Here is a 72,089-nt window from a genome sequence, read left to right on the forward strand (position 1 = left end):
TATCATAATTTGGGAGCTCTCCCTCCCCACCCCTCCCCCCCCCCCCCCCCCCCCTTGGGGCATTGTGCCCCAAGGAAACCCCCAGCGAAGAATTGTGTTCATTTTCTATACTCTAGCAATAGCACCTGTCAAGTTTGGTAAAAATCTGACCATGCACTTTCAAGAAGAAGATGAAGATGAGAAATATAGGGCCCCAACTTGAACCCCCACCCCACCTAACCCTGCATCTGCCATGAAACTACTTACTCATAGCACTAACTTAGCTCATGTTTCCTGGTTTTAGATAGATTTATAAAGACTTCTCAGATGGGGAAAAAAGTACAATGTAAGCCCCAATTTGGACCCTCCTCCCCCCCCCCCCCCCCCCCCATTCCTGGGCTCCAAAGGGGGGGGGGGGCACCCTGGATACGCCACAAACAAACTTGAAACTACAGTCATCAATGCACCTACTCATAGTATTAACTTAACTTTGTCAGTTCTGGTTCTATTTAAAGGAAGATTTTTAAAGATTACTTAATTTGGGTGGGGCTGAGTATGGTGCCCATTTGAATAAATTGAGATCCTATGCTCCTAGGGATAATACCTGGCAAGTTTAGTGAAAATCCATCATGGGGTGGCAAGAAGATAAAAATGTAAAAATGTTACGGATGACGCACGCCACACGCCGGACACCGGCAATGAGTGATCGCAATAGCTCACTTGAGCCTTTGGCTCATGTGAACAAAGAAAAAAAAATCTCATGTCATGTGGCCCACAATCAACTCTTTGGAAAACAGAAAAATTCAACTTTACTGTTGAGTGCACTGCCATTGAATGCTCAAATTGACCTCAATATGTGATTGTGTAGAGGAAGAATCACACAAATTAAAAATTGGTTGAAGTTTCATCACAAAAACAATCTTAAACAAGCAGGTTATGGAATTGTAATGGACTGCATTGTGCATTGTTGCCGCTAGTATTACTGCTTCATGAGAACATGTGAAACATTCAAATTTTGTAATCTTCTTTTTTTAACGTATGATTTTTATGAAACCTCCAGTATCCTATTGATTTTACTCATATATTTAATCCATTTGAACATGGTGTGTCATTGCACTCAAAGTTGTTTGGAATAAAAGGAAAGACCAAAAAAAAAAAAAGAACAGTAAAACCTTAATTAAAATTACCCGGTACACATTTAATTTAAGTAAAAAAAGTTACAGATTCTGTGTATGGTTTTTTTTTTTAACACGTGATCTCGGTCAAGATGAAGACTATGTAATGAATGAGGCTTTTTGATCAGAGACTTTCAAAAATATGAGAGAAATTTAACTATACGAAGAAAACAAACAAACAAAATTTATAGTATTTACACTACATCCATTATTGCCAACTTATGAGAGAAATGGAGTTTGGCTTGTGCATCTATCAGAAGCATCACTTACTTTTCAGCCTATATGCGATTGGAAGTGAAATGCAATGAGTTACTTAATAAGGCTTATACTCCTCTATGAGTACATGTCTTTTATATCAGAAAAACAAAAACAAACAGTACTTGAATAAGATTGTTTTGTATCATACAACACCTCAAGAAACAAAAACAAACAGTACTTGAATAAGATTGTTTTGTATTCTATATCATACAACACCTCATATGGTTTCAGCTATACAGTTGGTCAATTGCTCATCATGTGATGTGCATTTAAGAGTACCGTTGCGGGCTGTCACTCTTGAGTCATGCAAGCAAATATGGACATTGTACGGCTGACGTCATTCATTTACACTGACTCCCTTGTCAGGCACATGATCAAATGAGTCTTTTACACCTATGTATGCCTCTGATGTCACATTACACATTGTACATATCATTTATGCTATGCACACTCGATTAACAGCACACATTCAGTCACTCATATACTTACTCTCTACAACTTCAACCGTATGCTCATTGCATACATGTACTAGGCGTGACAGTACTGTGCAACAATTCAATGTACAACCATTCAAATTTCATGACAAAATGGCTGCAATTTCTGTAGCCCTTATATTCAAGAATTAGTGTGGACCACATACATGTAGCTGACATCCAAGGCGTTGCATTAACAAATTGTGTATGGTCTTTACTCATGTGATGGAGGAAGATTTTCACACTTGGTGAGAGATAAGGCGCATCATTCAATTCGGCTTTGCCTCATTGAATATTGAGTCTCACCTTTCGCCTTGTGCAAAATCTTGTAGCATGGCACTTGTGACCATTCACTACTTGATGATAGTCATACATTCATGTATTGTGAACCTCAGCCTGTCAATCTGACCAAAAAAAAATTGTTGCACAGTATTGTCACGCCTAGTACATAAAGAGCTGATTTGAAGGGCACAAGCATGCTGATGACTTTGTCATGAGAGAAAGAGTGAGACAAGAGAGCCATTCTTCCAAAAAGAATAAAAAAAAGCAAAAACTGTCATTTGTAAGAGTCATTTAAAAGAGAATGCATTGCTATCTAGCTCTTGATGATAATCAAATGCAATCATACGAGAAGAGCAGCTAGAAAACATTGTTTGGATTGCACACTTTAGAAATGCAAATAAATACAATGCGCCATTGCATTTTATTTGTGCACTTCATGTGCTTCATGTGCATGTCACTTTCATGTGCACTTCAACTGGTCCATACTACCAGGTATGCTATTTACACCAAATAATGTAAGTTACAGACATGATGTTCCATTCCCAAGCAAGCGCTATGATTAATGTCCTTGAAGTGCACAATCGCACAAAGATATGAGAACAATTCAAACAAATACCTTGTGTGTAGTCTATTGTATAATGTACAAGGTGAAGCATGAGCTACCATGCATGGTATTTCTACTGCATCAAAACAACCTCATACACACACACACACACACACACACACACACACACACACATGAAAATGTTTGAAGTAAATCATGCACACTGTAGTTGGAACCGAACAATCTACAGAGATATGCCATACAGTGTAGATACATATGTAAGTGATGTTATCATTTATAAGTAACTGAAAATGCATTATACTTTGGGTATCATTTCCACACAATCTACAATGTAGCTTTCTTTTCATGGCAAAACAAAAAATTGTAGGTGTTTAGGTATAAATGAGACAGCATTTGCACTGAATAAAGGTTTTGCCTTCACATTTTCAGACATAAAAGTTAAATTGACTGGCACTAATTTATCCCTCACAGTGCTGAGGTTATGAAGATCAATATTATATTGCTAAGTGATCATGAATGTCTGGGACCAAGGAGGTAATAGGCAAGCCTCCTTGCTGGGACTAATATAATGGACATTACATTGGGAATCAAGGAACACTGGTCTAAGGATGGACTTTTAAACTGCTTCAACTGAGAATTTGAAGGCAATCTTTCTTGAGCGACTGATCTTTTTCATTAAAACACACAGCTGCACATGTTTGGCTAAAAAAAAAATGCAATGGTTAATGACAGAAAACCACAGCAAATTAACAAAAGTTTCGTAGAAATAAATCCACAATTTATGATATTGTGACACAGACACACACATACACACAAACGAAACTTATACTGTGGTTTCCACTTCAGAACAGAAACTTATGTCAAAAAAACAAACTAAACAAATGAACAATCTAAACAAATTATCCCATTGAGGACGGTTTGATTTTGCTACAATACGCATTTCCCACAGACGCTTGCCTGAGTATGCTCAGCTTCAGGACTCTTCTTTAATGGGTTAATGAAAGCTGAAAGGCTTTGCTGCCAATTGCAATCTAAAATGATACCAAATAATCCGCATGCTAGACTGTTAGATTAAAGTTTGCTCATCAGTTTGTCATCACAAATCACAGCTTCAAACTTCACTCAATGTTTTTGAGTCCTGCACTGCTGTCACATGGGGAACGTGCAGCTGGCAACAAGAAGTTACTCACACAAGTTTGTACTTGAGCATGCACTATTTTCTAGACCTACCTTACTAGATTAGTAGACTGTAGTACTAGTGATAGCCTATAACACCGGGGCACTCCCTTGCCTTGAAACAGTTGTTCGAACTTCAGGCTGGTCGCAGTTAGTGATAAAATAAAAAATTACTCATCACACTTTCCAGTCATTAGGCCTAGTCTGTCTAACGTTACCTGGTTGCACACATCACGCATTGAATTCATGACATTACAATTATGCTCCGACGTAGCACGACCAGACGCTGTGCTTTGCTATTTATACAGCGACAGGGCTGTGTCAAACTCTAGCTCAGGGGGGTGTTTCATCAATGTTTGTCAGCGCTGACAACTTGAATCACCATAGTATTAGTAACAGTCAGTGACCAGAGCATCTCAGCCAATCAAAACCAAGGATTTTGCTGAAATTGTCAGCGCTGACAAACGTTGATGAAACACCCCCCAGAGCTGCAACCATCCTATATTCTACGTCTGCAAATTCACTAGGGTCTAGTACAGGCCTAGATCTATATAGTAGTTAACTATACACAGCCCTGTCGCTGTACACAAAGTCACGACTTAAAATAATACACTTGACTTGTGTAAAATTTACAGCGACAGGGCTGTGTGTGTATAAATATACCGGTACCCGGTAGTAGTAAGAAGGTAGGCTGGTGCTATCTAGGTAGATCTAGACTGAAAAAAAAAAAAGAAAAAAAAAACCCCACCTCATAGCAGACTTACAACACATGTAAAACCTAGTATGATCCAGCCAGCTCCAACAGTCACCAAGACTCACCCTCCATTATTATGCATTGCACTCTTCATAAGCGCGAACAGAAACAGGAAAACAAGCATATGGGACTGACTAGAGTCTATGGTAAATTAAAAGTACTTCCGAGGTACGCTCGTTGCGCTAGTTTTGGCCAAATACTTGGTGCTGATGCATCAAATACTTGAAATGTACAACGATGTTAAGTGCTTAAGCCAATCGTAAACAGTCAGACAAACGTGACACTCTATTGTCATTATTTCGCAATACTCACGTATTTTCAGACTGAGACCATTTATAGCGATGACCTCGACAACTCGTGAAGCTCGCCACCTAATCACAAATGAACGGCCCGGCGCGCGTTTTTTTTTTAAGACGGCACAGATTGGGGCATGGCGCGTGTTAAACCTATGGGAAAAACGTTGGGTTAGGGTTTTTGGTTATGGTTATGGTTAGGGTTAGGGTTAGGATTGGGGTTAGGGTTAGGGTTAGGGTTAGGGTTAGGGTTTGATGGTTAGGGTTAGGATTAGGATTAGGGTTAGGTTTAGGGATAGGGTCCCCGATAGATTTTTAGTTTCCCCAATCTGTGCCGTCTAAAAAAAACACGCGCCCGACGTGGCGCAGCCCTGCGTGTGTGGCGGCCAACCAAAAGGAACGGCACACTGCACGCGGAGTTGTACTTATCGTTTTCTATACTACAAGTGTATTGCCTGTTCTAGATCTGTAATTAATTTGTTTGTTTTGTTTGTTTGTTTGTTTGTTTTTACTAACTTTGTTAGATTATTCTCTTGCTTGTTGAAATTGTTTGTATGTATGTTTGCTTGCTTGTTTGCTTGTTTGTTTATTTGCTTTTTATGCTAATAGTAAACTTTGTTAGTTTATTTCCTTGCTTGTTGAAATTGTTTGTATATTTTACGTTTGTTTGCTTGCTTGTTTGTTTGTTTGTTTGTTTGGGGGGGGGGGTGCTGGATATATAGGGATACTCATAAGCCTGATAGTGATAAAGATGGTAGAACCAGGGAGGTTCTTCTCGACTTCTCACCCGGCCTGGTTGAACTGATGTGGCTGATATGGGCTGATACCACTGCTTCGTGTACAATGAGGAGAAACCTGTGTGAAATTGAAAATGTTGAACGATTTTTATTTTTTTTTTTTTTGTCTGAGTCTACATATCAAAACGTTAACTGTTATTAGATTTGTTAATCAGAGGCAAAGTTGGCTTGGCGTGGAGATTCCATCGGCACTCCAAGCCAACGAAGGTATCAACCACATCTACAGTAACAAATCAAAAGGAAGATACTGTCACTATTATATTGATTGATCAAAATAATCGGCCTATATGCTTACTCTTTTTTCTTTTTGTCAAGCCAACTAACATACTAGTGGAATAGCTCTTGGTGCGATTACTTGTTGAAGAACAGACTGAGAGGGGACCACAGGTTTCTTGATTTTACAGTTTCTCTTTGGATTAGGTGTTGTTGTAGGTTGGTTGTTTGTTTGTTTGTTTTTGTTTAAGATTGGATGGAACCTTGCTTTGGTGGGCAATTAACTCCTAAAAAAATAAAAAGATTGTAGAGACATATTTCACATACAATATGGTGTCTATATATATATGTATAATATAAATATATATATATATATATACATATATATATGACACATCAGGTTATTCATGTAATAACTATTCTGTTGGTAGATCCTGAGGAAGGCCTGATGACTGGCCGAAAGCTTGACAAATAAAAGGGAGACTCAAGATCGAGAGCAACATCCACCTCAGTCTAATTTTTTTCATATATATATATATATATATATATATATATATATATATATATATAAACATGTTGCGAATTCACGTATTGGCTCCAATTTAACGAAGAATAAACCGGTAATGCAATATTTCGCCAATATAGAGTTTATTGAGCAACTCAAATTTTCGGTGGCTTCCATCCACCTTCTTCAGGAGTCTCTTAATGTTCAATTTATGTTTTGACATTGACATTCCGCGTCGAGACTCCTGAAGAAGGTGGATGGAAACCACCGAAAATTTGAGTTGCTCAATAAACTCTATATTGGCGAAATATTACATTACCGGTTTATTTTCGTTATATATATATATATATATATATATATATATATATATATATATATATAACGGGAAGGGAAAACTGACCAGAAACAAATAATAAACAGTGAAAACTTTGAGCAAAGAAAATGGGTTTTCATCGGGATTCGAACCCGAGACCTCCGGATTACTAGACCGGTGCTCTACCGACTGAGCTATTGAAAGCCCGTGTTCGGTGTTCGGTATTCGGTGTTCGAACTAGGGCTTTCAATAGCTCAGTCGGTAGAGCACCGGTCTAGTAATCCGGAGGTCTCGGGTTCGAATCCCGATGAAAACCCATTTTCTTTGCTCAAAGTTTTCACTGTTTATTATTTGTTTCTGGTCAGTTTTCCCTTCTTTGTTTCAAAAAAAAAAAGGAAAATATATATATATATTATAATCAGGCCCTGTATTAGATTCTAGTTGTTTAATGAGCTGTGTCAATGAAAAAAAAAAAATCCTGAACAGGATTTTAGTGTGAGATTCATAATGGTGTAATCGAGTACAGTCACGAGTTCGTCGTTTCGACAGGATGAACAGCGCCATCTATATACCAAAGACAAGCCGTTTGTACACCGAGTCAAAAGGCGGCCGTTTAGCCGACGATTGCGTTGGCCGTTTTCCGTTCTTACTGCGTCGTGTTGCAAAGTAGCTTTAAATTACGCGAAGACGCAGCCTATTAAAAAAAAAAAAATGAATAAATGAATTTGCTTCTCCATCATGATCAGTGCATAAAGAAGCTCTCTGCGTTGTAAATTTGAGCGGGCGTAAAGACCTTATAAAATCCCGAAAACACGTATGTAGCAGTTTAACCACCCATTTCTCATCCACTAAATCCTCATTTGCATATTATAGATTTGCATGTTGCGACACGGATTGTCGCCCCTACACGGATTGTCGCCTCCTGCTCGGGGCGACAATCCGTGACGGGCGCTGGCGGCACGGATTGTCGCCCCCTACACGGATTGTCGCCTGGCGACAATCCGTGACGCTTGTGCAGTTCCCAGTTTTTTGACCTCGAAGGCGACAATCCATGTTGGCAAAAAATTTGTTGCGACACGGATTGTCGCCCCGGGCTCGGGGTGCTTCTGTACACGGGCTTTAAGCTTTGGTGGGATGGGTATGACTGGTAAGTTATGCGTATGTGTGTGTGCGTGTGTGTGTGTGTGTTGTGAGTTGCATGGTATGTGATGTGTATGATTTGTTGTGTGTGTGTGTGTGTGTGTGTGTGTGTTTGTGTGTGTGTTTGGAGTATAATACTTAGTAATACAATATGTAGAAACTGTGCATGTGTGGTGGTTATACATAGTGGTAGTGGTTTGTTTGTCTGTGTGTATACGTGTGCCTGTATGTTTACGTGTGTATGTGGAATATAGTGGCGCTACTGTGGCAATACAAACGCCTTCAGAGTGTATGAGCACGTGTTTAAAGAATTCACACCAGCGTTGATCTAAAAATAGTATGGGTGTGTCAACCAAATATCAGCGGTGAGGCGGGCTAGGCGAGAGAGAGACCGAGAGAAAATACATACGAGGGAGGTACCCTCCCCAAATGTTATTTGTCTTTGATCATTTTTCCCTGCAGTCATTTTCTCCCATCAGTCTTATAAACTAGAACGTCCATACCACTATTCTTTGTCCCAGAATAGGTTTGGCATGCTTTATGCATGAGCGAATAATTTCCACACGCCGTAAAAAATTTGTCAATCGTTACTTGATTAATTAGCACAAACGAACTGCCATTGCACACCGCTAATACATACGTAATACAAACAAACACCAACAAACACTCAAACAAACCTCATAATGCAAACAAACCAACTCAACATTTTTTCCTTGATATCTATTGATTTCATTCAAATCATTCATAAATCGACCCATTCTGGGTGCAACATGAACAAAAAAGTTACAAATGGCAATTCGAAACAAAAGCAAATCCATGTGTCAATTTATACCACAAATAATCTCACTTCAACATAGATAACTCGATTATAGACCAACCCTACTAATAATTTCTTCACGAGAAAGTTTTGACATGTATAGGGCCCCACCAAACCTATATTCCTTGAATATATTGGTTTGGATCATGTAACACCTTCTTACTTAAAAGGGCATATACATAAAAAAACACACAAATATATTACACAAATCTGGAATGAAATCAGTCATAAAAAACCCCACCACCCCCTCCCCTCCCAAACCGAAACAAATCTAGGGCCTACATCTATCCTTAATATTAAATCCTACCAACATCCGTCATACCATTTATAACTATCCTTCTTCAAATCCAATCCCCAACCCACCAACCCCTGATTAAACAAAACCTAAATCATCCCACACCCACATTCACCGACCCAAATACATACATACACACACACACACACACACACACACACACACACACACACACACACACGAAGGTTCGTTATTCCGAAGTTTCGTTTTTTCCGAGGCTTCATTTATCCGAAACACACAATTCCCTATACCTAGTGGTTCGTTGATCCAAAAATGAAATTCGGAATAACGAACCTTCGGAATAATGACCCTTTCGGACGAATGAGCCTTCGGACGAATGAGCCTTCAGAATAACAAACTTTTGCAATAACGAAATGTAATCCCCTTCCCACATACCGACGCACACCCGAACCGATACCACATCCTTCCTGATGAAACGATTTCCCAATGTTGATAAATAAGACATAATGGACCGTATGCAGAAAAGCAGCATCCGCCCGCACGCAAGCTCCACTCCGAATTCATATACAAATCTGCCAAACAAACTCATCAAATTCAAAGCTGCTGATAAAATCAATATCAACGTTTATGCCAGCAACAGCTTACTAGGTATCCCTCCCCACGCGCAGCTAAAAAACACATACGCAAAAAACTGACATAATAAACACATTCTACCATCACACACATACACACACACACACACACACACACACACACACACACACACACGCACACGCACAAACGGACACTAAATTATCATGTGCACGCGCACATACACACTTCCTTGAAACCTCACCATGAGTTTTTACATGGCATGTTTGCATGGATGTAGCAATGTAAGTTATGTGTTAGTATTTCAATGATTATGTCCAGAACGATATTACCCAGCAAAATGTGCTTCGAGGGCGGGCGACAATCCGTGTAGGAGGCGACAATCCGTGCCGCCAACGCCCATCACGGATTGTCGCCCCGAGCAGGAGGCGACAATCCGTGTAGGGGCGACAATCCGTGTCGCAACATTTGCATATCGTCTGTTGAGAATGATAAGGGCGTTAAGTTGTCACAAAACCCATAGTGTTCAAGACAACTTAACGCCCTTCTCATTCTCAACAGACGATATGTTTCATTTATTTCTATAATTCTTTGACTTTGTCTCTGATCTTGTCCAAAACTCTAAAAACGCCATTATCAGTTTGTTCCCTATTACTGCAAAAAATAATGAAAACATTATGAAATGTAATCATTATTCAACTGTACTATATGCACGACAAGCCCCAATTTGCATATTTTGCTATGATGGTTATTGGCATGTTAATGAATGTTGTGGGAAGATAATGTACATATGTATTCAGTTCTTGTCTGCAGCCCCAAATTGTGCAATGAAATTGCATAATTTGTCAGTTCGGTCGAGAATTTTCCGAGAAATTGATACTATATCCTACAAGAATGAATAAAAATTAATGATTTAGCAGCAATTTCATTTATGCAAATAAGATGGGCTTACGCTAAAAATTAATTTTGTTTGATGTTTCGTTTAATAATGGCAAGCATGTTAATAAATGGTTTTTGTAATGCGAAAGATCCCCCGTGAAGTCGAGGAAAGCAGCAACTGAACATTAGTCAACCGGCCCTTACCCACTCATCAGTCAGTGAAACCCGTGTGATTGCGAATATGGACATGAATCATTCACACTTCCTCCTGCTATGGTGAAATGCTCAGGACATGATAATGATATACATGTAACTCGCCAATGTCACTGATTGCCTTGCCCAGTATATAAACAAAATGTCATGCCGAGAATCGATGATAATAAAATGAACTTATGGAGCATCCACCGCTTGCATAATCACGATCACACACAGATTCAATTTGATCCCCTCCTTCCCATCTTTCTCTCTCCTCCCCTCCCCCTCCCTCTCCCTCTCTATAACCTTTCTCTCTCTCTCTCTCTCTCTCTAATACTCTCTCTTACTTCTTATTTGTGGAATTATAAATCATACAAACATTCAACACGGGGTTGATCTAGTACTTCACGCTTATATTTTAATGCCTGTTTCTGATAATACATTATTGTAAGACATTGTTTTCCTCCTTTACCACTCAGCATGGTATAGGGTAAAAAAAAAAGTTATCATTTACAGCACTCCGCCCCCATTGTACATTGTTCTGCGCTCCAACCTATACCGACAGGGTGGACCTAAAGTGGACCTATATGGAACGATCAATAACAGCTATAAACACGTGTAGTTTGCGTAAGATATGGATAAAACTTAGTCTTGTCACTGCTTGTTGCTCAACAAGATCTATGGTCATGTGACAACTGACAACACCCTGTAAACCTATAAATGAACCTTTAAGGAGGCATTTGTGTGTGTGTGTGCGTGTGTGTGTTGTTGGGTTGTGGTGTGTGTGTGTGTGTGTGTGTGTGTGTGTGTGCGTTAAAATGTGAAAAAATATATCATAATGTACTGTTGCATGGTCAGTCCTTTAGGTCCTTTGTGAAAGTTTCAAGCAAGATCGAGCTTACACTTGCAAAATGTACACTGTGAAACTACAACCCTTTCTCTGCAATTTCTTTCTGTACAAAAGTTTGAACCATATAAAGCATAATCACGTGTAATCGACCTCATTATTCCCATCAGATAAATATTACCATGATCCAAATATCATCACTTCTCACAAAGTAGCTTAAAGAGAATCAAGCTGCGTTTATGAGGAAACAAAAATCAATACCATTTTCAGACTGAGACCCATCATCAGCTGTCTTGATCTTAATTAAGCGCTAGCTCTCTATTCCACCATAGAATATGAGCAAACGAATTGTACAGGTTGTATGATGAACCGTTTAAACAGTTTCATTTTCTAAATTTCAGTTTTCGCTAGTTTATAATTATATCAAATACATATGTCCTTACTTTTGAAACACACACGGTCAGTAAATCTTAACCATCCTATTCCAAAACTGTTTCATCTAACTGCAATTTTATGTATTTACCCATCCCTTGCGAGATTTTGAAACCCCGACTGTCCGAAGAGATTCCACAAGTTTCTGGTGACAAAGAGTTACTGAGAAACAACACAAAGTCAGGCTATAGGAGCCATTCGATCAAGGAAAGGTTTGCAATTATTGCAAGGTGCAATAACTTGCCATGACAGCCAAGAAAAAATTAATCAGTTGTAAAAATTCAAATTGTTGCTATGGTTACTGCAAAAAAAAAGCAACACAAAACATTTGAAAAAAGACTCTTTGATATGGGCCCTAAACCATTTACTTAAATTTCGCCTCTACATTGGGGGCGTTTATTATGACGTCCCCACGTCGAATCTCATAATGAGTTTTCATGAGATGTTAAGATTCGTAACTTTACAGCGATTACTTTTCTCTAAAGAGTAAGCGTTACTTCAGAAAGAACCTATAAATAACGTATTTGTTTTCTTCTTCGACGAAATGTCTTGTCTATCAACAAAAAGGAGAAAAACAGAAGATAGCTTAAATAGGTGAACAAAAAAAAGTAGAGAGGATAATTCAATATTTGTAACCAAAAAATATATAAATTAATGGATTGATGAATTATATATAATCATGATATATTGGAAAAAAATCCCTTTTCATGTCAGAATAAATGAAACATTAAGCCAACAAACACAGCTGACGCAAAACGTGACAAAGTTAAGCTTGACGATTATATTCTCTTATCAAACTTTACGAAAGCGTGCATGCTTTCTTTACATCCTAGCGGACGTCGGAAACTTATCAGCTGAAAGTTGACTTCAACAACAAACAAACAGACATACAAAAAGACGTGCCTTCTCTGTCTTTGATTCACAACCGTGAACTCGACAGAATTGGCATTAAAAGAAAAAAAAACGAAAAATGGTCGCAAACACTTTGCGCATTACATAAACTCATCAATTTCTAAATTATGTACAAATTCTTCACCACGATCGAATACACTTTGACTTTGTACAAAACTAGTCGAGTAACTTATAGTTTACAATAGTATAACGTACCAGGCTGTCAAAAGAACTCTTTTAATTCGTGACAATATTACGAAGTTAATTCTAATAAGACAGTGCCTACTGATCTCAATACACTATTTTCCCCGCTGTAAATCAAGGAAGAAGGAAAAGGATCCCAACAGGGTGCAGAATCAGTGAGGGGAAGAAAGCAAGAACGGAGAGAGAACCAAAAGAGAAAATAATTGATTTGTAGACGTTGTGCAATTACCGTAACGTGGAACTTCATTCTAGAATGTAGAAGCATGTGCACACAAGACAACTTGCTGCGATATCTGAACAATGAAAATGTATTCGTTACGATTCCAATCACAAACATTGTTCCACAAGCTGCAGGAATGCCTATAATGCTAGATCAGATAAATAGATTCGAGTGTTTACGAAAGAAAATCGAACAGTAGGGGGAAAAAAAGAAATCGCGGAAAAGCATAAAGAAGCACGTAGAAAGTACAATGATTTGATATTTCATTCTCAGGTAGTCTTCTTCACAGTCTGATTGTAACATTAAAAAGCTCAAGTAGCATAAAATGTCCATAGAGGAGCTTTCATGCTTTGAATACGTCTTTCCTTTTTAGATACATAAGTTTCCAAGTATTACTTTTCCATCGTTTTAAGAACATGGTACAGTCTGGAGAATCTAATATTTGTAATTCTTCGATAAAAATGTCGTATACACATCGGGTAATGTTCTTGCCACAGCATCACCTTGCTGTACCATTTCTCCATCATCTAATTTCACCCTGCTCACATCTCTGCGGGTCAACAGCTCTAGTCTGTTTTCAGTTCGGACAAGTCTTTCCATCTATATCTCTCTCTGCTGTCGTGTTTTTTTTTCTGTACAATTTAGCTGTCCAGTTAAGTCAGTGTCGGTCTAACTTTGGTGACCCATTTGTCGACAACAAGGTGACCCTTAGACACAGCGAGACCAGGATCATCAGATTTGCCGACGGGCGTGAGACGTTCTCGAAGTACTGTTTAGGCCTTTTTCAAACACAGGCGCTGCAGCTCAACAGTGTCAGTAGTGCGTCATGAGGACCGAATGGACAACAGAACTCAAGTTCTGTTGAATGGTAGGACCGACGGGACCGAATAGTGCCGAGACGACACTGGTGGCCCGAAGGTTGTAGAGCGCCCTCATTGCTCGTTCTACTGTCAGTGTCTAGAACGCCGACGTCCACCGACGTCACGCAGAAATGCAAACATCTGGACGTGAAAAGATTAAGCGCCAAATTTCGGTCGATCGCCTGCACTAACTGTTCTGCCCATCATAATGTAACCCTGCTAATTCATTTACATAACAGTTCTGATTTCCATTTATGAAAACATCACAAGATCACACTGTGCGCGTTGACGAATAGCGATGAAACGCCTCATCTCCACTGTCGGGCGAGGACGCAGAGAAAATAAAACGAAAGTTGTCTTTATTTACAAATATGCACATCCACCATTGTTCTGCACTTCCGACACTTGACGTAACAGCACCACTTGAATTTACATTTGCACCGTTCTACCACCTCCTTAGTGAAGGAATTGTAGCCCCTCCCGCAGCACATCAACGTGCAGCCGTCCGTGCCCATAGACGTCTTGTTGCACTCTCGGCCCGTGGTGCCCAGCGATCCGGTGCGGGGGTCGGCCACGCAGTAGTTGGGCGACTGCTCGAGGTAAACAAGATCGTCGCGCGTCGGTTTGTTGAAGCGCGAATCGACGTTGAGGAGCTTCCCGCGCCGGGTGACTCTCACCTGCGTAGCCCCGTCGTACTTGTCCTTCAGGATTGTGCCGACCTCTCGGAAGGGCGGGAGCTGCAGCCAACACGTTTTGAGGCTGCACGATCCGGACACACCGTGACACTTGCACTCCCTGCCTTTGTTGTCGGACACCGCCTTCAAGAGAACGGAGAAGAAAGAACGAACATTTTACATAATTATGTTCAAGAAAAATCTAACATGTGTATATAACATGCAATTCACGCAAAAACAGTGCTCCTTGGATACAAATTAATGATGTTGTGAAGATTTTTTTTTTAAAATACCATAATGTGTTTTATCATGTTTGGCATACTCCCGTGGAAAGAATGAATGCAAAACAAACCACAGAAAGCATCTTCTAGACTATAAAGAGGACGAATGAAGAATTAAAGAAATAAGAAAAAAAGAGGTAAATTCTCTGAAATAAATTACATATTGTACCTAAAAAAGAAAATGCATGTTTACTACTCGAAGAAGGAAAAAATGATACAGAAATTGCGCTACATTCGACAGTCTACATACGCCGCATATCCACTACAATCACAACCGCAATTAATCAAGGTAGTTACAATATAATATGTTTCTATTCGAGACTATACCGAAATACCAAACAGTGATGAAAGTGAAATGTTTCGAGACCGTTAGTGACAGATTCGTCACTTTGTCGACACCCCCTACCCCCGTCGCCAAGTTCCTAGCTGAGGCCCTTTTACAAATTGTAAGTAAAGGCTCTTAACCTCAGTCTTTTCACCCTAACAGGCGGGCACAAACAACTGAATAGACTTTTAAAAAAATGCTGACGGCACTCTTCTTTGCAATGCTTTGTCAGGGTTTACTCAACTGAGCTAATTAATCTTTGAAGACTCTTTCACCGCAGACTGGGTGAAGCGAAACCTGGCCAATATTTAGTTTGTAAATAATACCAAGCGCGCCCCCAGGCGTTCAGCCACAGTTCCTCGGGCTTGCCACACGTGTATGTTGAGCGTGCAACCCGGTTGAACCTATCGTTGGATGTCGATAATATATTTTCGGAAATTTTGCTAGTACTTTTTTTTCTTTTACACAGGTTCCATTAATCTCTGAAAGGGCCGAGATATAAAACAAACTCGTCAGCGGTCACCTACCGCCATTAAAGAAATGATCTTAGAAGCCCGAAGTGTAATAACAATGAGGGAGCATACCCTTCCCTTTTCAATGCAAAAGTTAGCGAGCCTCGAACTCTTTTGTATAAGCCTACTCTTTCCTTTATCTCATTTTCTAATCTAATCAAAATTACGAGCTTTTCTTCTTCAAAAGGAGAGTGTCGTAAGTAACAGGAAATAAACCATAAGATATCTGATTTGCATAAAATTTGCCTAATGAGAATGAAACCTTTACCAGAGACTCCAACCCAAAGCACCATCTGATCTGGAGATTCTCCCGCCTGAAACTCCTAGCAAACGGGAGACTCAAAGTTGATGTGTGCGAAGCACGAAGTTCCTAGGGTTCTAGATGCTCTCTGGTGCTATCTAAGGCTTATTTTTTCAACATACGATAGAAATAAGTAAGAAATCCTTTCCAACGGGAGACAAAGAGCAAGGGCGGGAGAAATTAAATCTCAAGCGGGAGAACGGGAGATTTTGCAAAAATGGGTTTTCGGCGGGAGATCTCCCGTCGAAAACGGGAGAGTTGGAGTCTCTGCCTTTACATTCTTTTTCATGTATAGTACTATTCTATGCCCATGAATGTGTGCATAGAATAATCACAGCCTGGTTCTCTGTATGATTCAAATGGGAAGGAAACCTTTACATTCTTTTGCATGAAGTATTATTCTGTGTCGATGAATATGTGCATAGATTAATCACAGCCCAGTTCTCTGTATGATTTGGTGCTCATTAAAAAAAAAAAAAAAAAATGGACGTAATGTAGATGATGCGGCAGTGCCTTCTTTGTGCGGTTTGAGGTTGGTAGGAAAACGGCAAAAGCCATTTCTGGTGTTTTCAGTGCTAGCAAGAAAACCGTGTTAATTTAAAACCATTTGATGAAGTGGTCCTAAACCGATGGCTACAGCACGTAAGTGCAGCCATAACCGCGAAATTGAATATTCTATCAGACCACTAAGTTAAGTTTGCTTGAGTCAAGTCGAGACTCATTTTGACAATTGCCTTGGTATTGTCTGGCTTAAATTGACTGCGACAATTCTCGCTCGGAATGCCAAGAGTGGAAAACAGAAAGTTGTACTCGATAGCTTCCCAAAAAACGACCGTTCTCTTTTTCCTCTTTTCACGCAACAGGAAAAATAATAATTATAATAATATTGATGCCATCGCGCAACGCCGGATATGGCTAGGAAATGGTCTGAATAAAGAGGCGCCGAGGGCTGTTTTGATTGCAACAAAGGGATTAACACCTTTTGATGTGGTAATTCAGTATTAAACTTGCCTTCGGACACCGAATTTGAGCTGTCAAGCAAATAAAACGAAAAGCTGCCTTACACTTAATGCCATTCGGTCCTTTTCTTTCAAATCACGTGGGGTTCATTGTGGGGCATTAGAAATAAGGTGCTCTACCAAAGGCAGAGGCTGAGCATGCTAAGATCTAGTGGGAAAAGTAATTTTGTTCTAATTGACTGTGAGAGAAGAACGTCAGTGGTATCAGCGATACAATATCTATCTAGAGCAGGTGTTGTGAACAAAGCATTCGGCAGCAATGTCCAGCGTTACGTGTGTCTGGTAACCTTAACAAGAATTGGTCGGGATGATCTACATAGCCACTTTAAAGAAACAAGAATGAAAACGTGTGTTCTGTGTATCTGAAGTAAAGTCTCTTTATGTATTGTCCATAGTGCAAAAGTGCATTCTGAACATTAGATGTCAATGTAAAGTATGCAATCTAACAATCTTCTTTTCCCGTAGCCTGTGATACTCACATGATATCGACCATAGACTAACAAAAAGAGAGACACTGTAAATTGCAAACTGCGCAAGGGATGCTGTTATGATACAAAAACTATTTAGTCGGGTAACGCCGGAATCAGGGAGGTGGGAAGACACCTCCCTGCTCAAATTCTTCTCGCCATGGTTTGGCTATAATATGTCTCACTCATCTTAAGAATCTCGCGAGATCTCGCGAGATAAAACTGATTCAACTGAACCTGTATCTCTGGTATTTTACAGCCCTGGAATTACTTGATATTGCTTTGAATGCACAAACAATGGAAAAAACTCAATCTGTCAATGCAGCGGTGAACATTGAGTTATGTACAATACGAGAAGAGCAATAACAACTAAACTGATCATTTTCCTGATATTTTGGTGAATGCACAACATTCAAGCTCACTAAAAAACACGGACACACACACACATACACACAGTGTATATACTCTCAAGCAGACAATTGACACACACACACAAAAAAGAAGGACTCGCTACCGATTATATCGCAGAGTTTGTTGAGAGTTCAACTCGAGTGAGACCACATTCATCTTCTTCATCCTGATAGATGTTGTAACGAAATTTCTGGGGAAAGGGAAGTACTATCGCTCACGTGACAGGTCATTTTGACATTGGGTTGAAATGGGATTACGCGTTCAAGGTTATGAAGAGTAGTCTTCGATCATTTCAGTGACAGACCTACATTGATGATATACGAAGTAAAAAGAAATCCGGTGGCTACTTTCAGACTGATTGCACTCACGTTTTCTAGGCAGTTGACGGAGATGGGATTGGTAGCCGAGACTAAATTTCACCTTATACAGGAAAGTGGTGACGACGTTCTGAGCCTGACCCTTTTTCGTTCGTGACCCTGCAACATGTCAGCCACTTTGAACAGCTATCAGAGGGGGCTTTACCGCGGTAAACCTTCCTGAGATGACAGGGATTATTCGGCCTCGGCCAGTCCAAATACATCAGACCCAAAATAAATTAAGAGTGGCATATATATTCCACTTTGACTTTTGACTGAAATGATCGCCTTATGAGAAGCTATCACTGCGGTGCTTAGCTCGGCATCAACAATCGTCAAGCCTAATTTCGCTCGATTTCCCTTTTGTTGAGTTCGGAATGCATTACAGAAAGAGAAATTACGCGGTGCATTGAAAGTTTGGAATCACAACTTGCAATTGTAACACGTGTGTACCGCTATTTTATAAAAAGGTTACTTTATGAAATGTACTGAGTATTAGAATTGGCAATGGGCTGTCGCCGTTATTCATCACCTAATTTCGTAAATGTGTTGCTGCTCTATTCTTATTTGATGCTATACTCTCTAATTCAGACAGTCGTCATCGTCAACTAGAGAAACTTGTGTTTCAAGATTGAACAACAAAATCCAAGAACCTATATACTTCCGATATTTAAATCGGTTTTAAAGTCTCCAGTGCCACATACATCGTTATGACTATTTTCATGACAGATTTGGCAATAATTTGCTCGTATCAATTTCATTCTAAGAAGATAATGAAATCACACGGGATACAATTTGAGCTGATATCTCTGTACACTAACTTAACACACAGGAAAATAAGAAAATTGAATTGATATCGTAGCAATAAGCATTCATCGCTATGATATATGCTTCCCCTACGCAAGGTCGGCAACTAGGATTTTTTTTTTTTTTTTGCGGGGGAGGGGGGGGGGGGGGTTCGTTCATCAAGAGGTATTCATAATGATTGAGTATGAGAGAAGGGATCTGCTCCGGCCATCAAAACTAGGATGGTCCTAATCCAGGCATGTCAAACTGTCGTGGATCAAGTGTCGGATCTTCGCGGGTTGTTGCCACGAACTTGACGCTGAGATACTGAAAAAAAAATGATCTGAGACAGCCAGTCATGTAAGCTCCTGTTCCTTGCATCCATTCGGAAACGAGGTTGAAGACAAATAGGGCACGTAGCGTACTTCATATAGCCTCTACCAAAGTTGGTGTAAACCATTCCTCATTACGATAAATTTTGGGTGGTCATTATTTTCTACTTGATATTTATAGTGCTTTGGGGGCATATAATATTGTTCCAGCTGCGTAACGTGATATATAACTATCATCAAACATGGCTTCTTTTTACTCTTTTCTTCTTTATTCTTTTCAATATGAATTATCATTATATAACATGTAATTTCTTCTTCTCGTCATCCTCTTCTAATTATCATCTTGGGTCACTTTATTTCATCCCGTCACATTTCCCTCCCCTTGCCTTCTTCGTTTCTTCTTTTTCCCTTCTTCTTCCGCTGTCCTCCTTAAATTCATCTCCCTCCTCCAACATCATCTTTTTATTATCCGCCATTCCTCCATCCCATTCTTTTTCTTTGATTTCCTTTCATTTTTGTTATTTTTTTTTCTATTGTTCAACTCCTCTCCCATCCTCGACATTGTTTCAAAAAATCTTACCATGAAGGTATCTTCTTTTACCTCAATGTACTTTGCTGTGTATATATGGAAAACCACCGGGAAAAAAGTGACGGGAAAATAAAAGTTCTCACGGTCGAAAGTTCACATTGATGATAAATATAGAGGGCACTCACCCCATAGCAATGGGCAATGAGTCAGCCCCCACATTTCTCTCCCCTATTCTCTGTCGATATCTTTCTCTTCTTCAATTCTCTCTCTCTTTCTTTTCCCCCTTCTTTTCTTACTCTGTCACCTCCCAACATCTTTACGGTTTTCTTATGAATATATACATTTCTATTTGTGATGTTTCTCCTTCTGGTCCACTTTTTTCTTCAGAATATTTAAGCAGAGCCTAAGGCGGAATATCTCATCGTTTCGGGCTAATGCGGAGTGCTAAATGTTACGAAAATAATGAGATTTTAAGCGAAATGAATAAATCTTTCTTAACCTACAAATAACAAATGGCCTAGTTGAACTAAGACCTCGGGCAATCGAGGAAAAAAAAATAAGATGAAAAAAAATGCAAGTGTGAAAAATGATTTCGATAGTGACATTTTTCTTCTGACATAACTTACACACTACACACTTTCTGCGACGTCGAGCGTACTGGAACAGCTCGATATTTTTTTAATATCTTGGCGAAGTGCAACAGTAGCTTGCGGGCACTCGCATATTTGGTGTGGATCGCCTCGCAACGTATCATCGGTATTAATCGACCATGGGGAATTTTACTTGGAGATGGGGAGGGATCAGGAGGAGTGACTTTTTCTTTCCTTTTATATACCTCTAAATATTCCTCCCCCTCCCTCCCTCCCCTCCCCCTCTTCTGGGCAGACTTTGTTCGGTGTACTTATATGCTGCGAAAGTCGAGCCGAACTTTCATAATTATTTCCATCATCATTACGACGCCGAAGAAATGACAGGAGCCACAAAAAAAAGAGCAAAATGGTTTAGAGTCCATGCTTAACTAGAGTTTGATACAGAAATCCTCACAGATTTTACACAGAATCCGCAAGCTTTCCCTAGTCGATGGCTTACTGACATTAATTCCCAATGGAAGTGACGGCCTGTGTATTAAATGATAATCATCGTATATTGTTTCAATAGTTACAGTATCTCAATATTTGATGTGTGCGTGACACAGAGTTTGATTTTTTTAAGGGCAGCTCTTAGTATTTTTTTTTCTGAATGATTGGAAGGAAACTCGCGAAGTTCATAGCTTTATAAATATGGCGTTTGAAGAAGGTATCTAAAGGTACAACAGACACCCAAATTTGCCCAGGACAATGTAATATCTAGATGATACACGTACAGACATAGAGAAGTAGACCACGAGTAGGCTTTTTGAATTCTTCATTTTTTTTTTTGTTGGCGAGAATATAAATTTAAGTTTACTTGTAGCTGAAATCACGATATAAAAACCTTTTCTCCAACCCTATAGCTTGCCAACACGGAGAGTTAATATGCTGACTTCTTCAAAACAACTGTACAACAAGAGACCCGCGGGTCTAGCGCTCACCTGAGTATCGCAAGTTCACCTTTCACGCAGTCACTAATCTAAATTACACACAGCTCTACCAAAATTTTAATTTGGGGGGATGGGGGGCAAGGAGCATGGTGCCCATTTTAACAAATTGAGATCCTAACCCCCTAGGGATGCTACCTGCCAAGTCTGGTGAACATCCATCATGAGATTTTCAAAAGAAGATGAAAATGTACAATTTAAGCCCCGATTTGGACCTCCCAACCCTTCCCCCTGCCCGCAAGGGGAGCACCCCTGGATCTGCTATCAAACAAACTTGAAACTACAGTCATTAATGTACTAACTCATAGTATTAACTTAGCTCTATCACTTCTGATTCTAGAGAAGATTTTTAAAGATTCCTTAATTTTGGGAGGTTTGGGTCCCTTGGGGCCCTCCAGGTGGGACACGGTGCCCACTTGTACAAATTGAGATCCTACACCCCTAGGGATGCTACCTGCCAAGTTTGGTGAAAATGGGTTATGAGGTTCTCAAGAAGACGATGAAAATGTACAATTTAGGCCCCATTAGGACCCCTCCCACCCCTCCCCCCCCCCCCTCCCCTGGGTCCCAAGGGGGGCACCCCTGATTCCACAATAAACAAACTTGAAACTACAGTCATCAATGTACTAACTCATAGTATTAACTTAGCTCTATCACTTCTGGTTCTAGAGAACAAGATTTTTAAAGATGCCTTAATTTTAGGGGTTTGGGCCCCCTGGGGCCCCCTGGGTGGGGCATGGTACCCATTTTAACAAATTGAGATCCGAACCCCCTAGGGATGCTACCTGCCAAGTTTGGTGAAAATCCATCATGAGATTGTCAAGAAGAAGATGAAATGTACAATTTAGGCCCCATTTGGACCCCCCCCCCCCCCGCCCCAAAGGGGGCACCCCTGGATCTGCCATGAACAAACTTGGAACTACAGTCATTAATGTACTAACTCATAGTATCAACTTAGCTCTATCACTTCTGGTTCTAGAGAAGAAGATTTTTAAAGATTCCTCAATTTTTTTTATTTTTTTTTTTTTTTTGGGGGGGGGGGAGGGGGGGGGGGTTGGGGCCCCCTGGGGGCCCCTGGGTGGGGCATGGTGCTCATTTTAACAAATTGAGATCCTAACCCCCTAGGGATGCTACCTGCCAAGTTTGGTGAAAATTCGGTCTTGGGGTTTTCAAGAAGAAGATGAAAATGTAAAAAGTTTACGCACGACGGACGACGGACGCCGGACGAAGAGCGATCGCAATAGCTCACTTGAGCCTTCGGCTCAGGTGAGCTAAAAAGAGGGAAACTTAAATGCCAGTAATATTTGACGAGGTTTAAATGTCTTTACACAAACATGAATCATTGCCAGAAATATTACTAGTTGAATAATGATCTCCGTTATTCGTGAATGATGTTGCTCCGTCTCTATCCATATTGCAATGATATATCACTTTTGTTTGTGTTTTTCATCACAGTCAATAGGTGGCAATCCGAATGAGTGGAGTTTTTTTTTTTTAATGGCGCAAGAGATAAGCAACGACTTCAGCCCACAAATCTCAACGTGAGTTCTCTTTCTAGCTGACATGATCTGTTAAAACAAATTCATTTCACTCTTGAAAACCTCCCACTAGTATTACCAAACGATTACTCCCACTAAATCCCCTTGTTCCATCTAAATTCTTTCGTCGACATTGATTTTAACGTAAGTGCATACATTCTTTCTGGGTCGTGTATCAACGTAGAATATTTGTGAGTCATTTTCACGTCACTGAAAGATGAATGAGTTGAGTAAAACCCACACGACATTTGTCGAAAATATGACTACTTGCGTGCAAAGTGAACGCACGCTTTTCTAAACTGGAGCGCATAAATCAATATTACCGAAAAAACAGATAATTCAACGCTACTCTCTCAACAAATTGGCGTCTTGACTCAAAGTAACCTTTCTTCAGAACATGCATATGATACTCCCTTGTTGGACGTTAAGCTTCTGCGGAAAGAGGGATACAAAATACGACGAATAGGAAGGTTTTATTCATTTAATTCTTTTTCTCGTGTCGATATAACGACAAATCCCTTGTCAGTGTGCATCAGGAGCCTCACTCAATGCACTGCTCGTGTACAATTTATCATTCATAATCCTGTTGATCGCTTGGTTGACATAGGGAAATCGGGTCTCCACGCCTGTCTTTAAATCCCCCGATTACACCCCGATTACACCTCGGATTAAGGGACTTGTCATCATCCAATCCACTCGACGGACAAGCAAGAACTGGTCCGGCAAATTGGTCTCTGACACGGAGTGAATGCTCGGCGTAAGAGAAAGGGCGCGGGCACGTCGAGCGAAAAAAACGAGATTCTGACATGTCATAACCTTTCCTTGTGTCTGTTTTGGGTGTTTGTTGGTTTTTTGCTTTTCTTGTTTACTTGCTTGCTTCTTGCCTTGCATGTATGTCTGTATGATGCTTGTTTGTACGTGTGTGTGTTCATAATTGTTTATTCGCTTGTTTGCTGGTCAATTAATTTGTTTGAATCTGCCTACCCATTGCTCTGAACTTCGGCAGATATTTGGCTACATTCTCGTCAGCCGACAGTGGAAGAGTTTCGGGTTGCAGAGCATTCAGTCAGCAAGACTGAATAAGTAGGGATGAAAATATAAAAATCAGACTTGCCAGGCATGTTTACGAGATATTTATCATAGTGCTTGTCTGTTCTTACAATGTTATATGTTATGAATAGTAAAAGGAGCAAAATGATAATTTTGGGAAGTTTCGGGGTATGTTTGAGCATCCATCATAAAATGCCCAACTTTTCTCTCGTACTGGGCCCCGTCACATACAATTTGAGATCAAACATAAGTCAGAAAAAACAAAACGTAACTCTGTGAATACTCAATTCTGATTAGCTGATACCCGACTTATGTTTGAACACATCTTCTTATGCAACAGGGTCCTGGTATTTCCCTGTGAAAAAAAACTTAAGTGCCTGCATAAGTGTAGCTCAGATGGGGGAGGGGGATGCGGAAAGTGGAAGGCGAGGTGGGGTTGGGGAGTGGGAAATGAATACGCATACAGCTTCTTCTTTTTTTTTGGAAAGCAGCTTTTGTAGCTAGTAACTGATATCGAAATTATTAGACCGAAAGTTGTATTGTATTTTTTTGTAAAATGTTAACACTATGTAGGTTTAACAGTTACGATTGTGAAAATGATTTATCGCATTGGTGAAAGCTACTGAAATTATTGTGAAAACAGTGTATATTGTTCTGTACAATTTTGTTCTTTGATAGATAATGAAACATTCTTTAAAACAGAAAGAAAGCATAGTACTTTTTTGGGGGAGGGGTACATTGCATTGTGGCGGCATCTTGGCGTTATTTCGTGATAACATGACTGGACATACGACAAAGTCGGGAGCCTTACGATCGGAAGGTGGTTGCTCGTAAAGACCCCCCCCCCCCCCATATTAATATTAATCATGATACGATATTGAAATTTTTTTCATTGCTAACCCTTCTGCCGGCCTCGTTATTGTGTAGGTTCATCTGCTTGCGGGCATAGGCCGCCGTGCCTTTCTGCGGGTTCGTCTCCAGCTCTCGAGCATCGACGAACTGCTTGGCGAATCGGTAGCCGTAGTCGATGTTGTCCCCGCAGCCGCCCCACACCCAGTCCCGAGGGAGATCGGACGGGCGCGACGACTTGCTACAGCCACACGTAGACAGCTGACCCTCGCGGCAGGAGCGGCTGATGGCGTTGACGACACCCGCCGACGTGATCGAGTACGTGAACGCTGCTTCCCGACTCGCTGCAAGAAATGAAAAAGAGGAAAAGGAGATACCCTGACGCACATTACTATGCCGCTGATTTCATGTAGGGCAAGGCAATGTTAAATCAAATATTACAGTGAATATATAATTTTGTGATTTAACATGTTAAAATGAGCTAGTCAAGGAATAAATTAGTTGAAGAAAGTTGAAGATAAAGAAGTTGCCAGGAAATTTCCATTTTTTTTTTGTCATGAAAATTATTCGGCTGTGAGCCTATCATAAAAGAAGTACATATAAACAAATAAAACTGCAAATGCAAAACACGGGCACCGCATTTATACCCAAGTCTCACTGATATGCTCCCCTCATTTCAGTACTTTCATAACGTATATTACAAATGTCTTTCATCAATGGGGTTATGTTTCCCTTTAATCATGTCCAACGGGGAGATCAATGGCCGAAACGGACGAGTCAATAGTCACATGACCCGAGCTGGTCCGTGACTCCTGACACTGCGACCCTCTTACTCATTGCTTGACTCACGGCTTCCCTGACTCTTCGGGGAGCTAAAAAGACAACTGGATTGAATAGAAGGGCCATTGGAGAGCTATTGCCTCCGTTCGCATGCATGGTGCATGCATTGGCACCTCTCGCCGTACCATGTTGACACTATTGGCAGCGCTTGGACTCAGGGGTCCTTACAATGATAATACATACATGCGCTCTGTACTGGGCGCCAAACGTGTACCATACGCTGTGGACCATGGCCAGTTTGAGTCTTACCAGGGAGGTACTAGGCGTACCTCCTTGGTCTTACCAGAGAGGTCATCTCCCTGGTCTTACCTTTCAACAGTCTCTCTATCTGGTAGAGTTTGTTTGATAGTTCTGAGAATTTGTCGAAAATTTACTGATGGTTTGGAAATGAGAATGAGACAAAATTATTAAGTGCATACCCCCCCACCCCCCACCCCCCACCCCCACCCCCACCCCCATCTCTACTTGTAAAGCAATTCTAATTTTCAAAAACTTCAATTTGTCTGCGTACCTCGGAATACAAATTGCGTTAATACGGCTGAGCAAAAGCAACATATACATTTATAGAGCATGCGTTATTCACCAGTGCTCTTAATTTTTCTTAGTCTGTTTCGTTATATACATGTCAACGGATGCATCTCACCTATCAGAAGACCGCAAGGTATGAAAGCAAAATGTCAACTCCGAATCTGTCATGGATACTCACCACGTTCCACCTCCTCCCCCCCCCCCCACCACACCCTAATAGACAGGAAATATATAACGAACCATTTCCAGCGTATCGATAATTTAATGATTTTTGCCATTAATCAAACGATCGCGAGACACTGGGTAATGGTGTTTTCTAACTTTTGATGGAGACCGCGTCAAATGAAATTGATTGGAGCTGTATGAGAACAAACCACAAAGTCTAATTTCATGGACGGCATAGCACGGAATGATGCCCGCTGCCTTTTATTGTATTGTGCACTGCCACAAACTGCGTTAATCACCGTGGTTGCCAAATGACCCACCTGCACCTGGTCCATACGGAACGTGATCTTCGTAATGGCGCCCTGCGAGCTGCAACATCCATCAAGTTACACCTCATTCGTTTAACCCTCTTACAAAAATACCGTCTCAAAATGTCGCCAACATTATATGCAATTAGAGCGCTAACCGATTCTATGACGACAGGCGTGAGTGTTTGCAACTTAATTGTATACCAATTTTTGTCTGTTTCTTCTCCTCGAAAGGTGCTCCTTGAGAACAGGTATTTTTGTGCTTTTTTTCTTTCTTTTCCTTTTATTCCCCCTTTTTCATGAAAACGGATGATTCTTGCGGTGATACGAATAGTGCTAAAAAAACATACTTATGGTGACTCACTTTTTTTTTCGTTTTGGTATAAGATACCATTAATATTGTTTCCATTACCATATTACATCTCTCTAAATCATATGAGATATCAAAGATTACATACGCAAACGGTTCAAAAGAATACTCATCACGAATAGAAGATGCCAAAGTGTTCTTCATACCGCCTTTCCCCACATTATATCCAAAGCGGAATAATCATTCGAATGAAGTAACATTTACCTCATTAATCTTAGGCTGATGAAAAGTTATCACTTCTCATGGATCACTTATTTGATACCGATTATGGATTTCAAAATTTCTAAAGCTAAACATCTTACATCGTTTGCAATGCTATAAAGCAAGTCATTTTTTTAACATATGGCTTCAGAGGTGACCTTTGTGTTGCTCTTTATGTTTGTGTGTGTGTGCGTCAATCATCAGCATGGAGCAATTTCATGCTTCAAAGTTCTACAGCTTTCCCCCTTTTTTTCAGTCAGCTGTCAATAGTGATTCAAATTTCGTACACTTAAAAGAAATAATGTATGTCTTGGAATGTGAAATTTATGGACAAAATACTTCATGATAACATTGTGACGGCGATCTGTTTGATCTTCTTAGAAAGAAAAAAAAAACCCCGACACGATAACTAACTTGTCGGGGTGGATATTTGGCGTAGAATACGCTTCGACAGGGTCGACCAGTTTAATTCAATTCACCCTGTCAAAATTTAGCCTCCCCAAAATGGCAACTTTTTTTCTGTTGAGAAATGAAAAGCACTTAATCAGCCGCAATGTTGGCGGAGCCTCGATTTGCAGCTGACACTAAGCTATATCGTGATCTTTGCACGGATGTGATCCGACACTGAAACATTTGTGTCAACTTTTAACGAGATTTCGAAAAAACCACTTATTCCTTTTTTTTTTCATCCCCATACAAGACACGAAGGGAAAACGCCGGGTAAACATAACAGCAATTGGACACGTGTCGGAATACTTTCAAGTCCGTCCCAATCAACATGTACACGTTTAAAGGCATGCCGGGATCAAAAGTGACAGTGCCACTGGGGAGAGTGACGTCACATCTCCTGAAGATAACAATGCTGGTGTAACATTAGCGGGGGATGACAGCGTCAAGGCGGGGCGGGAACCGCAGGCTATCATCATCAAAAATCGTTTACTCTTCCCCTCCTTGACGACATCCAGTCAGAAAATCACGGACCCTTCGAGAACAAGAAAGCGGAAGATACCTGCCCCAACTTCAGCTCGGTTTGTTTAGTTAATCCTCCTGACCTGCGCCTGCATGGGCCGGTGTAATGACGTTTCGGGTAATGGAGACCCGCAAGTTACATGAGTCGTCATTGAACATGTTGTCACACGAGAGCTGATGTTATTAAGCACGCAGCCGATTCAACAATCCCGCCGAATACCAGAGAGCCGGTTGTTTGCGTCCTTTTACACGCGACAACACGTGATCCAGTTGGAAAAACATCTACATCTCAAACTCTGTGTGTGTGTGTGTGTATGTGTGGTGTGTGTGTGTGTATGTGTGTGTGTGTGTGTGTGATGAAATGTGAACGAATAAGAAATCTCTTCGAAGACTGTCTCAAATTGAATCAGTTCTTTAAATAAAGATTAAACTAAATTGTTATTTCATGTTCAAGTTGACTCTATAAGAATTAAAAGTGAGTAAAATCTGTTTCGCGGAATGACGAAAGGTTTGGTTAAATCAGGCATCAAACAACAAACTTATGAAATTGTAGTATCTTACATGTTTTCATAAAACATGATCACTGCTCAAGAGTACGACATCAATCCCTCACTTATCTCCGGATGACCTATTCATTAGTCTTTCAAAATTTCATTATCACCACATGACCCTGTCACTACTACTAAGTACTGCAGAAATTTTGGTCTCTTATCGCCGTATCTACACAGATCACCACTGGTCGCCTCTTTATCGTATCATCAGTCTTACAGTGTACGTGTAAGTGTTTCACTTTGTATTGATGTCATACAACTGATGTCTGACACGACATAGGTGACAGGTTTCACAATGGCTTAGGCTATTTGCGTGTTGTCACGAAGGCCCTGTGTGAAGAGTTTAAGAGGATAACGTTTAAAAACGGAAACATTCCACTTCCGGTGGAACAAAGAAAGCATGATTAGGGAGAGGTCAGTCACGGGGGGGGGGGGGGGGGGGGGGGGGAGTAATGATAATCCTTAGAACATCAGGGAGGGGTCACTATTAATAGGATTTGCGCTCCCCTCAAAGGGAACTGATCTCAGTTATGCACGACGACTAAGAGATTGTTTGTGAATGGGATGTGAGTACGAATGAAAGAGAGCCGATATTGGTGTATTGATTCTCCCTGTTGTTTAACGCCTCCTTCCGCGGGAGCTAAAAGTGATTCTCCACGACTATATGGGGACTACATGGTGTGCTGAGCACGCTATTAGCATGGAGCCAGGTAAGGAATTAGCGCGCAATGCCGGATTAGTTACGGTCTGTTGTCCCGGTCTTTTCCCGAAATTTAACAGTTAAAAAAAAAGAAGAAATCTTTAGCCTCTGGAAAGAGGAGAAAGTGCTGAATGAATAAGAGGAAGAAAGGAGCTCATAAGGAGGGCATGTATTGTTATTGGCAATATCTTGAAGGAGAAACGCATTAACTTTGTTTGTGGTGTCTCATCGTGGTTCACACCACAACACAATCTAAGTAATCAAGTAGCTTTCCCGTACACATAATGTTAATGCTTTATATTATTCATTTATTTGTTTACACTGTGCATTTCGAATCTATCGCCTGCGATCAAAGAGTTATAGATTACACAAGAAAACAACACTTTCTGCAGTAATTTGGCGTAAATGACTCAGTTCTGTTTCAAGAGTTGTTATCGGGTTTGCTTTTGTATTACTCGTATTTGGTGTACATTACAGCTTGCTGTTTTTGGTTAGTCCTCATATTGTTATGAAAGCAACAATTTCTCTGACTAATCATACACGAATGTTGTTGTTGGTAAGGCAAGGGGCTCATTGCACGCATTGCCTATTGCCCATTACACTTCCCAATAGGGGCTTCATATACCGTGCTAACTGGCACGTCTATATTACACCAGGACCTGGTGCCAGTGATATCAATTCAATTCAATTCAATTCAATTCAATTCAATTGAATTGAATATCAGACTGAAGGAGTAAATTGCTTGGTGCAGCCAGATGCAATTTGCAAACCAACAACAACGATTCGAAAGTTTAAATAACTCTCCTGTTTACACTTGAGACTTCAAAATTCCTGCCCACACTCCTTCTTTTATTCTTTCACTTTTTCGCTTCTTTTTTTTTTATTCCAGAAGCCCGATCACTTCAAATTCAAACGTGCGATCGCAAACTTTTCAGCTACTCTTTTGTAACAAAATTACAGCTTCCTAAAAAGTGAAGTTTACCTCTCATAACAGTTATTCTGTCTGCATCGACGTCTTTTTGTCGTTTTCACGACCCTTACACCAGCGCCAGACTTGATATTGTTGGTCGGTTATGACCGGTACCATCGACAGTACGTCTCCCTATTCTTGACTGTGTTTGCTCGTGCGTGTTCGATAAATAGGTCTACATCACCACTCAGTGCACCCGTCAAGGAAAAGAAAGAAAGAGTTTGAGAACACGCTCCTGGATAAAGTCTCCAGACGCCGATCTCCAAGTGTAATTAAAGTGATAGGGTCTTCCAAAAGTGAAACAGCTACTGCCATTCCTTCGAATAAATCGGCGATTTACGGAATGGCGACGCGTTTATACGACAATTGTTTTATATCTGCGGGAGACGGAGGTATTATCAAACTCTTCCATAATGTAACACAACAGAATTGCTGCCCTGCTTCCTAAGATTGATATTTTGTCATTTGTAATAACATGTTTGTATAATCCTCTTCCACTCTACAGGTATTACAACATAACGAAAGTATAAGATTAGATGATAAAATATAACACTTCAGAATATTTAAACACTTAATATTTTATATATTCTAGTTTCTTTTAAAAACTTTTCTATTTTGAGTGTTTTCAAACTACATGATTCTTTCTTATCTTTCAGACTCTTGCCTTTGTGTATGTTATAGTGAGTGTGTGTGCCTATGACCCATTTCTGTTACTGTTTTTTTTTTCCTTTCTTCTGTCGCTCAAGAAGAGACATATTTGCTTCGGTGAAATCTGGGAACAAATGCGACAATACGGAGTCATTGGGGTTTAACGTCGGAGAAGAAGGACGAGGAGAAGTCAAACTTTTCCAAGTCCTGAAGAATGTAACAGCAGGAGTCGAACGTCAAATGGATTGACGGGATCGCTTCCGCATGAAACCGGTGAAGTGCCCCCTTACACACGCACACACACATAAAAAAATTATACACCCTTTAAGCAGTCCCCCAAAGTTCGGACTTAAGTTAACCGGCTTACATGTAGGCCTACTTACATATTCATGCGGCTGAAATATCTAAATGCTGAATAAGATAGGTGATTATTGTGTAAATTCGCTTTTTTAAGGACCTGTGATGCTATTGCCTAGTCTGGAATAGGCTTTCGTCTAGTATTTGATGGAAATGGTTTGCATCAATATTAAGGGCAGTACCAAAATCTCATCCATTTGCAGAAGAGATATTTGTGATTAGTTGGATGCAAATTCGTTAAAAATCAGTTCAAACCGGAACTCTGGAAATATACAGTAGATTCATAAAGCATTTGCGCCATTTGAATCCACACAGTGTTTCTCTTATTGCTAGTTGCAACGTAATATTAAAAAGTGCAAAATCAAAGCAAACTACACACTTTGACACCCAAACATCAGTAAATATTTTTGCATCCCATCTCATCAAGTATACTGAAGTCATGATATTCCTTTAAATTCTTTACTAGCTCCATGTTGTCCATGAAAGAAAATTTCTCTAAGTTCAGGGAAGTAATCAGAACATGAACAAAAATAATTCCTTAAACACGATTGGCTTACTTTCTGATAAATTGCGATATGGATTGAAAGGGGAAACACACTACACAACACTTCGGTGTAATCTTTGCAGATTATATCTAGGCCTGTTCAAGCATGAAGCTGTATCAATTCTTGTCACAAGAAGACAATTATTCGCATACCTCTGTGTATAAAACTCAATAAAATATCATACGGAGGTGAGTGGGCGGTTAGTACTGAAATAACAGCCTATTACAACTCAATCTACTGTAACCTTTCGCACCTATAGCATTGACCGCTGTCTTGAGGCGGGGCTATTAACACCAGATAATCACATCAAACTTAAACCTTGTGTACACATATATATTTTTACTACGTTTCCTCTGATAAGGTTCTCCAGAACTGAATGTACTTGGGCCCATGTTCCGACGCACTAAAACTGAACGTACGTGAACAGTCAGAAGCCGTGAAAAAAAAGGGTCTGACATCACTCGTAATAAACTGAGAGTGTCATGAAGCGTATGAATAATATTTGTCGAGGTAAACGTGTTGGAATCCGCACAGCACTGGGCTCTAGTGGGTGATAAAAGGTGGTCACTTGACCAAGAAGTTGGTAGGTGGCAAAGTTTTTATCGATTTAAACTTGGGATGATTTATGAGCTTGGTACACATTATAACACGGCAACCGTGACCGGCGGTAAATAGGACAGTCCTAGTTACAGCAATAGGCGTAGAGGGATTGTTAGAGTAAGTGCAAAAGCTTCTAGTTTAATACTGGTTTTGCCCATCTCACAACCCGAAATTGGTGACGAATTTTACAGCACTACCGTGTATGCACTTGAACTTTATTTGTATTCATATTCTGTGGGTATGGTACGTTTCTAATAAAGTCAGTACTCAGATCAATACGTGATGTATGGAGAGGTTTGTGGAAGATACACCAGAGATCTTTGAACTCAGATGCAGGGAGGCTAGAATTGAAAAAGTGTGAAAAGTTACAGATCGGTTTGATATTTATACGAAGGAGTACATGGAGTTCACTGGACATGTAAAGTAGTCATCTTGATCACAGGCATGTTGGGTGATTGCGTGATAACCTTGCTGTCTTGTGGATGGGATGTACGTGCATCATCTAACGTCATTTTCAAACGATTCGTTCAGTTCACCTCTCATCTCAGGAAGTAACACGAATACCTTATCACCACACGTTCCGAACAGACGTAGGAAAGAGATCACTATACAAAACAAAATACAACGGTTGCTTATACACAATATACTGATACCTGCCTTACGGTGAAGTATAAAAACAAACAAACAAACAGACTGCTAATTGCAAAGCTGCAGTCTTCATTCATAAGCATCCCCCTTAAAATAATAATAACAATATACGTATTATATACATATGAATAAAATGCATTTACAATACTAACAGCCCATGCTTTCCAGTCCCATTAAGAATGTGTGGACCCTCTATCACCATTGGTCCATAAGAACGCTGACAAACCGAATGACAAATAGAAGTAAGAAGTTGTCTTGGATCCCTGTGTCTTAGACATCCGTGTCTTAGACACCCGTGTCTAGGACCGTCTTGTGTTGGCCCCTGCGCCTTGGACAATTGTATCTTGGACACCCGTGTCCTAAACCCCTGCGTCTTGGGGCCGCATTTTCTTGGGCCCATGTGTCTTGGACAGCTGTGCCTTGCCTTGGACTCTTGTATCTTGGACACTTGTGTCCTGGACTCCTGTGTCTCGGGGCCTCATTGTCTTTGGACACTGTGTCTTGGACACCTGTGCCTTGGACCCCTGTGTGTTGGACCATGTGTCTTGGACACCTGTGTATCGGACATCTGTGTCTTGGACCCTTTGTCTTGGACCCTGTGTGTCGGACCCTGTGACTTGGACATCTGTGTAATTGGGACCCCCCTACCTTGGATTCTATATGTATTGGACCTTGTGTCTTGGACCTCTATGAATTAGACCCTTTTACACTGGATCCTGTGACTTAGACCCTGCGGTCTTGGACCCTGGATTCCCCTGCCACCCTCGATCGTACTCACGTGTGTTGAGGACTCTACCGAAGACGTTGTTGCTGTCGACCGTGCTGCAGTTCCATCGTCGGTTCCGGAACTGGTTCTGGCACTCTTCGATACTGAGTTTGGCGCCCTCGCTTATTGGTGCCATGTGGTCCTGAAAGAGCTGGCATTGTTTCTGCTGGCCCGGTGACAGACCCAGGAGCTCACTGCACAGGGGCTGGGTGCCCAGAATGAAGAGTTCAGGGTTGCGAAACGCGTCGAACTGCTGCACGCGGGTATCTAGACCGAGGTTTCTGTTCCAAGGGAAGGGTTATAAAGGCAAACGGAGCATGTGGAATGTAAGTAATCAGCACGGTTACAAAACAATATCATCAACATTAAGAAGTTTCAACATCAACACCCACACACACACACACAAACAAAGAAAAAAGATACAGGAAATGGTATTATTATTCGGGTGGTTGGATGACAGCTTGTTATACGATCACAATATTTGTGGTTAACTTGAGAAGTTAAATGATAATGGATGATTGAGCTTCGGCTGCCGTCCGACTGCTGCCAAGGGAACTGAGGTACTGTAGTTGGATATTACTGTCTGACAAGTGTTTTATGATACAAGGATTGGATTCTGCTGAAGACAAATCACAGTTCGTTCATGAAACTTTCTTTTTCAAGTCGTCACATGACCAACACAGTCAAAAAATGGTTAAGCTAATTGCGCGTCGTTATGAGAATCGTCGGACGCATGCCTTTACCGAAGAACTCGATACCGTGATCTTTACGAGTGGAGGGACTACGGTCAAATCGACAGCCTGAGACTTATTCACATCAAAGAGCTATATCTTCATCTCAGACGGTTTTAAATCCCTAATTCCGCAAATGATAAGGCGAACAAATGATTTGAATAGCATGTGCGAGGTAAGAAGAGTACATCAATTTATTCTTAGTAGTGTGGCTGTCATCCAGACATGTTTCATGAAACCTTTAACCTCATTTTCAGTTACCAGCCCCTAATCGGTCTCAAGTTTGGTGTATACAGAGCAGACTTTGAAGTCTACTTGCAACAACCGTAAATCGAATCTAGTTAAATGGTTCTTATCATCAAAGGGGTTGCCATGTTACTGTCATATCTCGGCATGATAGCTGGTAGTGCCTGTCCAAAGAAAATGGACTCGACCTGTAATGAGGTGCGATGAAAACAACAATGGCACACGAATTTACCCCGTGTGGCGAAGATATTTGCACGCCAAATTCCCTTTCGGTAGGCTTGTAATACGAGAACAATGTCAGTAATATGGCGTTGGTCAGTGCTTGATTCTAGGCTTTTTTAAGGCGATTTTGCTGAGCTGGCATGAAAAAGAGGTATCACTTGTCACCTATTCAAGTGTCATCGATGGATTCTTTTGACGCTCTTTTAATGCCAACTCCCACTAAGGGTGATGGGCGTACGATTAAAACGTCTAAATTCTGGTCTTGCCTCGTTGATCACGATGACTTCATCACGAAGCATCTGGACTGTCGAGGTAACTTGTTTGCGCGTAGCGAAGCCTGCTTCTTACTTGTACCGTTAGAGAGATTCTGGGCACTCTGCGTCAGTAAACCTTGCGCCCAATGCATACCTCGTACTTTCTGTAAGACCTTACAATTTCATCTGGGCTGGCATGAAGAAAGCACTCAAACAAAGGCTATGTCGGCTCAATTGACAAGTTTTCTTGGTTTTCCCCTCCCTTCCCTCCCCCCCCCCCCCCCCCTTACACCCCACATGTTCAATTCACAGGCAAGGAATGTGGCGGCATGCTATTATGTAAAGCTCCGTTGTCACTGGTGCGTTTCGATGGGGAGGGAGGGAGGGGGTTTATCTAATTAAACATATACCCAAATCTTGGTCCGGAGAAGAAGGAAAGAGGTAAGGAGGCGTTGGGGATGGTGGCGTCAGGGTTGACCGCGGTGACAGAAGGAGGCGGAAACAATGCAAGGACAAGCCGCCCAGCGGATTTGTGACTCGAGTCTGGCTATGATACTTCTCGACAATGGGCCGCGAGAAAAACTCTCAGGTCACGGTTTGGTGAGCTGATCTCCCTCCCAACATTTCCACGCAGTCACACAATCTTCCTCTCTTTTTTTTTCGTTCCATTTGTCAGTATCTTTGATATCCCTGCATTACTACAATACACACTACTCGTTTCTTCCAATCTTTGCTTTGCTGAACTTCCCCTCGCTAAGTTTTCTCCCTCCTACCCTTTTCCTACACACATCGTTTTACTCCATCCCTCTACATCCCCCTTTCTCCTTCGTTTAGAGGTGTAAGAAGAGGGTGCGTACAAATGTATGTTGGTTGCACTCCTTCAACCTGACAACGCAATTCACCACTCGACAATTTTCGTCTGATCTCTGCTAAATGATGCTTTACCCCCAAGTCGTCCTAATCTGTCCCCCGAGAAAGCCTCCATTAATTTGCCGACCTTCTCTTCGTTTTGCGCGTTTAGTGATTGACTGAAAGTATTTCCCAGTCCAGAATATACCTGTATCCATCAGCGGAAGAGTGCAACGCGCCTCTTGCCAGGTTATCGTCCAGAACATTTACACAGTTTATTAACGTTTATGCGTCTTTATATAGTGGTACATGCTGTGGCTTAGTTGATGAGTTTCTGGAATATTAAACTTGACATCAAGGGTTCGAATCCTGCATGGCGCCTTCATCTTTGGACAATATTCCCTTCGCATTACGTTTCTGTTTATCAAGATATATGATAACATAAAGATGGATATGTGGTTGACCTGATGGGACCTTTTGATAACAGTACTTTAACTGCAGAGTCTTTAACGAGTAGGTGATAAGAATTATGACAGTCTTATCAATTTTGCTATTACTACTCTAACAGAGTACACTTATCATTACCTATGTATAATACGTTGTTGTACGAGGACCTGATGGTTAAATACAATCACACCTGAATACACAAACATGCGTCATTTGTATCAAGATAGGTATATCAACTACGTGTGACGTAGAATAGTGTGTTCGAAAAAAAGAATGGATAGCCAAATCATTGATTTCCTTTAAAAAAACAACTGCCGCTTTCATTTCAGCAGGGTCGAAGAAAACAAAAATACAATCAATATTTCTCAGTATGACTTGAGACACACATTAAGTGTATGAAACTTGCGAATTATACTTCATTAAAGGAAAAGTTCACCTACATAAACATAAGGATTGAGAGAATGTAGCAATATTAGTAGAACACATAAGTGAAAGTTTGAGGAAAATTGGACAATCCGTTCAAAAGTTATGATTTTTTGAAGTTTTTGTGCAGTAACCGCTGGATGAGAAGACTACTGCAGTGTACGATGTCACATGCGTACAACAATATAAGGAAAATATAAAGAGAATTTCACAAAATTCCATCTTTTGAAAAAAGTACAAATTCCCCTGACTCGTTACCGACAAATGTTACGGGTAATATTATTCCCCCTGCCTTTAGAAAGAGGCAAGTCAAGTGCTCTTTTATTATGCGAAAAAAAGTGAAAATATGTTGAATTTTCTTTTACATTTTCTTTATACTGTTGTACGCATATGACTCACAAGCTGTAGTAGTCTCCTCATCCAGCGGTTCCAACACAAAAATTAAAAAAATTCATAACTTTTGCATCGATTGTCCAATTTTCCTCAAACTTTCACTGATGTGTTCTACTAATATTGTTGCATTTTCTCAATCCTTATGTTTATGAAAGTGAACTTGTCCTTTAATTTTTCATTTGCCTGCCGAAATACACAGTATGGAACCGGCACTTTAGGGTCTATACTGGTCACTAGTAAAGTCTGTGGTACGATGGATGGGACAAAGCTTTTGCGTAAACTACTTGACCTAAGTTTGGTCTGTAACTTGTCAGCACACAGATAAATTTCTCCCATGATTGATACTAATTCACGGAACCTTACAATTAAGGTTTTATTCATCTCACCAGAAAGCCTAAATAACACCACAAACACATTTATTTTTTTTTTCTTCCGAAGACGCTAATAATGACCCTTCCCAACCATTATCTCCCAACAACATAATCGTCGCAAACTGGTGGTACAGGGAGGAGAGCTATTATGGACGCTGATTATCACTGATGGGCGAGTCCTTCTCCCAGGATTGCGGTTTGGTGGTAGCATGTACAGTGGACTCCCGTTATAACGAAGTCCTCGGGACCGGCAGTTTTCTTTCGTTTTAACGAAATTTCGTTATAACCGAATGAATAAACAATAAAAATACATAGAGTTGATAATGTTACGGCTCTAAATTTTATTTCGTTGTAACCGGAATTTCGCTATAACCGTGTTCGTTATAACGGGAGTGCACTGTATACTGTTTTCATACAGACACAATTCAAAGAGTCAATACTGATCGAGCTGTACCTAAAGATTGGCTTATGTCGTCACTTATACGGATGCAGCGAACTCTCCTTAAAAAAAAAAGAAGAAAAATCATCACAATGACACGTGACATTATAGGGCTTTTGTTAACAAATGAAAAAAGTATGAAGAGAGCTGACAAGGCAAGTGACCATGTAGGAATAGTCATAGGGGCAGAGACAGAAAAGGAGGGGGACAATTATTACTTACATCCATGTTGTGTCCTGCGCTTTGGCTATCGAGACCGATAAAAATCCAACGAAAGTCCAGAGCAAAAGTAAGGCGCCATTTTTCGAGACCGACATCACCGACGAGCGGCGAAAGAGATGCCGCCAGCCAGAGGTTTTCGTCCATTCAGTGTTCGAGCGGGGCCCTGACATCGTGTTCCTGCACCGGTCCGATGATGATTGGTCCATGGTACCATCCACACAATGCAATGTCAGTCTTCCTCGTGAAAGCTTCCCATCAAAACGTATATTCCGTGTGAGCGGCGGACTGGCGTTTCCGATGACACGTCCCTTGTTCGAAATGCAGACGTTCAGGTTCGAGCAGAATAAAGAGCATCCTTGAATATCCGCACTACGTATCCAAAGTCGACCTGGGGGGAAATAAGAGAAATGCATTGATTTTAAAGCTTGCACACATTGGCAATGAACATCTTGAATACAGCCAAACAAACGTAATCATTGTAATGGTAAATATTTTTTCTTTCTTACGGATCACGGCGACGTAATCTTACAGTTGGCCATCACAGAGTTGGAGAAATACACAGACATTTAGTCATGTGATATGATTTCCTAGTTTTCTCAATCGACGAAGGCGATAATGATGTAACATTTCATCGTTTATTTTAATAAAATACGCTCGGTAGACAGGAAAAACGCTTCGCGACTATACAACCAAAACACGCCAGCGAAGCGGACAGGCGAGAGCAAGTGGAGTGGTCTGATTCGGCGCTTTGAACACATCTGACTGCTCGCTGCTCTCTGATGCAATATATTGTATGAACGAATCGCTTTGGCGCACAGCACTCCCTTAAAAAATTCGTCTCGCGAGGGGAACCACAGTAAAGCTTCTGGAAGCTGGAATATCACGCTCCGATTGGTTCTCGCAAGTTCGGCTTATTTCTCTCTCCCTTCTCCCTCTCCCCTCTCTCGCCAGACGTCCACCTTCTACCACGCCATAACTCGCCAACCATTGTTTAGACGACTGTCCATGGCAGTGGGTACAATGGATTACGCTTTTGAGGTTTTTTGTTTGTTTGTTTGTTTGTTTGTTTGTTTGTTTGTTTTTTGCTCAGCTGTATAAAAGAAGAACGCCACTCTTTACATAACATTTATGGAACGCTCTATAAAAGAAGAACGCCACTCTGTATACAGTATAACATTTATGGAAAACACTTTTCAGCCATTAAAAGAAAATGAAAACAGAGCTCTAAAAGGAGTCGTACTGACTCTTTGATATTTCCTTAAGTAATATTTAAATACTGTGAAGGAGAGTCAATTTCTCATTGATATTATTATCACACTTACTCATTATTTCCGCAACAGCGAACAATCTTGAGCAGAGATACGTCCAAGCTCAGCATAACAATATAGATGTAATATCACCACGATGCACAGTAGTCAAAGTCAAAGATGCTTCTGGTACAAAACACGGGCAAGTTAGAAAAAGACCGCTCACACGGGCATGAGGACTCAACAAAACAATAAAAAAGATATTTCTTTTCTTTCCAATGATCTTCATTCTGTACTCAAAAAATATTTTTTCCACAAAAACAAATATATAGTTATCATGTTTGTTTTGAGAGACAAAAACGCGCGAAAACACATCTGCACAAGCACCAATAATCATACGAACGAGAAGACCTACTAAAATCTGGCACATTCCCGCCTCGGTCCGTCTTTCGTGAAACTTAATTCTTAGACATAAAAATTGGCAGAGGCAGAGTAAACACAGTCATTCAAACAAGGGAAGTTTACCATTTGCTGCTTCCAAAGGTGACAAAGTGTCAATATTGACCTGGTTTTCGAAAAAAAAAATCTATTGCCAGGTAAACCCGACCCTGATGGTTTGTCGACACATTTCTTTTATACGATATGTTTGAACTCGGGGATTGAAAACTGAAAATAATCTGTCTGTGTATTTGAGTTGACTTTGACTTTTGTTGAAAAAAAAGAAACAAAATACGATATAATATGACATTGTAACCACTCAACATGCGTGCGCGCACACACCTACACATACACACATATATATATATACACACACACATACAAGTGTATATTCATGTTACATCATATGATACATATATTTCATATATTTCTTTCCTTGAAAATACAGCGTGCACTACAGTATGCGACTCCTTGAAGATGTTAAGAAAACGTTGTTATTGTATATAGCAACATCCACGTATCGTGGAAAATGAAGCATTGTTATCACTCGATTCAAGCTTGAACAGTTGACTTCATAATCTTCCTTTCAAGTTGTGTATTTCATCGTATTTCTCTTTTTTTTCTGTTGACTTTTTTCCTCCCTTTTATACAAGGGGTGTCGAGAATTCGAGATGCGTTCTTACTTTCTTACTGTTTGACGTCTACATGTAACAATCGTTGTCATTACTATTACTATCACTATTGCAATTACTATTGCTAGTACAATTACAATTACTATTACTACTACTATTCCTATTACTATTTATGTTACTTTTACTATTACCATTACTATTACCATTATCATAACCACTACCATTACTATTACTATTACTTTTACTACTACTTTCCAGGTTTGAACTATGTATACACGCTTTTAATTCTTTAATTATCTATAATTTCATCTTACAGTCAAGAATTGTGTTCTCAAGATCAATTTCGTAACTTTTTCATGTTATATTCTATGGAAAAAGAAATATGAAATAAGAATGAATTGAATTGTTATCTTCCTTAAACTGCTAATCATCGCATACTATTTCTTTTTTATCAATGTCATACTAATCGTTGATTTTTATAACGACTTTACGTTATAATTATTCTTGTCATAATAAGAATAACATAAATAAAAAAGTTAAAATCAGTTTGTACCTGACTGGATAACCTTAATGTCTACAATATTTGCAGAAATCTGAATATCGTTTCTCACTTTTAGGTTGTTGCTTGATTTGAATATCGTAATTCAAGTTTGTTTGTTTTTTGGTGTGTGTTGTTGGATTTTTGTTTTGTTTTGGTTTTATTTTAGTCCGTTTTTTATGCCATAAAATCAATTTTTCCTAACAAGCGCGGAACGCAATAGAACATGGTGCAACATCGTGGTCAAGCTGACCAAAAGGTTGCCCAAATGTAGGTCGCTAGTGGAATGACCCAAAGTTCAAGGGTCTTCAACCGTCATGACAGGCAGGGTTGGGGTTTTTGTCCGCCTCTGCTTTGTTTTGTTTTACGAAAGCTGAACTTTCCCCTTCTGGAAATATTATCACAAAGGCAGGTAATTCCAAACCATCCAGTCTAGCTGCGAATACTCTTGGTTATTATTCAGTGCATTGTTGACTACACACAATGGCCCGATCCCAGTGCTTCCATTTCTATAAGGCGGAGACACTGGCGTAGTAGCCTAATGTCCAGTCTGTACAAGCTTTTCATAACGCCGAAATGGCTTGCATAGCAATTTAAGCCCCAAGTGGTAACGTTTCGTTCCGGTGGGGCTGGTGACATCGACAGACGAAAGACAGTCTCTTTCCAGAACGATGTATCTCTTGGCCTGAACTAGTTACCAGCGAGAAAATAACCACCCAATCCCTTAATGTAGGCTAACTTCAGTTTTGTACTGGTAAGCCTTTCAGACTACAAAAAGCAAACAAACATACATGTCCATACGACCTAAGAAATAATTATTCGGGTTGTTTTTGTTTTTTTTGATGTGGTTGTTGTTTTGCACTATCAGGACTCTATCACTGCCAACAGAAGGCGTGTATTAGTGATGTTATATTCTACAAACTGTGATATATATATAGTTGATAAAAAGATATATAAAATACAGCAAATCACAAATTTGTCTCCATATAAGATCCGTCTGTAAGAATATCTATGTGGTTACATTCTTGTATTCGATTTGAATGATGAGTTGATTTATCATTCTCGGATGGTCAACATTCCATGGTATGTCTCCACAACCATTAGACTTTTTTTTTCTGACTTTATTTCCAGCCTTTTCCCCTTTTTGCATCACTTCATTTTCTATTGACATTCTGTACCTGAGGGGCCCACATTCAACAAGCATTGTCTTTTTAGTGGGTCCCTCCATTTTTCGATGTTTTGCGTAATGTTATATCGTCTTTATCACTTCAGTCAGTCAATTTTCATTACAACGTATTTGTTACCCCAAGGTTCCACAATTATATTTTTCTCAATTTACTTTGTTTTGATTATGCAACCTTATTCTCTGTTACCAAAGAAAGTGAAATGTTTATGTTCTTTTCGAAAAATGAAATAAAGTTTGAATTGAATTGAACTGAATAGATGCAATCAACTTTGATACTTCAATGGCCCTTTAGCATTCAAACGTTTTGCTTTTTCCTCCTTTTTCCCCTTCTTTTCAGAAATTACTGCTGTGACGCAAGGTTGCGCTTATGTCTCAATTTTAGGTCATTTAGTCAAAATAACTTTCCCTTTCTTTACTTAGCTTCCTCTTTGATAGAAAAACTAAAAAAGGATGGGGCTCACTAAGGGAAAGTAAATACCGTGAAATACTAGCCACATTTTTTGTTAACAGAAAGTTCATTGTATAGTGTACCTGACATGTTATTGTGCATACCTTCATACAGAGCAATATTTATACCGAGAAATAATTTCTAACAAAGAGGAAATAAAAAAAATCGATGTCTGAGAATTACCAAATAACCGCAAACCCCAAATGGAGTGGACAGGTAGGGCTCGAAGCGTTGATAAAGGCTCCAACACATTCTATAAGGCCATCTTGGAGAGCCAGTCACGACAAAATAACCTACCATTCCAGAAATACTGAATCTCTGCATGAACACGAACCAAAGAGTGAAAAGAGAGGGAGAAAGAGAGGAATAAAATACGTGAAAACCGATTTAAAAAGTGAGGAAAGCCGACCAGAAGCCCAAGTCGAAAACTGCATGATGGAAGAAAACACCCGCAGGGGGGCAGAAATGCGGATTTGGTGAATTTCTGTAATTACCCACCCTTTTCTGGGTATTCATACTGAGATCGTCGCGTTTCCAAGTGTACATTTACAACCATCTTAAAGGGATAATGTATATTTGAGTAAGATGGGGCTTCAGGTTTCCAACTTTTTTTGTTTGTGTGAAATAATTAGAAACCTGTTATATAATATGAAAGAGCATACAATTTTAAGAGGAATTGAAAGTTTATTTGATGAAAATTGGTTTTGAAATGGCCGAGATATCGAAAATAGAGCGATTGTACTAAAAGATGGAACCCACTTTTTGTTAGGATCGAATTGTTTTATTTTGCTTTTAATATCGCAGACAAACTTTGAATTCCTCTTAGAATTGTATGCTCGTTAATATTTCATAAGTAGTTTCTAATTATATCGCAAAAAGATAAGAGCTTAATCCTCATCTCAACCAAAACTAAACCATCCATTTAACTCAGATGTGTTTTACTGTTATGTGATATTCTTTCTCCTCAAACGGAAGTCTGGAGAGCATCTCTTTGCCAATAACATTTGAGAGAATTAAGAGACAAAATGTAGTACGTCGGTGTTTTCTGAAATGTTTCTATTACATTATTTTCATCTGTCTTTTTCTCAAAACAATTTACTGAAAAAGAATGATATTAAAACGCATCTTAGACATAATTGATTATGTAGCCTACAAATAATATGTATATGTATATGTATATATATATATATATATATATATATATATATATATATATACATATATATATATATATATATATATACATATATATATATATATATATATATATATGTGTGTGTGTGTGTGTGTGTGTGTGTGTGTGTGTGTGTGTGCATGAGTGTGACATGAAAAATTTGAATGATTGTAAACGAATTTGACATTTCAATACAGAATATAAAATTAGTATGAACAGTAATCAAAATATCGAACCAACATGGAGATTTGCCTCACAGAGTATTTCTCTTTTTTTTCAGTGGTTTTGAAAGATGAGGTGCAACTCTGTCTATTTGCACCGAAACCAAAGCTCATCATTATGCTCCCCAAAGCAGTGAAAGCAGTCTTAAGAAACACCAAAAGTGTTTTCTAGATCTGAATAACTCTTTAAACATTGTTTGATGATTTTTTTGATACTAAGAAAAAACAAATATCTTTTATGCCTATGAAATGTTATTTTTTTCAGCCGGATTTGATGGAAAACACAGCATTAAACAGAGCAAAAGAAAAGGAATGCAGCTGATTTCTTCGAATTACCATTGTGATATTAAAATGTCACTGGTATGAGATCTACGCAAGCTTGGCCTGCACGTACGCCATGCAGTGACAGCTTTGTATATTCACGCGGTAACCTCTCGCAATGTTATTCGTCTTTTCCGTCAATAATTATGCACGCTTGTATCGCATTTCTCGCATGACATACCCCCATCCGCCACCGATACGCTTTCCCTATTTGTCCTACCTTATGTAACATGACGAGGCGGGGCGAGCGTGGGCTACGGCGGGCCATTAACGGGCCGGTTCGAACCGTGAAAGCGATCCCGTCCCGCATACAGACCGGGGCGATTCGGTTTCGCCTGCAGCGAAGGTGAACGACCCGCGAAATAACCAACACGAACAAGCGACACAAATTTAGAAAGTCGAAGCGAGAGGCCGTCAACTTTTGTGTAACTAGGTAGGGAAAAAGTGAGGCTGTATATGCTGCAAACAAACTGATGAATGCTTTACCTCCGAATGACGAATGCTTTGCCTCTGACATACCAGCGAGAACTGACATATTGGAACTGTTAACAGACGCTGCAAGATGGCTAAATAATTGAAGTTCCGAAACGAGTACGAAATAACATGAAGTGACGATTGGTAGCAATTACAGCACAGATGAACAATTCAAGAGGGCAATGTTAGCAGAAGGATACGAATAAAAAAAAATGAGGAAAGAGAAAAAACAGAGAGAGAAAGAGATGAGAGAGAGAGAAAAATGGACATACGAAAAGATTTTTATGAGAAGCAACTTCGAGGCGAAAATGTTTACCACCACCACCCTATGAGACTAGGAAATTTTTGTAATCTTTATATATTATTATGCACAGTTTGAGTGCAGTACGCAGATAAACTTGAATTGTAAACTGATATCAATATGTTTTCTTCTCTAGCAAACACCATCTCACCTGGTCGGTATCCTGATGATGATATGTATATATATATATATATATATATATATATATATATATATTTTATTTTATTTTTTTTTTTTGCGCGCTTATTCTTTACGAACTTATTAATGTGTTTAAAAAAATCTAACGTTTAGCACAGATCTTTCAGTGCCAATACAGAAGAGGTTCTGTGAGTTAATTTTATGTATGACCTTTCTGCTCTATATGCCTTAGTAACATGAGACAAAAATCAACAGGCAACTATGCTTTAAATGACTTATTTTGAACTATCAGATCGTGGTGACGTATCAAACATAATATCTCAGAAATATATCTGAAAAAGCTCACAAGTCTACCAAACTCCCTCTGCAGGCAAGACTTTCCAGGGCTGTTTCATCACGAATTTAAGTCTTAAAGTTCAAATCAACTTAAGATCATGGTATGCCACTGTTTTTCCTGTTTAGTTGTATCTATTGTTGTTGTTGTTGTTGTTGTTGTTGTTGTTGTTGTTGTTGTTTAGATTCGATTTCATATTGTTATCAAGATTCAGAGACAAATTCCTTTTGTCATCTATTCTATCTCATATATTAGTGGTTGCATGAATAAGTCTCCAATTTTTCATTTCCATTGTAGGAAGATAACATGCCATCGAAGACACACAGAGCATATCATAATTTGAAGTTTATTTTAACTTTTAAGATCGACTAAAATTCTTTGTGAAACAGCCCCCTCCCTCCCTACTTTCTAAAGTCACTGAGTTTAAAACCTAAAAGCTGTCTGTCTGTCCATTAGGACCAAAGCATTGTCGAGTACACTAATCACCTCCACAGGCGTGTCTTTTGCACTCATAGTTGATTGATGGACGGGATACATTCATGTTCGATAATCGCCGCTCTATAATCGCATTACCTTTGATTCGCAAGGTAGATGGAAACCTTGGTCCCATCAGGAAGGAGTACTGGAAATCAATGGGACAGTTAACCCTGCGCGTGCCACATTTACTACCTGTCCATAGGTTTGTGTCTGAAATGTGTGCATATTTGATTCATTGACACAAAAAGGGTTTAAAAGAGATGTGCCCTACTCATACTCCTTGCTTTGTTCTTCCATCCATCTTTGTTCTTCCATCCATCTAGCAAATTGCTAGTTAAAGTCATAATGTTTCATTACTTTCAGAGAATAATCATCAAGTCATTCGTCCCCTAAAAATCATGGTAACAACATTACATTGTACGTCAACATAGACATACTATGTCGCACACACTGTTTTGAAAAATCAAATTTACCTTTTGAAAGCGAATCAGTTAAGAAAAAAACCCCAAAACGTTCTCCGAATTGTATACTGTCAGATGTTGCCTTTGTATAGAACATTATGATACGTCATGTTGAATTCATCGAATGAATTTCTGTAAGAGAAGCTAAGAATCGGTGTCGGCATTGCAAAGGTAACATGTCCAAAGTAGACTTCATGTTTTTATTCCCTATGCAATTATTTCGAAGTCAGACAGCGTCCTCGTTTGAACGTCATCCACGCATTCTTTTAAAAAAATGGTATCGTATAGTTATTGCGTACGCACCTGAAACACTTAATATCTGGGAGCTGTTTGCGAGAGTTTGACGAAAAGGCTGTCACACTTTATCCGCAGTTCACCACAGCAGCTTGCCTAGTCCATTGCTATAATCGCAGTCGAATCATCGAGGTGCTTTCCGGAAGTCCGTGCTAGTTTGTGATGCTATATACCCACTTGACCAAGAGACCCTCAAACTCACTTCGCCTTCAAGTCAATGGGACATTCGAGTACCTCTTCACTGTTCGATGGCGTGTTACAGAAAGGCGACGGGAAATGCTCCATGGACGAGTCCGTGAAGTGACACCATCTTTTTGTGCGCGAGAAGAGGGGGAAAAAAAGGTAGAATTGAATTCTTTCTTTCGCGTCAGGCTAAATCTTTTTTTTATTAGTAAACACAAGAAGTCAGACGCCAAACAAAGCACTTTAATCTGATAATCGGTTACGCTTCTCCTCGCTATCGATCGATCGTCTGGCGAAGGGAGAAAGAGGGTGAAGCGCGGGCGCGATTTAAGTCGTTGGCTGTACGCGTGCTCGCAAGGATAACATTTCCACATCCCAGCGATGCGGATTCTTTCATGTTGTCCCCCGACTATTCAAGTCTTCTCAAAGGGGGACATGCCACTATCAATTATTCATGCTTAAAGAGAAAAGGTCTCCCTCTCAGCTAGCGAGTATTATTTTGCGAGTAAATTGACTGGCTTCGAGTATCATTTAGAGAAACCGCGGACAAAACTCGGGGTGGCTGATCAATGGCCTCACGGAATGCGCTCCCTTTGATCAGCCGTTAGTAACATGCTTTGATATATCTGTTCGTTGTCTTTTATCCAGTCGTCGACCGTTTGTGATAGCTTTCCACGAATGCCATTTAACCATTGATCACTGCCCTATCGTCCGTGGATGAGGGAGGAGCGAACTCCCCCCCCCCCCCCCCCCAAAAAAAAAAAAAAAAAAGCGGGCTCCCCAGAGATATCTCTAGTCTAATTACGCCATCAATCTAGATAGTGAAAGGGTAACAATAACTTTATTTAAGTGCATTTGAATTCATTGCAAGTTGCAGTGACAACAGTGACTAAGGAACGCTCTTAACTTATTGGCTATGTATTGCCAGGTTGCTGTCATGGTAATTGTAATTCTTGCAAGTTGCATTGATTTTGTTTTAAGGTGCCTCGCGTCACACCGGGAACCCAAGCCAAAATGAAAAACTTCACATCCTTTGTAAACAATCAGATCCCATCTTCACAGAAAAGTATAATACGAGATTATATATTAGCAGTCTTTAAATGACACTGTGCATGTTGAAACCATCATGCTTCTTGGTCAGGGTGCATAACCCGGTGAAGTGGTTCCGTCTCACATCCACCTGGACCTCATGGAAGAACAGCTAGTGCAGCTGAACGTGGGCTATCTAGCTATACTCTCAGATGGAAAAAATGAAACAGACAAACATTAAGGAACAGTTACACAAGAAACAATTACCATTCACTTGAGATTGCTTGGAACTGACATGATCAGAGATTGAATGAACGGCGAAATAAAAAACTGGGGTTTGTTCGCGAAATTGTATGTTTATAATAAATTGTCGTAGATAAAGTAGATCTCCGTATTACAATACGCTGTGGCATAATGTGGCAAAGCTAGCAGGAGAAACATTAAACCAACTGGCCGACGTGTGCTCCTCTTTGCAGTTACCAAAAATATAATATATTACATTATACAGCAATGACGAGGAACGTGCCATGTGTTAGAACGGGATTACGATTTCAGTAATATTTTCTTCTTCAAGCATATTCCTTTGTGGGCATTACTAACGCATTTGCTCCTAAATTTGTTTCCTTTTGAAGCAAGGAATGTAGAATGGGACGGAATCTTGAAGCACGTTTTCCAATTATTGTTTCCAAAAACTTTATACGTAAGCGTGTTTTCAACAGGAAATTGTGCATGGAAGAATGGTGATAATGACGTAATCAGAAGACTAGATCAAGGAGGTCGAGATAGTGGTTACAGAATGATAACAAAAGTCGTGCAATCTAGAATTTTATAGCATTAAATTGATATTACCCTGACGGATAGGAGATGAATGTTTTTCCATCGCGCTGTGTGGTGATTGATTTGGACATAGCAAAGTATGACACGTAGATATCTTCTTCTCTTTTTTTCCCCTGAAAATTTCATGCTGTATACAAAAAAATATTTGACTATTTCTACCGACCGCAACCATGCGGATGATACAACGGAAAGTGACGTTTTTAGTTAAATTCTTGTGGCCAGGGGGTTCGGAGAGATGTTGGTAGAGCTTGTCGTCGGCTTACGGCTGGCTTTAGATTGAGCTGCGATCTCCGTGAGAGCCACACGGGACGGCTATTTTGCTACCCTTCATGGCTGGACGATGAGTATATCTGACACTTTCTGTTATAATGAGACACACTGGTGCTCCTGGTGGGTCTGCGATCAGTTGATGTTTATTTAAAATCCGAATTTCGCTATGTTGAGGGGTTTGAGGGGAGATAATAAGTAGGATTGTATCTTGCCACAAGTCATGCCACATTGGATTGAATTTGAATGAAGACTGTTTGGTTTAAATAGAAAAAAAAATCGTGAAACTCGATACGTGAAGACATTCCCATGACAACCACTGGGTTACTTTGCGCGACAAAGATAATTTCGTTATCAAATCCGCACCACCATCGAGACCTCCTGGTCGATCAGACCAAGCACTGCAAAGCACAACTGCCTGCCAAACACTATACAATTTGCGATAGCGCCCTCTCACGTTAATCGACAGGAGATGTTCGTCAAAATAATGTTACGCATACACCGTCAGGCCAACTCTTTTCCTCTCGTGTAGTCAATGTGTTGATTATGAATGTGTGGATTTTAGGGTGGTGATCCTGAGAACTTCAATGGCGCTGTACAATGAATCAACTTTTCGCTCAATTTGGAGTGTCAGTTTGGTTTAGGCGGTGCTCACGATATCTTATTATTGCAACACTGTTTTCTGTAACCTAGTGTGACCATTTCTTTCTTTTCTGTTTTTTCTTCTTCTTTCTATCTTAGTCCGAGTTTTCTTATGTGCATGCTGGTTCTTCGACATGATTGTGTAGATTGCTGGTAATGGCATGAAGTGTAGCCATGGTACATTATTTTTATCTTACGGAGTTTGCCTTTGGAAGCGGATTATGCCATGTGTTCAATATGACTAACAATTAAAGACGTGTTAATGCAATACAGTACATGCAGACAGAGGTCATAATAATTGAAGCATTATAGTTTGCCGACATGAATGATTCACCAACAATGACAACATGCCTATACACGATCGAACGAGATCTGAAAGAAACAACCTACATTTCAATATCAATACCGTATCCTCTGTTGAAGTAGTGCATTAGTCACTGGTTATTCTGCAATATCATTTCGCCTTCACATAGCAATAATTCATTTCAAAAAGAAAATGAGAAGGCTTTTACCAGAGACCCTTCATTGTGTTCCAGCCCATGAATAAAAGCCGATAGAAAGCTTCAAATAGCTAGCTTTACAATTTCCAACACGGAAAACCTAAAACATTCGTCATGTTTTATCAAGTTGTGTCACGAATTTGTCCGTATAGTATGCTGCATCTCTGAGTATGTACTGTGATGCATGTACTTCATGGGAGTGATTGGTTTCTAGGGTTCGTGCTCATAAAAATGTAACTGCGCCCTCTATGTACAAAGCTTACACAGACTCTATGAAGATGAATTGAATACTAGTAGTCTTATTCCTCCTCATCAGCAAGAACTGTCTAGCATTTCAATATGATTGATATTCACTCATTTTTTTAAATTGATTTCTCTTTTTTTTTTCTCCAAAGCATATCTGGTAAAGTTCAATTATAAGGTCCTCAAGACTCATTGTACTTAATAGGTTTGAGACTTAAATCATGTGAGATCGATATGAGCACTATGTATCTCTTATCATGTTGCTTATTTGTATGCTTAAGTTGTCTTTTCTCGGTTTGTCTACGTGTCAATTTCCTTGACTTTTTTTATATGAATATGAACCTACACGTATTCATCTCATTGTTTACTCCTTATTTCTGGCTGCCTGTCTGTCACAGAATAAAATAATATCTCCCTTTTCAAGTTTGTGGAAGTTTTGGTTTTCTTGTTTTTCGCTTAAGATAGGATTTACAATTAATTCAATTCCACTAACTGAGTATAGTTCACAAAAGTATACTACCGTATTGAGTCTTGGTAGCAATAATTTATATGCATTGTACATTGTACAAATCTCCATATCGACAAAGTTTCCGAGGTTAGGTAGATTACAAAAAAGAAGTTAAAAAATAAATGAATGATAACCACCTTACCGAAGAAAGAAAAAGAATAGAGAGAAAAAAAAAGTTAGTTGCCCGAACTTGGCGAGTGAGGAACTCGTACATTGGGTATGGGCGCCCTCTAGTGCGCTCCGCACGTAAACCCCCTGATAGCCCTACTTGAATTACTTCTGTGTCAAAGCTGGTGAGTTTTCCTCTGCCTATAAGGTATATCACCTCAGTGTAAAATGGATTAACTTCTTTTGGTGTCCTTTACCCCACGTGACATCAAAGCCAATACTAGTATGTGCAGCATTGTTTATCAATTTAAAGAGATTCTTGAGAAAATGAAGCGTGTGGTGATGAACGTTTGTACGACTCAGCAGTAAATGCGGAATTCATAATGTTGTTCAATTCAATTCAATTCAATTCGATCATAGTTTATTTCCAATCATCGAAAATCAAAAAACATAGTACAAAGTATACATGCGATGAAATAATATTGTTCAAACGTTTGCAAAAGGTTCATGTAATATATATACGAGACAAATTATAGAACAACATATAACATGTACAATATTTAGGAAAAAACACTGTATAAATACTTCGTGGGCGAGCGGAAAATAAATTCGATTATGGAAAATAGTGATCCACTGTTGTATCAGCATTCTTATAAGCATTGGCAAAGAAGTGGATAATGGTAATATTTTATTGTAAATTCAAGAAAGTAGCATTGTCCGATTACACACTGAATGGAAGAGATAATCCCTAAGAAAGCCGCATATACGAGACAAGACCTGCATGTAAACAAACCAAGTAACTATAACAATCAGATTGTATGCACATGGTCACACCCTGAAAGCAAATCACAGGTTGTTCCTGACAACCAGAAAGCTTGACCGGGGATTTGCCCGACATATCAACACAGCAAATACTGCAAAGTGCATTCTGAGTATTCCAACTAAACGGTAAAAAGAGACAAGAGAATACGATAAGGTCTCTGAGATTTAATTCATCAATGAAGTGGAGTATTGAGTCGTTGCGGCAAAATGGCAGATGATAATATCAATCTTCGTATTTTGTTGATGTGTCTTAGGTGGTGATTTCTAATTAATTTGGTCAAGCGGATCCATCCCATAGAGATATATCTTATGTATCGCCCATTCTTGAGCAATCCTGCCTATTGTGACTGAAGTGCAGGGCATATTACTTGACCTGCTGGAGAAGAGTAGGAAGGAGAGAGGTTTAACGACCAAGATAACAATTAAAATGCATGCTTGGTGTTATTTATCCAGGGTAGTCTCTTCTGTGCTGCCACTGCTCTACCAGAGGGCGCTGCCATTATTGTTACCCCAGTGCCGTATATTAAGAGAGTCTGGCCAACTCATAAATTGGACGCCATGTCGTTACCCAGCGTACAGTGCGCTTAAGGTTTTAGCGTGTGCGCTTGGGGGTTAGCGTTAAGCGCAGGCGTCCCAAAGGCGCAAGGCACTGTGTTGCTTGACTTTTTATATATATAGAGAGAGAGAGAGGGAGAGAGAGAGAGAGAGAGAGAGAAAGGGTGTAGGTTGGCGGAGGGACCTTCATTCATTCCATCTATGTTGAATAAAGCCAAAAGCCAACAATCGTCAATCATTTTTACACATTTTAATAGACCATTGTAGACACAAGCACCCAGGTATTAATAGGGAAGCTGTCTAAAGGACATAATTCTTGAATATAAATATGATTTTTTTTTTGCTGTGAAAATAAAAGAAGAATTCACAGTATGCCGTGTCAAATACTTTCACTAGACTGTATGCTATATTGTATTTAGCAAGCTGTCCATGGAACAAGAATATTGTACAAGAAAATAATGAATAGATTTACAATTCTAGCAGTGCACAGGCAATAGACGAATTCCACAGTTATTACTGTTTTGCACGTAAATAACAGGGGCGGATCCAGGAATTCTGTAAAGGGGGGGGGGGGCGTGACTAATATTTCTGGTGGCACTTCCGGGTTTCATTTCATTGTTTTTCTTTTTATTTCTTTTGTTTTTTACGAAAATTAAAGGGGGGCGTGCGCCGATTGCGCCCCCTCTGGATCCGCCACTGAATAACCATCAATTACCAATCTATTTAGTAGCATATAGTTATGTATGAAACAGACATGAAGGCCTCCTAGTATGTAATCCAAAAGGAATACGCCTATAATGTACAACATGAAGCGTCATCGGCAAGTGCGTATTAAGGTATGTAAAATGATCTCAAATTGTTTAGAAATAGTTTTTAAAAAGACCTGTAATTGAACGAAAGCACAAATACCTGGATAACATATGATGATTAGGGATATCCTCAGTGACATCCGTACCAAATATAAACTATTATACGATCAGGAATTAATATATAGATGTGAAATAAGTTAAAAAACAAATAAAATTGTCCAAATGGCTACCGGCATATACCTCAGCCATATTACATTGTTCTCTCAGCAGGTGTACAGTATGTCCCCCCCCCCCCTCCCCCCCCAAAAAAAAAACCGATCAGATTTTCGCATTGATACCACCCAATAGGATTAAACTGTTTAAATGCTACTTCAGAGTCTTAAAATACAATATCTTATAGCTCTCAATTTGGTAAAGCGGTCACAGAGAAAAGTGGATTGTTGTAAAGCATGTCATGAGTCTGATTCTTCCAAGTTAAGCACTTCGACGATGCTCAGATTGTGTGAGAATACAATAATGGAGGGAAGAGATTTCTGACATCCTCTACAAAACCCCTAATTTCTCTTTGCGACTGAAGCAAATCGAATGAGGTTTTCTGTAAATAATGTGGGCAATGAGTTATAGTTTCATACCCTGAATTTGTATATAGATTGATTGACTATTTTTAAAGATATCAATGCGGAGAGTCCCGTTGTATTTTTTTTTTTTGGGGGGGGGGTACATACAGTAGAGTATACGTCTTGACAATGTTACACGTCAGTTTCATATAATTGACAGAAAAATGGCATGTTTGTCATAAGATATAATACGTCGAGTGTTTACTTTCCTTGAACTAGGTGTGAATGGATGACTTTTATTGTTTAAGAGAGCAAGGAATTTGAGCATTTTTTACTCGTCAGTTGACCTATCTATACTTCATGGCAACACCTTGAGTGGTTATCTTAAAAATATGTGGAAAATCTTGTCATTGTACTATCTTCACTTGACCTTTGACCATCATTGCCAAAATCTTTCCCTATACGCGTAACTGTGTAGTAATGATGGCATGCAAATACCGTGTTTGGTTTGAAGTTTTTGCATTGGGTAATCTCCAAGGCACGGAGGAACTGGGTAATAATATTTTAACAATAGATAGGCCTACTAGAATTTTAACATTTTACCTGACATTGATCCTTGACCTTTGGCCCCCTCCCATGACCCCCACCCCTACCCCCCCCCCCCCCAATAAATGAAAATAAATAAATCACAAGAGAATCATAGTCGCCGCAGTAAGTTTTGTCTGGAAAGACATGTACTCACCTTCAAAAATTGCATGTAGACATGTGGGAAATAGTAATATTGTTTTAAGAATTTAACCAATATGTACATGATTTTGACCTTTCACTTTGAGCGTGTTTACACAAAAGTTTATAAGCTAAAGATAAAACTTCGTCCACTCACACATGCATCTTATGTCAAACAGTTTCATTACAAACGGTGTCCAAAAAATGATTACGGAATGAAGGACAGACAGAAGGACGGACGGACGACCGAAACAAATGCCTCAGGCTACACTTCGTACGTTATGGCGGTGGCATACAAATGTAAATCAAAACTTGGATAGTCTGAAAGACATCGTGAGGAATCCAAAGAAAACATATCATACAGTTTTCCCGTCGCACACTGATTTCTCACTTTTTTCCCCTTCGTTTTGGATCTGTCGGAAAGCGGTACATCATTACACATGAGTCAGGTGGTTCAAGCAACACCATGCTGGGCAGGAATTTAGGCATGACAAATCTTCAGTTTTTCGCAGAAACATATCAAAATAACTTTAATTAAAATAATATATTATATACCTTCTACTTCAATTAAGTACACAACGGCAATGGCAATTCATTATCCCCACTGCACCGCGACTGATATCGGGGATTTCCCAAAGGCAAACAAAATTAGCGCGTAGCTGCGCGTAATGAACAATGGGCACTGCGTATGAGCTTTGCTCGCGCCCGCGTGATTGACTTTGGTAACGACATGGCGCCTGTAGATCACGGGACCAGCTTTTGACCAATCACAGGCTTCAAAACACATACGCCAAAAACCGAGTTGGCCAGACTCTCTTAATATACGGCACTGTGTTACCCTACGGTTCCTTATTCCGAAGGTTCGTTAATCCGAAGATGAAATAAGGTTAGTACGCAGCTTGTGTGTGTGTGTGTGTGTGTGTGTGTGTGTGCCTGTGCGTGTTTGATTTCATTTCCGGATAAACGAACCTTCGGAATAACGAATTACCCTATTCCATTTTCGGGTTAACTAACATCTACGCACAGGGAATTTGTCTGTTTCGAAATAACGGACTTTGGGAATAACGAAGATCACCCTGCCAGGTACCCACTACACTTGGGTAGAGAGGAACATCATTGGTAGAAACATTTCGTCGAAGGACGTAAGCACTTGCCAGGATTTGAACTTGAGACTTCCGTTCGAAAGTTATGAGTCTCATCCATTTTACCACAGTCTCCCCATGTTTGTTGTTATGTTGTCGATTTTTCGATCTCGCATAACATACTTACAGTATTGCAAGCCCCCAAATCAAGATCATTATAATATGTATATATATACATATATATATATATATATGTATATATATATATGTTATGATACAAAATATTTCAACACGCGTGCCCCCTTTACTACTGCTTATTTCTGTGTATTTTTGTTAATGCGCATGCGCAATCGTTTGTTGTTGTCATAGAAGAAATCATAACAAAAGAACGCTTTCATCCACTGAGCTGATCCGAGTCCAACGTTATCGGACACCCCGCACTCTCGCTTGTTTTGTGGATAATTTATCCACACTTAACACCAGTTAATATCGGTAAGTTTGACAAGAAATATCATTTTATTCATTGTGTGACAATGTATGCAAATATTGATTATTTACAGAGTTATTTGAAGTAATTTTATTGAAATTTATTAGGCACTCGGATGCTGAAGTAAAGGAGAGTCATTGAATATTGATAGATTACACTTTGTCGAATTCTAGCCGTAATGAATTCATTTACAAGGCTAAATGTGTGTCATTTAATTTAAGATAAAGAATTTCGTTGACATTCTTTGAGTAAGTGCATCTTGTTCAAATCTTTCCTGCCTCTGTGATGATATGATTTATTTGATGTTGCATTGTCAATGCGAAGGATTGAATTGTTGTAAATATAGATTTATCTAACATAAAGAATAAGAAATTTGTGGATTTTGCCATTTTCGTGTGCGGTGTGCCGGTGTTCAAATGCGCTATGTGGATTACTTTTGGGGCACGCGCGGGGTAGCGCTTTCTTGATGCGCGCATCCTTGTAGGTGCACGCGCGTACCCCTGCTTGCTACCCTGGATGGGAATATGACGAAATAATGGCCATTATGACGTCAACAATACTGTTATTATTATGTTAACAATGATCTAATTAGCATATGCTGTGTAATGAAATTCCTTCTGTTTACATTGCATTATTTACATGTCATCTACTTGACAGTGAGTAATGATGAAATGGATATGTTTTGCAGGTGGCTGAGGCATACTCTCTCCATCACGGAGTTTGTCAGGACTTTGTTGTCTGTCTCCTGTTTTGACGGTAATTATAACCTTTGTAAATTGTAAATATTTTTAATACAATACTACGTTGGCGAGGCTTATATCCAATATGTTTTTATGAATATTTGTACCCTTGTTTTGCATAGGTCGCCAATAGTTTGTCACCTGATGTGAGAGGTTTTGCAGGTCTTTGCTTTCATTGGTGTATTTCCTCATCTCTTGTTAGATGTATCTTATTATCGACACACTATTACGTCAGGTTTTGAATAGTGAAGATAATATTTAAAGCTTGGTTTTTAGAGGTCAAATGAAAATGTATGTCATGCAGGTCGATAATAATCTTCGTATGGATGTATTCGTAGAAGTAATACCAGTTGTACCATAATGTGTTTCATTGTAATAATTAATGTCATCCATATTATTATTGATTTCCTTTGTTAAAATAAGGGAAAGTATTATTTTACTTCATCGCCATCTTCTCCCTCTTTTCCTTCTACGTCTTTTTCTACTTCTTCTTCTCTTTTTTTTACTTCATCTTCTTATTTCCTCTCTCATTATCATGATTATCTTATCGTGTATTCTTCTTATTACAATTGCTGCCATTATTATTAACAGAATAGTTGTTATTTTCGTTGTTATTATCACGTGGATCTGTCTCTTTTAATGTGATGAGATATTCGCTAAACTATTGTTGAATCATTTTCTTTCTTCTGGTGTGCACAGCCTGAGTGGATCACGATGAAGATGGTGTAGCTCTTATGGTTTAGCTCTTCACCTTGAACACAGTGTTGCGTTGTTTTAGGTTTACATTTTAATTTCATTCTTTGTATTCTTGTATTCCAAAATATATTGTTTTGTAATTGTTATTCAGATCTAAAAAATGAATAAATAAATAAATGTACTATTCAATTTAAAAGAATTGCTAATAGTGCGTCGTTCTTTCTCCCCCAGTCTTCTTATTTGAACAACAGATTTAGAAAATTGCTCTCCCACTTTGATATTTATATTTCTTTTGTATTTACTTAAATACCGAGTGGACGCCTATTTGTCCCGTCGGTGACATAATTTTTGGTGCCGAAACCCGGGAAGATTGAATGAAAGAACGATCATTGCAATTTGTGTTTTAGTGATATTATAACTAAATTCATAAAGATTTAAACAAAACCAACGCAACACTGTGTATTGTGGACCGAGGACTACCTGATCACGATGGATACACCAGGACCACCGCATCTGTCTCCCATCACGCCGAATGGATCACCATGTGACACCCCCGTTTCTCAACGTACACCCAGCATGACGACAGCAAGTCTATCACCCCTACAGCTGGCCGGATTCGACCCGATGCCTGCCCCAGAAGTTCATCATGGACGCTACTCCAGCTCTACCCCGACGCTCCTTGTATCACAGCAGTTGAAAAGTGTTAATGTGTTCACAGGTAAAGGGGGTATGAGTGTTGATGACTGGGTGCGTGACATGCGTTACCTTCTTGATTCTAGAGGAAACATTTCTCCCCGCGCGAGTTTTAACGAAGTCGTCAGACACACGGGTGGTAGGGCTCGTGACCTGGTCCTGAATCTAGAGCTTCAGAGAGGAGAACTGTTGGCCGAGAGGGCATTCAGAGAACTGCTCGATGAGTATGGGGATAGTGATGTCACATCATCACCCATGGCAAACTTCTACTCACGCACGCAACAAGCCAATGAGACGCCGTCGGAGTATGCAGTAGCTTTAGAGGCTAAACTAAGGACTGCACGAGATCGTGGTGACCAGGCAGCCCTCTGTGGAGAGTCGGTCCGTGACGCTATGCTGACCACACAGTTCATGTACGGCTTACGCGATCAGAAGGTGAGAGCCCGTCTGGCACCAATGAGGCCAAGAGACATGTCATTCCGGGAGCTTCGGAAAGAATTACGGGTCATCGGTGCGGAAGAGAAACTTGCCTCTGCCCAAGTGTACAGACAGCAGACCAGGCCGAAGGAAGCGAAAGAGGGAAACACCCAAGATCTGGACACAGTTGTGAAGATGGTGAACGAGCTGGCCGTTACTCAGGAGAGACAGATGGACCTGTTCCATCAAACGATAGAGGAACAGCACCGTCACATTAAGAGTCTTGAACAGCGGCTTCAAGAAAAGGAACAAGTTAACAAAGGAGAAAGACGGACCCGTCGACAACTAATGATCTGTTACCGATGCAGACAACCTGGGCACATCGCCAGCTCCTGCCCAACCCTTCGTACGCAGTCAAACTAGGACGACCCGCAGATGAAGGGCAATCTGTGGGTGTAGGAGTGTATGAGCAACGCAGCCCTAAACGAGGAGAGGTGAAGCATGGCCATGGTGAATCGTTAATAGGACCAGTGAACAGCACTACGGTGATGATTTGTGGTCAACCGTGTACGGCTATCTTAGACACTGGTTCTCAGGTAACGACGATCACAAAAGACTTTGTCTTAAGCAACCCCCACCTCCAGAAGCAAGAAATCCAGTTAAGTCCTGTAAGAATAGAAGGAGCCGGAGGTCAAGACATTCCTCATGACGGTATCATCCTATTAGACATTCAAATGCTCGGGACTGAAGTTAAATCAGTGCCGGCTTTGGTAGTCCCAGGAATTGGACAGGATGGACAAGTATCTTGCTTGTTAGGCACCAATGCTCTACGTGCATCCCGTGACAGAATTCACACGATGTACGGAAAGGACTTCATGGGAAAAGTAAAGGAGATGTCGACTCCCTACTTCTTGGCGTTCCAGGTATTGAACTGTGATGGCCTTGATCTTGCTGACGAGACTGGATACGTTGGAGATATACGGTTTGAGGGAAAGAAACCGCTAACAATAAATCCAGGACAGCGCATGGAAATCAGGGCCAGTACTCCAGAGTGCACACGTGGGCGTAGTTTTATGGCTCTGGTCGAGGGCTATGATTCGCACGGTATCAAAGTAGATGCTACATTCTCTCCTGTCGAAAACGAGAAGGTGACGGTAACAGTGTCTAACATGTCTGCAAACACAATGACTTTGAACAGAAATACACCACTTGGGAAGTTAGAAATTGTAACTCAAATGCCGGAGATCCAAAATGAAGCTGATGGCAAAGAAATTGAGTTGGAAGACTATGCCTCCCCTCAAGAGATATTGGTGAATATTTTCAGTCAAGAAGTCAAGACACAGATTCCTGATTTGAACCTACCGACTGGTGAGCTGACGCCTCCCGAAATGAAGGCACTAGAGGAACTGTTGCAGAGAAACGAAGATGTCTTTTCCAAGGGCCCGGAAGACTTTGGATGTACTGACACAATAGTCCATGACATCCCTCTTATTGATCCGACCCCCTTTCGTATGCCTTACAGACGAATTTCCCCATCTGACTTCAGTGAAGTGAAGGACCATTTGAAGGAGCTTCAAGCAGCCGGGATCATCAAACCAAGTAAAAGTCCCTTTGCATCGCCGATCGTTATCGTCAGGAAGAAAGACGGTAGAATTCGGCTCTGTGTGGATTACAGGAAGTTGAATACCCGAACAGTTCGCGATGCCTTTCCCCTCCCCAGAATTGATGAATCCCTGGATGCGCTGCACAAAGCTAAATACTTCACAAGCCTTGATCTGATGTCAGGATATCTCCAAGTCCAAGTGGCACAAAAGGACCGGCAGAAGACGGCCTTTACTACTCCAATGGGACTGTATGAATACACAAGAATGCCTTTTGGACTGATGAACGCCCCAGCGACTTTTCAGCGTTTGATGAATACGGTATTCGGTGACATGCATCTCAGCGAGTTATTGATATACCTAGATGATGTAATCATCTTTAGTTCTACTCTGGAGGAACATTTGAAAAGACTGGAGCACGTCTTCACCCGGTTGCGGCAGCATGGCCTAAAACTGAAACCAAGTAAATGTCACTTTCTAAGGAAAGAAGTGAAGTACCTCGGGCATGTCGTTTCAGAGGAAGGCGTAGCTACCGACCCGGAAAAGATCGCAGCCGTGAAAGACTGGCCTATTCCCAAGACGAAGAAGGAAGTCAGAAGTTTCCTCGGCTTTACAGGATACTATAGACGCTTCATTCGAGATTATGCAAAGAAGGCTAATCCATTGTTCGCTCTGGTTGGAAGCAAGGTGAAACCAGGCAAACGATCAGCCGTAGCAGATGTCTGGACCCCGCAATGTCAAGAAGCGTTTCAATGTCTGAAGGAGACTTTGATATCGGCTCCAATTCTTGCATACCCTGACTTTGAACTGCCTTTTATTCTACAGACTGATGCATCCATATCTGGTCTAGGAGCAGTCTTAGCGCAGGAACAGGACGGGAAGGAGCGAGTAATTGCTTACGCCAGCAGAAGCTTATCACCCGGAGAGGCAAGGTATCCAGCACACAAGCTGGAATTCAAAGCGCTACATTGGGCGGCAACCGTGAAGTTTCGAGACTACGTTCTTGGTAGGAAGGTGACTGCAGTGACAGACAATAATCCTCTAACGTATGTGCTCGGAAAGGCACACCTCGATGCGCACGGTCAACGCTGGGTGAATGATCTGGCTCAATGTAACCTCGATATCAAGTACCGACCAGGAAAGTCAAATGATAATGCTGACAGTCTTTCAAGACTCTCGTCAGAGGATGTTAGAAGGACGCTGGATCTCTCTTGTTCAGGAACCACTCGCACAGAAGAGGACCCGTCGCCAGTAAAAGTTGTTCAAGTCAATGCCATGGAAGTGCGTGATGCAGAGGAAGAGGCTTCAACGGTGGTTCCAGGCATGTCCCTCTGTGAAATCGCCCAATGTCAAAGACAAGATACGACTATACAGCGCGTCATTGAGCTGCTTCAGACGCGCAACAAACCCAAATCACGGGAACTGAAGGAGGAAAAGGTCCCTGTGAGGATGCTGGTTCGTCATTGGAATCGTCTAGAGATTTGTGAAGAGGGAGTACTATGGTATGTCAGGCCGGATGACCGCAAGCTGTTGGTTCTGCCGAAGGGCATTAGGAAGAAGACACTGCATAGAGCACACCGAGATATGGGCCACCTTGGTGTTGAGCGGACACTGGCTCTCATGCAAGACAGATTCTTCTATCCAGGTATGAAATCTGTTGTCCAACAATATATCTCACGATGTCGACGATGCACTGTCAGGAAGACTAAGGAATGCAAATCGAGAGCCCCACTGATGCCGATCAAGAGTACGAGACCACTTGAACTGGTTTGCCTTGATTTCCTAAGCGTGGAGTCGTCAAGAGGTGGACTAGAAAACATCTTGGTGATAACTGATCACTTCACCCGACACGCACAAGCCTTCCCCACCAGGGATCAGACGGCATCAACTGTTGCAAAGACACTTTGGAGTAGATACATTGTACATTATGGCATACCAGAACGCATTCACAGCGACCAGGGCAGGTGTTTCGAGGCAGCTCTAATTAAGGAACTTTGCGAAGTCCTTGGCATGGAGAAGAGCAGAACCACTCCATATCATCCCCAGGGGAATGGAATGACTGAGAGGTTCAACGGAACTCTCCTAAACATGCTTGGAACACTAGAACCTTCACAGAAGCCTAACTGGAAAGAATATGTGGAGTCAATGACACATGCCTACAATTCCACAAGGCATTCATGTACCGGTTACTCGCCATTCTTCCTGATGTTTGGGCGTGAGCCTCGCATTCCTCTCGATCTCATGGCTGGAAACGACGATGTTGATGAAGACGAGCCCCAGGAAGTATCAGCCTATGTTGGCGATCTACACAACACGCTACGGGAAGCTTATCGCACTGCCGAGAAACAAGCGGACACTGCCCGCAAGAAAATGAAAGGGATCTACGACACTGCAGCGAGAGAAGCACCGTTTTGCAAAGGCGACAGAGTTTTATTAGCCAATAAAGCCATTATTGGTAGGCAGAAACTCGCAGACAGGTGGCTGGCAACTCCATGGACTGTAGAAAGTAGAATGCCACAACAGGACGTTTATGTCATACGTAACGACGAAGGCAATTGCAAAACGGTCCATCGAAATCTACTTACTGCCTGCACGTTCTCAAGTGATGACGAGGAAGAGGAACTTGTGGTCGAGGAAGCGGCACAGACTCTAGAAAAATGTCGAGGCTCAACAAGAACAAGGAGGAAACCACAACGCTATGGAAGCGAGCACTCCACCTCAGTGTCTAATGCAGGCTAGTATGTTTGTCATATTAATGTAATAACTTTGTTCATCTAGTTCATATTGGTCTAATTTCACTTATTGTTGAGGACAACAATAATTTTAAAGCGCGGGTGAGTGTTATGATACAAAATATTTCAACACGCGTGCCCCCTTTACTACTGCTTATTTCTGTGTATTTTTGTTAATGCGCATGCGCAATCGTTTGTTGTTGTCATAGAAGAAATCATAACAAAAGAACGCTTTCATCCACTGAGCTGATCCGAGTCCAACGTTATCGGACACCCCGCACTCTCGCTTGTTTTGTGGATAATTTATCCACACTTAACACCAGTTAATATCGGTAAGTTTGACAAGAAATATCATTTTATTCATTGTGTGACAATGTATGCAAATATTGATTATTTACAGAGTTATTTGAAGTAATTTTATTGAAATTTATTAGGCACTCGGATGCTGAAGTAAAGGAGAGTCATTGAATATTGATAGATTACACTTTGTCGAATTCTAGCCGTAATGAATTCATTTACAAGGCTAAATGTGTGTCATTTAATTTAAGATAAAGAATTTCGTTGACATTCTTTGAGTAAGTGCATCTTGTTCAAATCTTTCCTGCCTCTGTGATGATATGATTTATTTGATGTTGCGTTGTCAATGCGAAGGATTGAATTGTTGTAAATATAGATTTATCTAACATAAAGAATAAGAAATTTGTGGATTTTGCCATTTTCGTGTGCGGTGTGCCGGTGTTCAAATGCGCTATGTGGATTACTTTTGGGGCACGCGCGGGGTAGCGCTTTCTTGATGCGCGCATCCTTGTAGGTGCACGCGCGTACCCCTGCTTGCTACCCTGGATGGGAATATGACGAAATAATGGCCATTATGACGTCAACAATACTGTTATTATTATGTTAACAATGATCTAATTAGCATATGCTGTGTAATGAAATTCCTTCTGTTTACATTGCATTATTTACATGTCATCTACTTGACAGTGAGTAATGATGAAATGGATATGTTTTGCAGGTGGCTGAGGCATACTCTCTCCATCACGGAGTTTGTCAGGACTTTGTTGTCTGTCTCCTGTTTTGACGGTAATTATAACCTTTGTAAATTGTAAATATTTTTAATACAATACTACGTTGGCGAGGCTTATATCCAATATGTTTTTATGAATATTTGTACCCTTGTTTTGCATAGGTCGCCAATAGTTTGTCACCTGATGTGAGAGGTTTTGCAGGTCTTTGCTTTCATTGGTGTATTTCCTCATCTCTTGTTAGATGTATCTTATTATCGACACACTATTACGTCAGGTTTTGAATAGTGAAGATAATATTTAAAGCTTGGTTTTTAGAGGTCAAATGAAAATGTATGTCATGCAGGTCGATAATAATCTTCGTATGGATGTATTCGTAGAAGTAATACCAGTTGTACCATAATGTGTTTCATTGTAATAATTAATGTCATCCATATTATTATTGATTTCCTTTGTTAAAATAAGGGAAAGTATTATTTTACTTCATCGCCATCTTCTCCCTCTTTTCCTTCTACGTCTTTTTCTACTTCTTCTTCTCTTTTTTTTACTTCATCTTCTTATTTCCTCTCTCATTATCATGATTATCTTATCGTGTATTCTTCTTATTACAATTGCTGCCATTATTATTAACAGAATAGTTGTTATTTTCGTTGTTATTATCACGTGGATCTGTCTCTTTTAATGTGATGAGATATTCGCTAAACTATTGTTGAATCATTTTCTTTCTTCTGGTGTGCACAGCCTGAGTGGATCACGATGAAGATGGTGTAGCTCTTATGGTTTAGCTCTTCACCTTGAACACAGTGTTGCGTTGTTTTAGGTTTACATTTTAATTTCATTCTTTGTATTCTTGTATTCCAAAATATATTGTTTTGTAATTGTTATTCAGATCTAAAAAATGAATAAATAAATAAATGTACTATTCAATTTAAAAGAATTGCTAATAGTGCGTCGTTCTTTCTCCCCCAGTCTTCTTATTTGAACAACAGATTTAGAAAATTGCTCTCCCACTTTGATATTTATATTTCTTTTGTATTTACTTAAATACCGAGTGGACGCCTATTTGTCCCGTCGGTGACATATATATATATATATATATATATATATATATATATATAAGATATACATATGCATACATATATATAGTGGGGAAGTGATATCTGCATCATGCAGCAGGATTCAACGTTTGTATTTACATTAGGTTAGAACAGACCGATCAAGTGTATGTGCGAGTAGACCTATATCTACCTATATCATTTTTATATTTATTTATCTATATGAGTATATACATAGATATACTTGTATATATATATATGTATATATATATATATCATATATACAACATATATTCTTATATGCATATACACATAATCTATGTATTGTATAATAGATAGATAGATATATAGGCTGATGGAGAAATATATATCACTTATATAAATAAACACATTAGTAGTGTTTGTGAATGTGTAAGTGCACGTCCATAGATGCTGTATAGTGCAAGACGGCGTATTATGGACACAAATGAGGTCAAAGGCGTGACTCCCAAATATTGACGATGACCCGACCAAGCCTTGTCGGCTTTTCCATGTCTGTCGGCAGGCCAATCTCTATGCTTACTCAATATAATTCCTGCAGGAAATTCAACTCCTCAACACAGAGTGCTCACAGACCGCCGTGTTTATTTTGAGTAAATTTTTCCACTTTCAGTGAATTTTACAGGTTTATTTTTTTTTCATTTATCTATTGAAATCGGTTGTACGTTTCTTTTTCTTTTCTCAATAATATAACCTTAGATATATTTCTACTTCACTCTCTCTCTCTCTCTCTCGATAACCACCCTTCCCGTACACACACAATAGCACACACACACACACACACACACACACACACACACAAACAAACAAACATTCATATACATATTAGACATTCATATCGTCATATCGGTTTATGTAATTAATAAATATGATGTACGTATATATCACACAAGAGTCTATGGGCGCTGCATGTCAAATCGTAAGCCTGATTGATATAGTGTGGGTGTGTTTTTGTTTTTTCATACTCTCTGGTCGTTTTGAATTATTTCTTTATCCCATTCAGGAATGTAATCGTAAGAAAATCTAATCTCATAGAACAATTCAAGGTAGATGAAGTTGATTAGACGTAATGTAACGTAAGTGACATGAAACATCACTGAAATGTAATATAATGGGCAAAGAGTTTCATGTGTTGTATTGCATGTATTGCATGTAATGCACTGAAATCAAGTGGTAACAGTGTAAGTTCTTCTTTTTTCACATTGTATAAACTTGATGCCATAGCATCGTGATGCGATTTAATGAGATTTGAAATGTATATACAACCAAATTTCCTTAGAACAACCCAAAACACGAAGAAAGCACAAGAGTTTACGTCTCTTATTCTTGCATTGATGCTCTTTATATTCAGGCCGCATTGGCATGTGTGATTGGGATAAGCGTAAATCCAAAACGTGTTACTGTATCCTAACTGTACGTATAAAATTCGAACCTCAGCAAATGTGTTTAGCAGAGGCTCTCTTTAATTGATTTGTACAGGCAGGTAATAGAATCCACTGTAAAACTATCTTAAGCAATACAAAAATGGTTTCCTTGCCCTCATCACCTTGTATAGAAATATAGGCCCTATATACTTTGCCATGAGAGTTTCTGGTAAATACATAATGGGCAGAGGTGACTTCAAAATAGTACACTGTACTACATATTGTATTCATACTCTGAGAGGCTACGCCTCTCAGTGAATGGTACATTTGGAGGCACCGACGCCCATAGTTTATACCAGAAACTCGAAATTAGGCGAGCATTATTATTTGTTATATATTTCCGATCAAAAATTTAAACAGAAGAAGTGGAATATGAGAGGAAACGTCGTGTGGTGGATGCGACGTTGTGGAGGGATCTTAATCAAAGTGACCGTACGAGGCAGGGCGCGATGTAACATTTCACAATTGCTTTGTGACATCATTTCCACAAATATTACAACAGCATTCTAAAACAATATACTTTGCCCTGAGAGTTTTTGGTTAAAACTATGGGCAGAGGTGGCTCCAAAAGAACTATTTAGGCGGGGGGAGGGGTGTTTTTTGATGTTACATTGTTTCTTTCGAAAATGTTACATTCAAAGAGTGACAGTAGAAAGCAGTGCGTAATTTCAAAATTGCTTTGTGACGTCACAATGGTTTTGTTAGAAATTGTTACATTTTAGAGTGACGGTACGAAGCAGTGCGCAATGTCAGAATTGCTTTGTGACGTCACAAATGTTTTGTTAGAAATTGTTACATTTCACAGAGTGATGGTACAATGCTGCGCACAATGGCAGAATTGCTTTGTGACGTCACAATTGTTTTCTTAAAAATTGTTACATTTCGCTGAGTGACAGTATGAAGCAGTGCACAATATAAAAAATTGCTTTGTGACGTCACAATTGTTTTGTTAGAAATTGTTACATTTCGGAGAGACAAGTGACGGTACGACGTAGTGCGCGATGTCAGAATTGCTTTGTGAAATCACAATTGCTCTGTAAAAAAAATCATTTCACATAGTGATGGTACAATGCTGCGCACAATGGCAGAATTGTTTCGTGACGTCACAATTGCGTTGTTAGAAAATGTTACATTTCAAAGTGTGACAGTACGAAGCAGTGCGCAATGTCAAAATTGCTTTGTGACGTGACAATAGTTTTGTATATTTCGCTGAGTGACAGTATGAAGCAGTGCGCAATGTCAAAATTGCTTTGTGACGTCACTATGGTTTTGTTAGAAATTGTTACATTTCAGAGAGTGACGGTGCGACGCAGTGCGCGATGTCAGAATTACTTTGTGATATCACAATTGCTTTGTACAAAAAATGTTACATTTCACAGAGTGACTGTGCAATGCTGCACACAATGGCAGAATTGCTTTGTGACGTCACGATTGTTTTGTTAGAAATTGTTACATTTCGCTGAGTGACAGTATGAAGCAGTGCCCAATGTCAAAAATTGCTTTGTGACGTCACAATTGTTTTGCTAGAAATTGTTACATTTCGGAGAGTGACGGTACGACTCTGTGCGCGATGTCAGAATTGCTTTGTGATGTCACAATTGTTTTGTTGAAAAGAAATGTTACAGTTCAAACAGTGATGGTACAAAGCTGCACACAATTTCAGAATTGCTTTGTGCCATCATCTTGCAAATACTACTGTAGTATTTGCAAAATGTCGTCATAGAAGAGACGTCATTTTGCAAATAGTACTTCATGGAGTGTCAAACATGACAACATTCTGACATGAAAACATTCTGACTGAAAATACATATAATCACGGGAAGCTCTTTCAATCAATCACCGGAGGATTTTTTTTTAAATCCAAAATATAATACATCCATCCTTAAATTCGACCATATTTCTAAAAGAGTAAATTGTGAAGTAAAACAGAATGGAAGACGTCTCATCAAATTCGGACAACAAAATTTCTGGAATTTTGAAGTTGCACATGTTTTCACTTAAGATTATGAAGGAGGAAATGGTGAAATTACATTTCAACTGTCCCACTGGATTGCAAATAAAAAAAGTCATCAAAATCAGGTTTTGATTGATGATTTATCTACTGCGACCTCTATCCTCTGAACAGTCATCGTTGTCAGGTTATTACAAGGCAGCAATGATTCGGTGCGAAGGATAAAAATAATCTTATTCATATCAGCATATTGATTTCGTGCCAAAGAAGAACTTGGTGAAGATTTGTGAACGGTTTACGGGTCTGAATTAATTGGGGAGACTTGTAATGTGAAGACGTTAACATTACCGTGTGAAACAAACTCAATATCATAAGTTTATGAAAGGCTTAGTACGTGTCTTTTGTTTGAAAATGATTCCCATATATTCCCATATATTCCTATATAGGTTTAAATTCTGCTCCGGATAACATACTTATATACATGTACATTATACGCTCTTGCATGTTGATAACAAAGACAGGTTTATAAAGTAAATCTAAAGTATACGCACTAAGATTCATATTATCATTCTGTCATCTAAGAGAATGATATTGCATGAATTTACTTTTATGATAAAATTCAATTCAGAGAGATTTAAAGTAGTTTTATCTACCATTGGCACAGAAAAACCAAATAGCGAAAATGATGACGATGTAGGCCTACATAAAAGACATAAGAGATTTAGATTGTGTGCTCGGTCAAAGTTTTCCATTACTTAATTACATTTTAAACAGAATTCAAATAATCATCTGTCCATAATCTGTCAACCCTCTAATTTGTAAATGGACGTTGATATCAATTCAATTCAATTCAATAGTTTATTTATTTCCATCATCACAAAGAAAAGAAAAGAAAAAGTTGACATAATCCAAAGTGATACAATTTTTTTTTCATTTCTCTTACACTCGTCCGATAAAGGATTTTTTTTTTCAATACAATATAAATTATACACGAATGATGTCGTAAAAAAGAAACAATGCACTTTGTCATGGCAACAAAAATAGTAAATAATCACAATGATGGAAAACAGTGTTCCACTAAAAAAGCCACGCTTGTAAAACGTGGAACACTGGAACAAAACAACAACAGCACCAATTTGTTATACCAATAAGACATATTCATTTTGAATTCTTCTATATACTATTGTACATTTTACTCATTGATATAATGATGTTGATACTATGAACAATACTTACTAGGATTTTAGGATGCAAACGTATAAACTATATAACATATCACATTTGTGGCACAGCTCTAACAAATGCAATCTCTAAAATGTAAGGGTGTTTGATACCGCTGCCGATAGTGAGAAAGTTCAGTCACAAAGGTAAGTCCATATGCGACAACATTGATGACATCACATCCACAGCTATATTTCTCACCAGACAGTGCGCTGTATACTATATACACGTATGTCAGCTGATGCAACTCGAGCCGATCGAAACGAGAGAATACGCCGTGAGTTCAACCCATAGGGTCAGACAGTGATAATGCCGGTGTTCCTCATGACTGCCTGAATATACATCTCTCACCAGAATATTCTATGATATTCTTATCTCTTTACAGCTGAAATACATGCAACCTAGATAATATCTCGCCATAAATTTGATCGTAATCATCATCTATACGGAGTATTCCATCATGGAAGGAATACACTTCTAGCTTTTCATCGCATTCTCGACCTACGTTTCTGATTCTTATCGAGAATCGTCGATATTTGTAGTCTGCCTATAATTGTAAATTTGTCTATAACAGTTACAATTGTGGGTAATGATGGACATGCACAAGCACAAGTGTATCTAGACAGGAACAGTATAGATATACATGTACTATCATCATCAATGTTTTCGTAAAAGCAATGCGGAAAAATGAGTGTTATATACAAAATACTTATTAAAGATGGCGGATGCACATGTTGCTCTTTGTGAAACCTACAAGTCCTGCATGAATGGATTATCCTTAAGAATCAAGGTTGCCATTGCAGATGTCAGTATCATATAAAATTGTCCATTCAAAAATTCCACGTTACTGGCTTTGTGGTCTGATGAACACCGTTTCAAGATCTATATTAGTTATGTACGCGATCACGTAACGTAATTATAGACGTGCAATTTCATTTAGTGCAATATGAAATGTCATTATTTGGTGACATTCTTTCAAAATTCTTAATTTCACCCTTCTCTGTCACACACACAATTACACAAACACACGCACACATCACACACACACACACACACACACACACACACACACATCTACACATTATAGGCCTACATGTCATGATGTGCAAAAAAAAAGACCAAACCGACTGTATAAATAGCGGCAGAAGTGTGATTTTCCACTGTATTTGACTTATAATGCCTACACTCATTCAGCATAATGAGATGTCAGTAGAGGAGATCTGATATGTATATAGTTCAAATATATTCATAGAGAAATGCGGGTCATAAGGGTTATGACAGAGGTCAAAAGAGGACTAACCGTGTCAAGATGACGAATCGCTAAGGGGACTCTGCCCGACCCAGTGCACTTGGCGCCACTGTCGGCACTGTTTCAAGTACATTTGTAGTTTCACTTCTAGAAATTCCTTTTTGATATAATTTGTATAGAGAAAAGGGAGAATTGGTTTTAAACAGGCGAAACTTCTGACACTTCTTCACTGTGCAACTATCGGTGATAGAAGGCAGTCAGAACCAACGAAGCAGTGGAGGCTGCAAAATACAGTATGGGACTGTATGGCAACAATTGACTGG

The 72,089-nt window shown here is 39.7% G+C and overlaps 1 protein-coding gene across 1 annotated transcript; it reads right to left on the reverse strand.

Moving 5' to 3' along the window:
* Nucleotides 1-13,539: 13,539 nt before the first annotated feature.
* On the reverse strand, nt 13,540-39,267 carry LOC139732110 (protein Wnt-5b-like). The gene is made up of 4 exons (XM_071642976.1): nt 38,885-39,267; nt 34,300-34,568; nt 25,173-25,465; nt 13,540-14,933 (listed from the first exon to the last, which is right to left on the reverse strand). Exons 1-4 carry the CDS (start codon nt 39,088-39,090, stop codon nt 14,475-14,477), a joined length of 1,227 nt encoding a protein of 408 aa, XP_071499077.1. The 5' UTR covers nt 39,091-39,267; the 3' UTR covers nt 13,540-14,474.
* Nucleotides 39,268-72,089: the final 32,822 nt, after the last annotated feature.

Source organism: Diadema antillarum, unplaced genomic scaffold (assembly GCF_040938485.1).
Source record: "Diadema antillarum isolate AM-2024a unplaced genomic scaffold, OU_Dant_1.0 seq00000400_RagTag, whole genome shotgun sequence".
Lineage (NCBI taxonomy): Eukaryota > Metazoa > Echinodermata > Echinoidea > Diadematoida > Diadematidae > Diadema > Diadema antillarum.

Bases quoted from the DNA above. Each gene is read 5' to 3' on its own strand.
- LOC139732110 (XM_071642976.1), bottom strand. From the start codon at position 39,090: ATGGACCAATCATCATCGGACCGGTGCAGGAACACGATGTCAGGGCCC. The intron at 25,466-34,299 runs GTGAGTACGATC...CATTTCTTGCAG, and splicing joins CGGTAGAGTCCTCAACACAC to CGAGTCGGGAAGCAGCGTTC. The intron at 14,934-25,172 runs GTTAGCAATGAA...GTTCTCTTGAAG, and splicing joins ATAACGAGGCCGGCAGAAGG to GCGGTGTCCGACAACAAAGG.